Source organism: Helianthus annuus, chromosome 11 (genome assembly GCF_002127325.2).
Source record: "Helianthus annuus cultivar XRQ/B chromosome 11, HanXRQr2.0-SUNRISE, whole genome shotgun sequence".
Classification (NCBI taxonomy): Eukaryota; Viridiplantae; Streptophyta; class Magnoliopsida; order Asterales; family Asteraceae; genus Helianthus; species Helianthus annuus.
Genome location: NC_035443.2, coordinates 176852189 through 176924277, shown reverse-complemented (window position 1 = coordinate 176924277; position 72089 = coordinate 176852189). Strand labels below are relative to the sequence as shown.

General features: G+C 37.4%; 4 protein-coding genes across 7 annotated transcripts; all 4 read left to right on the top strand.

The window, feature by feature from the left end:
• The first annotated feature begins 14336 nt into the window (after positions 1–14336).
• Positions 14337–15245, top strand: LOC110888865. The gene has a single exon (XM_022136365.1). The coding sequence runs from the start codon at positions 14337–14339 to the stop codon at positions 15243–15245; it is 909 nt and encodes a 302-aa protein (XP_021992057.1).
• A 5723-nt stretch (positions 15246–20968) lies between these two features.
• LOC110891212 lies at positions 20969–35641 on the top strand. Of its 4 annotated transcripts, none has more exons than XM_022138908.2 (20): positions 20969–21321; positions 23332–23553; positions 24383–24478; positions 24981–25033; positions 25171–25267; positions 26150–26223; positions 26433–26547; positions 26706–26816; positions 27352–27428; positions 27513–27579; positions 28730–28795; positions 29425–29532; positions 30356–30486; positions 30606–30672; positions 30760–30815; positions 31932–32025; positions 32109–32179; positions 33334–34034; positions 34389–34562; positions 35371–35641. In XM_022138908.2, the coding sequence occupies exons 1-20, from the start codon at positions 21172–21174 to the stop codon at positions 35397–35399; spliced, it is 2559 nt and encodes an 852-aa protein (XP_021994600.1). In that variant the 5' UTR covers positions 20969–21171; the 3' UTR covers positions 35400–35641. The 4 variants fall into 4 exon arrangements, with proteins under 4 accessions (XP_021994600.1, XP_021994599.1, XP_021994601.1 ...); XM_022138907.2 differs by having other exon boundaries at positions 24380–24478; XM_022138909.2 differs by lacking the exon at positions 20969–21321 and having other exon boundaries at positions 23524–23553; positions 24958–25033.
• Positions 35642–38727: 3086 nt separating this feature from the next.
• On the top strand, positions 38728–43325 carry LOC118484192. The gene is made up of 2 exons (XM_035980180.1): positions 38728–42412; positions 42667–43325. The coding sequence occupies exons 1-2, from the start codon at positions 38728–38730 to the stop codon at positions 43323–43325; spliced, it is 4344 nt and encodes a 1447-aa protein (XP_035836073.1).
• Positions 43326–52564: 9239 nt separating this feature from the next.
• LOC110891211 (UDP-glucuronic acid decarboxylase 1) lies at positions 52565–56125 on the top strand. The gene is made up of 6 exons (XM_035979336.1): positions 52565–53344; positions 54263–54410; positions 54497–54576; positions 54670–54828; positions 54964–55056; positions 55690–56125. The coding sequence occupies exons 1-6, from the start codon at positions 52679–52681 to the stop codon at positions 55897–55899; spliced, it is 1356 nt and encodes a 451-aa protein (XP_035835229.1). The 5' UTR covers positions 52565–52678; the 3' UTR covers positions 55900–56125.
• The last annotated feature ends 15964 nt before the right edge of the window (positions 56126–72089 follow it).

The following is a 72089-nucleotide window of genomic DNA, read 5'->3' as shown; positions in this document are numbered from 1 at the left end:
CAAAAACCCTCCAAACCAATCAAAAAGGCAACTCTGGAGGATGAGATACCAGAGTTAATGCATGTGACAACACAAATGTCACTAGAAACCACTGATGCTTCTTCCTCACAGCAGTTGGTACAAATATCTCAACCCATAACCATAACTCCTCCTGCTTCTTTACAAAAAGAACAGGTTGTACACAAAGGGCCACCACATCATGATGCTCTGGATACACTCGTCTCCATCATCCACAGCTCAATGCCCGGAGCAACTCCGCCTTCTAAACCCACCATCACATCCTCAATTCCACCAAAAACACAACTACTGTTGGATGCAATTGACTTGAACCAGGCACTATCCAGTCCTTCTCAATCACCTGTTAATGAGAATATGCTTCAACAAGTGACTGAGCCTGCTGTATCATCTGTTGCTAACCCACCAACAAAACCTGAGGAGGTTACACCCATTGAGTTACAAGTAACTCTTTGTGGTATTCCAAGCGAAGCAGCCACTACAACTGTTGAACCCACTGGTTTACAGTTGGGCAGTGGTTACATTAATAAGACTTCCTTGGAGGCAATTCCTTACATAGCACCTCTGCCAACCACCAGTGGATTTATATATCCAACTGGCATCATCAAAAGGTTGTCAAGTGTTGAAGGAAGAAGACCCCAGTACCAAGAAAAAGGGGCATCAGTGGTTAGTGTTTGGAGTAAATTCCCTACATCTACCACTGATAAAACCACTGTTAGTGGGAAATCAGATGATCCCATTAAATTGGGTGATGATTTAAAGTACCAGAAATTGACGGATCGTGTTGCAAAACTTGATAATTCTGTTGCAGAGCTCAAAGATATGCTCCAACAGTTGTTACAAGTACAAAAGGTACAATCAACTGCTGTTCCACCTCAAGCACCTGCTCTACAACAAGCACCTGCTACAAATGAGCTCTGCAATCTCTTTCAACCTTATCACCATCATCAAGCACAACTAGCAGATCAGCAACATGAAAAACATGTTCAACAGCTGAGAAATGCAATGGTGTCAAGGTTCAAGAACACTCAGGCTGATCTAAAGGCTCTCAAAACTCAGATCCTGCATTCCACTGGCACTGCTCCTCCACCAGTATTTTTCATTGATCAACTCCCTGAAGATAATGCCAAAAAGGGGGAGAAAATTCAAGAATGGAGAAGAAAGGGAATAACTGATGGTCTTTACCTTGCACCAGAAAATTCAAATATGACCAAGCAGATCCCTTTGCCAGATGGGAGTAAGAAAATTGATGTGACCACTAATGCACTTGCAGAAGCACTTGCAAGTGTAAAAAGAGATAGAGAGGCCAAAAAGAAAGCCAGGGTGGATTATCCGGATCAGGGTACTTCAGGATCAAGAGATGATGAAAATCTCATTGATGAAAAGAAGAAGCCTACTAAAAAAGGAAGGTTACCCAAATCCATCCCAGTCAGACGTTCAAAGTCTGCTCAAAAACCACCAACCAAAACAGCTGTTGTAACTTCTGTTGTATCCACTACTGTTGGTACCTCAGTAGTTTCAACATCTGCTCCCACTTCAACACACACCACCTCAATACACACTACATCTACTGCTTTACCACCATCACCACCAAAATCACAATCACCTCCTGTCAAAAGGCAGAAGACAGCAGTTGTTAAAACATCTGCTGTAAAGACAACAGTGGTTGGAACACCAGTTGTTTCAAAAACTGTTAGTCTATCACAATCCACTGCCACTACAACCACCTTTCCATCTCAAACGTCTTCAAAACATTTAGCTCTTGTCAATATACCAAAACCAGTTCCACTTTCTTCTGTTCCTATGCACATGCCCTTGCCTCCTACAGGTGTTCAATTCCCTCTTGAACTAGAAGCTGTTAGAGAAGAGATCAAATCCTTCTATACTGAGGATGACCCTGCCAAAAGGAGCTTGCCTTCAATCAAAGGATATCCCTGGCCCAAGAATATTGATGAATATTTGAAGATAAAGGCCACACAAGCAGAGGATATTTCGAAAAGAAATTCACAAGGGAAATCTGACAAAGAAGTTTCAAGATACTACCAATATCTGCTCACACAAGTCAGTTCTCTAGAACGTTTTGCTAAAAATGTCAGTCAACAAATATCAGAAAGAGCAGCTGAAACTTTGAAGAAAGACTACATTGAAAGCATTATGTTTTACAAGAAATACAAAGGAGAGAGACACATGTACAAAGAGTGGACTGTTCCTGAGCTTGAAGCTGAAGCAGCTAGAATTCAAGAAATGATAAAAAGGAAAGTCACTCACACTCCTCCTGATTGGGCAAGGTTCAAAAAGAATGTACCTGAAAAGCAGTTGGAACTAAAAAGAATGAAAGAAGAATTGGTTGTTGCTGAATTCGGCACCAAAAGACAAGTTGCTAGATGGAAGGAAGATTTGGTCAGGTCAACCTACAAAAGGTTGGAGGAATTAAGGAAGAAAGATCCAAAAGTTCCTCAAAAACATGACTATCCTGAAGCAGAGGTTTCAAAAAGACCAACAAAGCTGCACACCAGGAAAGCCACTGCTCCAGCTGGTACTTCCTCTTACAAAAGGAGGAGACAAAGCCAGTTAGGAGCTGAGACAGTTCAAGATATTCTTACTGGCAATATGGTTTTAAAAGGAGGCCTGTTAAGAACGTTAAAAGAAGAACTTGAACAAGAAAATTCTGCTACCACTGCTCAGCCAGTGATGAACCGGCCAGCCTCTCTAAATACTTCTGCTAATAAACATCTCCCAAGAAACCCACCAGGCTCAAAAATACAAAAGTGGGCAGCTGACAAACAGACCCGCGTATTGACCTTGCTCAGGTCTGGTGGAGAAGTGAAGATAATATCAAGGGAACAAGCTCTTGGCCTGAGTCTTGAAGATTTGCAGGATCTCCTTGATCTTCCACTTAGCAGGGATGATGAAGATACATATGCCCTTAACTTTGAATTACAATTTAAAGGTCAAATAAGGGAACTGTTGATGAGGCAATAAAATATCCACAATAATGAAGAGTTTTGGCATTATCTGTTCCAGGGGGAGATTGTTGGGATTGAACCCTATCAGAGGAACATATAATGTAAAGCCAAAACTGGATCAGCTCAGTGGATTCAGAATAAGCAGATGCTGATATACATATCTCTCCCCTTGAAAGTGATTACAACAACTGATGACCTCCTATCTGCTGATCTTACTAACTGCTGACCAATAACTGCTGATCAATTAAAGATCTGATGAAGACTCAAGTCCTGCTGACTCAATCTGCTGCCTTGAGTCAAGCACTGCTGATCCGGACAAGTGCTGCTGGGTTCACAGCAGTAGAAGGTTGCAGCAGTTGTTCTAAAGTCTGTTTGTAATAGAATGTATTAGCAGTAGCTCAACATAAGCAGTGTCTGTATAAATCAGAGGTTAGAGTTTGTTAGGAGGTTAGATGTCACTTTCATGGTGACGTCAGCTTTGATTCTCAGTGGTTTGATCTGCACTATAAATAGAGCAGTATCTGTACTGTTCTATTTGAGCTTAGAGCTTTTGCTCATCTCCTTTCATCTTGTACGATCAACCAGGGAGTATCAGGCTGAGGGGGAGTTTAGTATGTAAACATGTATGTAATCTTTTGATTTGAATCCTTCGACTAATGAGAATCAATTGTTTATGAAAAACTATTTTCCTTTTGGTTGTGTTTACAAATTTTGCTACTCATTTCCGCTGCACTTATTAGTTTTATGCAAACAAACACAATCATGTCAGCCTAAGATCCTAACATTGACAGAGTCATTGTCTTTTAACATAATTCTTGAAAATAGTAAATTTTCATTTTAGTCCCTGAGGTTTGGTTCAAATTGCTATTTTAGTTCAAATAGTTATTTTTTCTTTTCTGGGTCCCTGACTTTTCCATTTTCTTGCCATTTTGATCACATTGCCTAACTCAGTCTAAAAATCTAGCTCTAACCAAGGGTATTTTTGGCATAATTGTTGTGTAGTGATAACCAGGGGTCCAGGGGTAGTTTACAAGATAATTTATAAACCTCATAATAATTAAATGGCAAAAATACCCCTGATTATAACATGGTCTTTAGACTAAGTTAGACAATGTGATCAAAATGGCAAGAAAAAGGGAAAAGTCAGAGACTCAGAGGAGAAAAAAAAACTATTTAGACTAAAATGACAATTTAGACAAAATGTCAGGGACTAAAATGGCAATTTACTCTGTAAATTTTAATAAATTACAATTAAACCCTACTCTATATACAAAGTACGTTGCTCATTTAACCCGTGTGTATAATGAGTCAAGTACTCAGGTTTCACTAGCAACGAGATACCCTGTTTTGAATAAACTATCATTAACGGTAGTTTCTTTATTCTAAAGAAAGGATGGCGTTAAAGCTTATGAAAAATTGTCTTAGTATTCATTAATTTTTTTTTGATATCTTATGTATACAACTAGTTTAAGCCCCGCCCATGTTGCGAGGCATTAAGCGGAATGTTTCTCAGTTTAATAACACATAGGTCTGTGTTTCGGTTACTTATAAATACTACTCATAACACGATCTCAATAAAAATTACATCGATGTAAGAATTATTATTTTTCTTGAATCCTTGATTGAGGTTACATAATAATATATAGAGAAGTTACAACAGAATCTCCACTATTTTAAGGAGATTTCCTAAATACATTCAATCTATAATCATAACCATATTTACATATATGCTATTACACCCCCGCAGTCGAAGCAAAGGGTGGACGAATGCTGAGACTGGTCCGAAAATCATCAAAGAGAACACGCGGGAGGCCTTTAGTGAATATATCTGCAATCTGATGACGAGACGGTACATGAAGAACTCGAACGCAACCTTTCTGAACCTGTTCACGGACAAAGTGGATATCGAGCTCGATGTGTTTGGTGCGCTGATGCTGCACCGGGTTGCCAGAGAGATAGATTGCGCTTATGTTATCACAGTATACTAAGGAGGCCCGTGAGATGGGATGGTGAAGTTCGAGTAAAAGATTTCGAATCCAGCATAATTCAGCAACAACATTAGCAACGCCCCGATACTCGGCTTCAGCACTGGACCTGGATATGGTGGATTGACGCTTGGAAGACCAGGAGATTAAGCTATCACCAAGATATACACAGTAGCCAGAAGTAGAGCGTCTAGTATCAGGGCATCCTGCCCAGTCGGCATCAGTATAAGCAACGAGAGACAAAGACTGAGCAGGTGTAAGATGAAGACCAAACTCTGAAGTGCCCTGAATGTAGCGAATAATGCGCTTAAGCGCATTCCAGTGTGTAACTCGTGGCGCATGCATATGCATGCAAATCTGCTGAACCGCATAAGAGATATCTGGTCTAGTGAAAGTCAAGTACTGAAGAGCACCAGCCAAACTACGGTATGTGGTGGGGTCTTCGTATAGAGGTCCTGTATCTGCCGAAAGCTTAGACTGAGTATCGACAGGGGTGGCAGCGGGCTTGCACGAATCCATAGCTGCTCCATGGATGATGTCTCGAGCATAAGACTGTTGAGTCAAAAACATCGTGTCCCCAGAGCGAGTGACCTGTATGCCCAGAAAATAGGACAGAGAGCCCAGATCCTTCATAGCAAATTCTCCTGCAAGAGTCTGAAGGAGATGTTGACGAAGGCTATCAGTAGAGGTGGTAAGTATGATGTCATCAACATATATTAGAAGATATGCGATGTCTTGTCCATTCTTGTAGACAAAGAGGGAGTTGTCGGACTTGCTCTGGCGAAAACCCCGAGAAGTAACAAAGTCTGTGAACCGCTGGTACCAGGCACGAGGGGCCTGCTTCAGGCCATATAGAGACTTTTTCAGAAGACAGACATGATCTGGATAGTCACGATGGCGAAAACCAATAGGTTGATGCATGTATACTGTTTCTTCTAAGTTACCATGTAAAAAAGCATTCGTGACATCCAGTTGGTGAATTTTCCAAGATTTTGCCAGTGCCAAAGAAAGGACTAGCCGAATAGTAGCCGGTTTCACAACCGGGCTAAAATTTTCTCCACAATCAATCCCCTGTTCCTGTTTACGACCATCACACACTAAACGAGCTTTATAGCGCTCGAGACTGCCATCGGACCTGTACTTATGTTTAAAGAGCCACATGCATCGTATTACATTCATGTTAGACGTGCGTGGTACAAGTTCCCAAGTCTTATTTTTAATAAGGGCACTAAACTCATTAGTCATGGTATTGTACCACTCTGGAGTGGCTAAGGCAACCTGCGGGTTTTTGGGAATGGGCACGACAGTGGCAGTGTGAAGGCTAAAAGGCTGTTTGGGTTTAGTGATGCCGCTGATGGAGCGGGTGTGGATGGTACGTGTGGGTGGAGGGTTTGGTGGAGGTGGTATTGGAGAAGTGTTGTGGGAGGTAGCAGGAGAGGTGACGTTGGGGTCGGTGGTGGGAGGAGGGCTGGACGATGAGTCGGTGATGGGACGATGGGACGATGAGTCGATGGGAGGAGGGCTGGATGGTGGGCCGGGTGGGTTAGACGGTATGGCAGAGGAAGGGTGTGGGCTTGAGGCCGTGGAGTTAAGCGGCCGAGAAGGGGAAGTGGGGATAGGTTGTTGTTTGGAAAGATGATCCCAAACGAGTGGGTTTATGGTGGAATTGAGAAATTCATAGGATGGAGATGAGGTGGGAGATTGGATGGCGTAAGGAAAAATAGTTTCCTCAAAGTGTACGTAACGGGAAATGATAAGATGGTGAGTAGTGAGGTCAAGACATTTGTATCCCCGATGGTTAGAGGGGTAACCAAGGAAGACACACGGGTTGGACCGGTAGTTTAGTTTGTGTATGGTAGTGGAAGGAGTGAGAGGATAACAAAGACATCCAAATACACGAAGATGTTCATATTCGGGAATGACTCCGTATAGGATAGAGGTGGGGGACCGAAAATTGAAGGTTTTGTTGGGAAGGATGTTAAGTAGATAGGTGACGGTTTCAAGGGCATGGTACCAAAAGGATGGTGGTAAGGATGCTTGGGCTAGGAGGGTACGAATCATATTATTTATGGTACGAATTTTACGTTCAGCTTTTCCGTTTTGGGAAGATGTGTAAGGGCACGAAAAACGGAATTGCATACCATTTGAGTGACAAAAATTATAAAAATTATTATTGGCATATTCTTTACCATTGTCACATTGTAATTGCTTGATTGTACGCTCAAATTTTGTGCGAACAAGGTTGTGGAGTTGAGTGAAAGTGTTGAAAACTTGGGATTTATTGGCTAGGGGGAAGGTCCATAGGAAATTGGTAAAGTCGTCTAGAAACAAGATGTAATATTTGTGACCCCCCGTACTAAGTATAGGGGAGGTCCAAAGATCACTGTGTAAAATATCAAATGGCAAATGAGTAACATTAACGGAATCATAAAATGGTAATCGTACACTTTTACCAAAAATGCAAGATTGACATAAAGTTTTATTACATTTGCCATAATCAATAAAAGACGACAATTTTAAAGATTGCAGTAAATTGTTTCCAGGATGCCCTAGTCTTTGATGCCAGCGATCTTGAGTAATGGTGGTGAGTGCCGTTGGTTGGTGGTAAGGGAGCGGAAAAGGTTGCGTGAGGGGGTAAAGATCGCCAGTGCTATTGCATCTAAGGATAGGAGCCCGAGTTTTGAGATCCTTCACAAGAAAACCAAAAGGGTCAAACTCAATAGAAACCAAATTATCAGTCGTAAGGCGTCTAACTGAAATCAGGTTTTTAATAACATTAGGTGCATAAAGAACATTATTGAGTTTTAAAGGTGGAAACGGGGGTGGGAGGGTCTGGTTGCCTTGAGCCAAAACAGGGATTGACATACCATTACCAACAATTATATTTTTATTAGTGCACGAATTAAAATTAGACGGGGAATATATACCTTGCTGGTTTGCCGAATGAGAAGATGCTCCTGAGTCCATCACCCCATGATCCGGTGGGTTCAACGACATAGTATACAAGGCTTGCTCGATGTCCGTTGGTGAGTATCCAGCGACATGGGCCTGATCAGGCCGAGCACCCAATATACCCGGACTGTTATTGCTGGGCCGTGAAGGGTAGGGGCAGGGTGGTTGGGCTTGCTGTGAGCCGGGCTGGTTCGGGCCGCGTAAGACACTAGCCCACTGTTGAGATGTCCAGTTAGATGGGAAAATAATGTAGGGGTGATTGGGCTGGGAGGATTGGTTGTATGTGTTTTGGTTGCTGCGGGTGGAAGTGGTTTGTCCTCGGCGTCGTCCGCGACCGCAACGAGAGCGGTTTGGAGTTCGGTCCGAGGAGGGTGTTGGGTTGGGGTTGGTAGTGGCTGCAAGAGCGGTGGCGACAGTGGTGGCAGCACGAGAGGTCTGCCGTTTCTTCTTAGTTTCTTCCTGGTTGAGACGGGAACGTACCTCGGTAAAACTGGGTAATGTTTCGCGGTTTTGTAGCACGGTTGAGATCCCGTCATACTGCTCGGTGAGGCCCGTAAGGACTTTGATGACGAGCATACGATCATCAATGGGGCTGCCGAGGCTTTGAAGTTGATCAGCAAGGTATTTGGCATGTTGACAATACTCGTCCATGGACGCGAAATTTTTTAGGGAAAGATTTGCATAGTCTTGTCCTAAGAAAACAGCCCGCGTGTTGTTATTATCAGTAAACTCGGCTTTAACAGCGGTCCAGGCATCGTATGCTGTCTGACCAGGGTCAATAATTATATTGAGAAGAGTGGGGGAGATTGTGGCATAAATCCACTGCCGCACAAGGGCGTCAAGACGCAGCCATAAGGCTTCAGCGTCAGCAGCGGCTGTGTCAGCGTCAGCAGCGGCCGTGTCTGTGGAGGCGGCAGCAGCGGGTGCAGCCCGGGGAGAGAGATGTGAGATGACCTCATATATCTGACAATGGACTTTAAAGAGAGTCGTCCATGTGGCGTAATGGGTGGAATCTTTCTCCAGGATGATAGGAACGTGGGTTTTAATGTTAGAAACGGTGAGGGCTGGGTGGAGTTTGGTGTCCATGAGAAGAATGAGAGGTGAAGGGGAACGGATGAGGGTAGAAGGCAGAAGCAGAGGGCTGCTGCAAAGAGGGCAGCGGCGTAGATCAGAGGCAGAAGGGTAGGTAGGGTTGGATCAAAGGCGTGATACCATGTAAGAATTATTATTTTTCTTGAATCCTTGATTGAGGTTACATAATAATATATAGAGAAGTTACAACAGAATCTCCACTATTTTAAGGAGATTTCCTAAATACATTCAATCTATAATCATAACCATATTTACATATATGCTATTAATCGAGACATAAATAAAAATACGCGTGTCAAATAATTTTTGTTTTAGTAAAGTTCGGAATTGTAAACAAAAGGCTTAAACACGTATATTAGCGAAGTTGAAGGTTTAAAAGTAAAATACAATAAGCGACAATCGGTTACATGTACACAGCCAAAGTTAAAGCAGAGGGACTAAGTACGTATATAAACAAAGCTAACCAATAAAAAGAAAACTTCTTTTAAAAGCAGAGGGGCTAAACACGTATGTTAGCGAAGTCGAAGGTTTGAAATTTAAATACAAAAGGAATCGACCAATGAAGGGGTGTCAGACTGCCGCCTGACACTATTCCCCCTCATGGTTTTGTAGGATATATAAATATTATAATACGAGGAAAGAAATATAGTTTTACAAAATTATAAGAGCAAAAGTAATTACAATTTTTATAATATATGATACAAACTTTTAAAATATATAAATACTTTTAAATCAATTATCTCTCATTAATTTTTAAATATTAATAACTAGGTTAGAACTCTGTGTATTACACGGGTTGAATACATCGAGTTTTATATACCAAGTAATAAAATAGTTACATCTTTTAAAAACTCGTGTATTGCACGATTTGAATAAACACATGTGTTACACGAATAATGTATTCCGTTAACACATTTAGTCATCAAGATATGTTTTCTAGCAAAATGAACTTTGAGGTACTATTTACTTATTGTAACATCTCGCTTTATTTTTTTATTAGGTTAGGGAGTTGTGTATTACATGGTTTATAACATTTTACTTTGTTTTTTTTATTTATTATTAAAGATTATAAACTTACGTATTACTTGATGTTGGATAATTAGTAGAAAAAAAATAAAAGAAATATTTTAGTAAAAAAATATTAATTAAATATACATGTGGTGGTGAAACCACCATAGTCACCCGCCATAGTCACCCGCCACCATCATCGGAAACCACACCCCAACAATCACTTAAATGCATGTGGTGGTGAAATCGGCATGTTAATCTAGTGTAGGCGGTGTCGGTTCGTGGCCGGCGGACATGTTTTTTTCGGTTTTATTCAGATCTGGGGTGAATCAACTTTGTTTGATGTGGATGCCTTTACAAAGAACAGGAGTGGTGCTCTATAATAGTTGGACGGTAACCATTCTATGGTTCCCAAATCACTTGATTGCTCTAAATTCACTAATCAGATGTATACCATCATCACATGGTGTTCTTAAAGTAATTGTGATCTGTGATTTTGATTTGCTTTGGGATCTTGCTCAAACGCAAACACAAACACTTTGGAAATATTTGATTTTGAGATCCTCAACCTTCATTGTGTCTCTACCACTCACCGGAAAAATGTCGTCTGGAAATGTGCGTCACACATAGTTTTCCCCGAAACCACCGGGCGTTTGCACCGCCACTGCCGGCCGTCGATGCGTTTGCAACGCTGCTCATCGGGTAAATCACCACCGTTTTCTTGCATTTTACACACTCTACTTTGTGGGTTTGCTTAAAGTTTGAAGCTTTAACAGTTTTATGTCAAGAATTTTGAGGGATTTTGGGGGAAATTGAGATTAGGGCTTTGGATGAAAAGGGGGAAAATAACGAAGAAAGAGGTGGGTTGTTAGGGTACTTGTGTTTGTAATTTTGATGAATTTATTGGAATAAATCTTCTGGTTTTAAGTTGTTGTTGGAAGAGACTTTATGACCGGACTAAAGAGGCTGTAAGTGTGAGCGATGAAGATGAATGTGAAAGGGAGGATGAGAGTGAGGGTGATTTGGGTGAAGAAGATGTTGATCCATGTGAAGAAATGGGTGATAAGGTTCGTTGATTTCAATGTTATTTCCATGGTGGAATGAATTTGCAGAATGTGAAGGGGATGATAGAAAATTAGAAGAAATCTATTTGTTGAAAATGTTTGGATGATTCTTCATTTGGGGTTTTAAAGATGAGGAATCAGGGAACTTACACATCATACATGCCATATCAGATAACTTACACGTCATACATGCCACATCAGATTAAAATGACACGTGGGCTAATTTTCCTAACTAGGTTAGTGTTTATTTAACAAGGGGGTGCCGTGACAAACAATGTGTTAAGTTGGGAGTGGTGTGAGCCGAAGTCAAAGTTGAGAGTGCCAGTGGCCAAATGGCCATAGTTGAGGGTGTTTAAATCCATTAACCCTTAATATTATTATTTCACTGGAGTGTAAAACGGATGGGATCATTTATTAGAAGTAGAATTCTAAATATACCACCTGTATAAAAAATATATGTTCTACATGTATTGAATAAATCATTTTAACGAAACAGTTGATTAAAATAAATATTTTTATATTAATATGTGATTATCAGTTATCCTTGTCCTTATCATCAAAATATAAAAAACAATTAAAACTACCAATTAAATAAAATCTTTATCTTTATAAATATTTAAAACGCTAATATATTTTTTTACATTTTAATAATTAATATATTATTATCAGCTATCTTTATCTTTATCATTAAAATCTCTTCTACAAATTTTAAATTTTAAATTTTAAATTTAATATTATCAATAATTGACTTTCCATAATAAATATTTAGAAAAATAATTAAGACCGCCTCATAGAGTGACATGTGTCCCTAAGATGGTTTCTTTTATTATATAGTATAGATATAGATATAGATATAGATTTTTTTATTGAGTTAAAGTGTCATTTACGTCCCTGTGGTCTGTTCATTTTTGTCATTTTAAGCCAAATTTTAAAATTGTACCATTTTCTTCTTTAACATTCGCAAAACGTGTCATTTCAGTATAAAAAAACTAACTCTAGTTAAAAAAACTCAGGTGTAAAATGGTCGTTTTATATAGTAGGTCGGAGTGGTTCAAAGGTTGGTGCACAGTAAAGGGTTTGTAAAACCTCCAAACCACTTTGAACTACTATGTACGATGACCATTTTACCTCTAAGCTAACTGAGTTTTTTTTTAGAGTAAATTACAAGTTTTGTCCTTTATGTTTGTCCCAGATTTCAGGCGTTGTCCTTTACCTTTAAAATTGATGAGTTTTGTACTTAATGTTTCCAAATTCTGCACGGTTTGTCCTTTAGGGCAAACCTAGTTAATTTTTTTTTTTTGTTAAATTTGATCATGTGCAAGGCACAGGAGGGCATTTTTGTAATTTCGTTTTTTAGGAAATTTAGGTAATTAACTTAAAATAAATACCCCACCATCTTCAAAAGTTGCAGACCCACCACTTGCCATCACCTGCCGCCACCACCTCCCACCCTCACCTGCCGCCGACCACCACCACCTCCCACTACAAAAAAATCCAAACTACAAAAAACAATCCAAACTACAAAAAAAATCCAAACTACAAAAAATCCCCAAATCTCAATCTAAAAAAATCCACTTTTCATTCACTTTCTTCATTAGACTATCCACTATCACAACCCAACCAAACCCAATCTTTCAATAAAATACTAATTTCTCTTTCTTCCACCTATACAACCCAACCCAATCTAATTTTTCACCCACATTCACAACCCAACCTAAACTAATATTTTATTATATAAATATGATTTATAATTATTGTTTAAATCATGAAAATTGAGAAAAGCAATTAAATATTGTAAAGTTAGGTTGCAAACTTTGGTTGGTGAAACAACCCGGTCGTTCACCATGGTGAATTTTTTATTAAAAAAAATTGCTCAATTTTTTTGTCCTATTATAAGCAGCATTGCATCAAAGGCTATCAAGTGCTCCATTCTTCTTCCACTTTCTTCTTTATCATTCAATAGATAGTAAGCATCCAAAATCAAATTCAATATTTATAAAAGTTTTCATCAATCATGAAACAATAATCAAAACAAAATTTTGCTAAAACCAACAAAAAATCCTCTAGTTCTTTATATTTTGAACTTCAAACGAAACGAGACTGAACAATTATAAACACTTGTGCGCAGTATAAACATCTTCGACATACAATCACACCTAAAAATGGGGCGACAATTTAGGGTTTCATAAAATCCCCAAATCGTTCAACCTTCCCACACATTAAGTTTCAGCCGCTCAACCCCTCCCACACTATCCGTTTCCCCTGCAACTCCGATGACCGGCGCCGATCGAACTCGGGTGACACCTCCGGTCGCTACACCTCCGACAAAGACCCCCTTTCACCTCTGAAAACCTACCGCACCTACAAACACCCAACCCCCACCTCTGATTATACCCTCTGCATACCCACACCCCCTTGTCCCTGACAACTGCCACAACGACGTCGTTTCACCGTCCTTCAACTCCGTTAACAACATCCATAGCAACAGCGACGTTGGTGATACTTGACGGACAGATTTTGGAGATCCGGTTGGTGGGGATGTGCTAGTGGGGGTTGTAGGGGCGATGTAGTGTAGAGAGAAGAAGAATGGCGGTGGAGGTGGCGGTGGAGGAAGGTGGTGGTGGAGGAAGGAGGTGGTGGAAGTGGTAGAGAGGGGGGGGGGAGAAGTTGTAGTGAGAGGACGGTTTTGTTTAGAGAGATGTGAGTAAATATATATTATTCTTTTTTCTTTTAAGATATTTTTATAAATAATAGGGTAAAATGCCAAAAATACCCTCATGTGTTTTGCACATGACCTGTTTAACAGAAAAAAATAACTGAGTTAGGGCCAAAGGACAAACCGTGCAGGATTTTGAAACATTAAGTACAAAACTCATCAATTTTAAAGGTAAAGGACAACGCCTGAAATTTGGGACAAACATAAAGGACAAAACTTGTAATCTGCTCTTTTTTTTAATCTGAGTTAGTTTTTTTGGACTGAAATGACATGTTTTCAAAAATTGCAAAGAGAAAAATAGTACAATTTTAAAATTTGATCTGAAATGTTACAAGTGAATAAACCACCAGGATGTAAATGACACTTTAACTTTTTTTTATTTTATATGTTGATACTTATAAAAAAAGAAATACACTGTAAAAATGAGAATTTTAATCCTTCACCACTATCCCCTTTCTAGGGTTTAACCCTCCTCCTCGTCTTTGAACCACCACAGTCTCCACCACACCACCACCATCACCGCCGCCGTATCCAACCAATGGAATTAAATCTTACAAATATCACATACCGCCACCACCACCGCCAGCAGCCCCTGCCCCTTAACCACCACCGCCCCTATAACTCCATCAATTTCCCCAAATCACCGTCGTTTGCACCGTTAACCTCCATCAAATCATCATCTCATAACCCTAATTACGAAACCTCTAACCACCACACAACAAAATTCATCAACCCTAACTCTAACCCTAACCCCCTATCCTCCCTCAAAACCACCGTCATCACCGGCGTCACCGTCGCCGTCGTTCTCCTCTCACGTCTCACAATCAAACCACCTCCCGCCGCCGCTATTCCACCTCCCGCCACTGTCGAAACCGCCAATCCTCAATCCAAAACCCTAGGCGAAAAAAAACCCTTCAAAACCCTAACGCAGATCAAAACTAAAATCGTGCACGAATGGATCGAAGAACTTGATCAGTTAATCGAGCAACAACCGGAAGACTCCGTAGCGAAGTGGATGAAACATTCTTTACAATCATACATTGGAGATCACAAATCTGCAATATTAGGGTTTAAGGAGATTATAACAAAGGATCCATTATGTTTCATGAGTTATTATGGATTAATAAGGGCTGCATCCGCAACCAGATCGGTTAACGAGTTAAAAGACGTCGAAAATCTGATACTCAAACTGATCGCATTGTGTAAACAGGGGAATGAGAAGGATGTGGTCAGGGAGTTTAAGATTTTGTTGGCGGATATTCGGGTAATTAACGGGGATTATGATAATGCTGTTAAGATTTATGACGCGTTAGTTAAGGAAGAACTGAAGGATTTTATGCTGTATTTGAATCGAGGGATCGTGTATATACAATGGTGGAGAAGGTTGATGATGACGAAGGTTTTTGCGCATAAGGTGGAGAGCGAAAGGGCGAGCTTGAAGAGTTGAGGTAACGAGGGTGGTGTATAGTGAAGGTTAAGTTTTGATGGTTTGATGTGTTTTTTTGTTTATAGGATTGGTTATTTGGGTGATGGAGATTATGGTATTTTGTTTCAATGTGGTTGATTGGGAGGTTATGATTTGAGTATGGTTTGAATCTTGGTGGGATTTGGTTTGCATTGGTGTTTTTGTGGTTCATTGTTGCCATGATCAAAGCGCCTCATAGGTGCACTTTAGGGGTGTAAAGTGTAAACAAGCCCAGAGGCTCGAGAGCTATTCGTGATTGGCTTGGTGAAAAGCTCGAACGAGCCGAGATTTAATGAGCTCGAGCCTGAAATACAAAGCTCATTTAGGCTCGCGAGCCTAAACGAGCCCAAACAAAATTTAAGTTTTTTTATTTATAATATAATAATGATGATAACATTGGCGAGCCGAGCTTTGGCTCGTTTAAGCGATACTGAAGCGAGTTCGAGCCGAGCTTTTAGCTCGTTTGAGGTTGTTCTCAAAATAGCTCGAGCTTTGCGTTTTACTCGCGAGCCGAGCTCCAGCACCGAGCACGAGCCTAGCTGGGCCCGGGCCTCGCCCGGCTCGTTTACACGCTTATTGCAATTGAATGTGGGCAAAATTTATAGCTATGGGATTTAAAGGATAAAATGTTTGATTAGAGGGGTGGACCCAACCCATTAGGTTTGGGGGGGGGGGGGGGGCTAAAAAATATTAAATCCTAGGTTTCAAGGTTTGCTAATGTTTGGCTATACAATGAAGTGAATTGGTACAAACCCTAAAGGACCAAACCATCAACCATTCCAATGCCTAGTTTAGGTACAAAAGTTACTTTCAAAGTCTTAAGTTGTCTTTAGTTTAAATGTTATTTAATTATTTAAATAAATCTACTACTTATGAAAGACTTAACATTATTCTTCAACATGATTATTGAGTGTTTGGTTGCATAGCTTTTGGTTCACTTATTGGAACCTGAGTCTCATTCCTAACATGCTCGTATTCTAGTGAAACTGACAATTAACGTCGAGCAAGCTACCCAATGCTTCGATGGTCTTTCACAAAGTTCATCTAATTCAAAAGATGGCGTGGATGTTCTTGTAGGTCGATGAGAGAAAGTTATGTACCGCACCTGTTTCCATCTTTCTTGAATCCAAAATCATCCAAATGAAGAGATTTAGAGAGTTGTTGGTTGAACTAGAAGTGCCATCGTCAAATGTTTTTTTTTTAACAGAAAAAGATCAAGTATTCATTTCTAGACTTAGGTAGCGTTCGTTTCATGGAATGGAATGGAATGAAATTAGGAAGTTTTTCTTTGTAAAATTGATCTTGGTTGGGGGAGGGAGGAATTTGAAATCCCATGAATTTCTTTAATCAATGAAATTTGTGACTATTTCAACATTCCTTAGAAATCCTTCACTCTAATGAAGGAATGGAATGGAATGTTGAAATAGTCACAAATTTCATTGATTAAAGAAATTCATGGGATTTCAAATTCCTCCCTCCCCCAACCAAGATCAATTTTACAAAGAAAAACTTCTTAATTTCATTTCATTCCATTCTATGAAACGAACGCTACCTTAGTGTTATAGATCTTGGATCAAATCCGTGAATTCGACCAAATCCATGGTATGCACATGTTATTGCTGATACCTGCTATAAGAACTTTAAAAACTATATGTACATATATTCTGTTTGAATTATACATCGTGATCTAGTAAGTGCATCAAACCATTACGCCAACCCGCAAAAGGTTTTTGAGTCAAAAAAGACCCGCGAAACAAACAATGAAACAAAAAATCTAACGCCTATTGCCCTATTCTAACCTCCAAATCTAGAGGAAGAATGGCAGTTAACGATGTTGTATACTTGTATACAGTGGCGGACCTATGAATTATTTGTTGGGGGTGCGGATGGGATGTTCAACCATATTTTCGAGGGGTGCGGTCGGATTTTTTGCCTAAAATATACAATAATTTCTTTCTCAAGGGGTGCGGCTACCCACTTTGGTCAAAGGGTGGGTCCACCCCTGGTTGTATATCACAACTAAAAGTAAAACAAATGCATAGCTATAGATTGTTGAATCTATTGGTTTTGGACTTATTTATCAATGTCACCCTCGTGTTTCAAAATTCGATTTTTGAAATCTAAAGTCATTCGTGGCATACCGTCGCGGAGTTGTATCTTGGGTTCCCAGTTTAGCAACTCTATGGCTTTACTAATGTTCGGTTTTCTTTTTTTTTTAGGGTTCCCAGTTTAGCAACTCTATGGCTTTACTAATGTTCGGTTTTCTTTTTTTTTTAGGATCATCAGCAGTGTTCTTTTTGAATTCTATTGCAGCATTTGGATCAATAGTTTCTTTCACCACCTAAAAACAGTAGAACAAGAAAACAAAAAAAGGTTCATTGTTCTAGTCTAATGGGTGTCTGTTACACATGTAATTGATAGTTGGAGTTAAAAGTGTCAATTTGTAATAGTATAGGGACTATTGTTGTACACTTGCCTTAACAAAGTTTATAGCGGGAACACTAAACCCAACTTTTGAGTGGAAAAGAGTTCTTACTTTCTCTCTCTAAATTGACCTTGGTGTGGGGTTTAAACACCAAGGCATCTTAGTTGTACTTAACGGTGGTGGACCTACATGGTCAACCATCCATATTTTGAAATTCTTTTCTAGTGTTTTAGGCTACAGGGTATAATGTGCGGTGACTTATGCGGTGAGTTGGTGTCATCGAGCGGTGACCATACCGCGGTGGTGATGTTTTTCAGTGAGTAGAAGAGAGATTACCAAAAACGGTGTGTAGTCACCGAATGTGATTGAAGAGTGATGGAGGAGAGAGAGAGGAGAGAACAACCAATCAAAAGTGAGAATCACTCAAACACCCTAGGGTGATTAACCATACCCCCTGATTGAGTGCAAAATAGGGAGTGGAATGGGGAGTTGACATGACATAATATTATTGGGTAGGATTTCACTCAATCACCTTAGAATGATTAACCATACCCTCCACCCTTATGAGGCTATATAATTAATAGTTGGAGTTAAAAGTGTCAGTTAGTAATAGTATAGGGACTATTGTTGTACACTTGCCCTAACAACTTAACAATTGTTTCAGAAGTTGTTTAGACCATGTGTAGTGGTGAAGAATTATAATGCCCCCATCATGGGGCATTATCCGACACGTGTCATCCCAGTCAGCATGGGGCATTATAGCAAAAGTGGTGTAGTGGGCATAATGCCTAATAATGCCCCTTCCAATTATTAAAAAGGATTAAAAAAAACTTATTCAAAAAGATGAAAAGTCATCCACTAATCTGTGCTCCTATTGGTCAGTCAAAGTTCTACTTGTTTGCTTTGGGCGTTTTAAAGAAAACGCCGGATGAATTTTTTTTCAAAAATTTTATAAAGTAACGCCCCATGTAATGGTGGGGTAGGCGTTTTTTGGCGTTCTTTTTTGAAATTTTTTTAAAGAAAACGCCCCACATGCTCTTATAGTGGAAATGCTAAACCCACCTTTTGAGTGGAAAAGAGTTCTTAGTTTCTCTCTCTAAATTCTTCTACTAAATTGACTTTGGTGTGGGATTTATACACTAAGGTTCCTTAATTGTACTTATCGATGGACCTACATGGTCAACCATCCTTGTTTTGAAATTCTTTTGTAGTGTTCTATGAGCCTATTAAGTGGTAAAGTGCCAGATGTCCGTCTACGGTCCACTTTCCCATATCAGAAATTTAATTTTTATATATGAACTCAAATTGTATAATTAATTTAAGATTTATAGATAAAAGAACTAACCATCACTAGTACTCTAGTGGTGACCACGGATATTTAAGTTCCACATATGGTGGGCCCAGGTAAGTTTTCCCATTCAGGTCTCAAGTTCGAGTCTGGGTGATAGGGATCTCTCATTGAGGGGTTTAAATTGGGGATCTATTGTGTGAGGGGGCTCTCTAGCCCGGACCCGATTAAGACAACGTATGCTAGACCTCCCGACATTCACGAATAATTCACACCTTTCAAAAAAAAATAAAAGAACTATAAATTATTTTAAAAATTGATTTAGTTAGGCTTATTAACAATTAAACTCATATTCTATTTAAACTCATTTATCCAACTAAACTTATCACTCAATATTGTTTTAAGTTATACTTTTAACTCAATTAAATAAAAGTGGCAAGTAGAGGTGAAAAAAAAACCGGTTTCATAACCGAAACCCATTATTAACTGTAATCGAAACCGGTTTCTAACTAAGAGATACACATAAATCAATATAAATGAAGTTTATTAGTTTAAGTTATATATTTTTGTATTTTATGATCTTTCATATATTTTTTAATTTTTTAAAATACTAAAAAACACACTTTTATGACCTGTTATAGGTTAACCGTTTTTTAAGCCTAATAAGTTATAATAGGAAATAGGTTATAGATTTACACAACTAGAAACCGGTTCGGTTATTTTTAAACCTATTTGTGCACCTCTAGTGGTGAGTGGCAACATAAAATAATGACGACTGACGATTGAAGGTTTGAAGCGAGACGAAGGGCTAAGGTTAATGAACTAATTATTGAAAAAAAGGGTGCGATTGTACAAGTGAAAGCCTATGAATCCAGTAACTCAACGAAGTAGGAAGGGTTGCAAATTCCAAAGAGTGCGGTCGTATTTAGGGGCTCAATTTTCTACCCGCCCAAGTTCTCCAAATTATCATATAGTAGGAAAAGAATATGTGAGACCTTTTACACTCTTGTTGATGATGGTTACAAACTTACAACAAAGTTCCTTCGAGGACAACTAGTTAGGATCTGTATCTCCACCCTATTAGAGGTTGTTGACAAAGCTTTTGGTAAGTTAATCTCGTAACAATGTTGTGGAAACATACTTCGTTGTCATATGATAAACCTAAAAAACACCATAATTTTCCTCTCTAAAGGTACACGAATATCCACTCAATACCAAAAGCTCCCCATCACGTACCTTTTATGATACTCTGAACGAGTTGTTCATTTATTTAAGGTCAAACTTTATTCCCTTTGTGAAAACCTCTTTCAATATCAACAATCGCTGAGTTTGTCACATCAAAGCTAAAAGATTTTTCCTACACCTAAAGCAAATCTTAGGTTGTTAATAAACATAAACGTTGAGTTCATATCGAGCCATACCTCTAATTATAGTGAGTCAGTCACGCGTTTCAAAACCATGAGCCTAAAATATCTGATTTGAGCCGAAAAAACTATGTAATCTACACAAAAGAACAAGTTAAATTAATCATATATACCCTAAAAAAGTTGACTTTTTGCGATAATTTTATAAGGGAGCACTATAACACAGGGGTGCAAACGAGTCGAGCTACTCGAGCTCGGCTCAAAAAAAGCTCGAAACGAGCGGAGCTTAAATGAACTCGAGCCTGAGCCTAAAAACAAACTCATTTAATAAACGAGTCCGAACTTGAGCTGACTTGCAGGCTTAAACGAGCACACTTTTTATATATCATAATAAATATATATTTAAATAATAATAATTACTAAATATAAAACAAGAAAAAAATAACTTAATAAATAATAAACAAACCAAGCTCGAGTTTTAAAAACAAAGTTCGAGTTTTCATCTCATAAGTTAAAACGAGCTTAGACTCAGCTTGGCTCGGCTCGGTTGCATCGCTACTCCCATATATTAAATGCAATTACTATTAGTAATTACAACACCCTCGGGTGGGCAAATCAGTAAATTCAACCAAACGAAACCGAAATGAGAGGCAAAAGAGCCGTACGAACGGACAAAACGTTCAACCAAATTTCGATTTATTATTTTTCTTAATTTTTCAATCGGCAAATATTTCCGCCACCGTACTCCGCCCCCATCCTCCGTCCAATCTCACCAGACTATTCAGTTTTCGCCCGTTCACATTCCAATCGAGGTGGTAGACCGCCGCGTTGATGTCATGGATACGATCGGCGATGAACAAAGCCGCCGAAGTTCCCGGCGGCGCCATTTTCAGAGCCGCTGTCCGTACTTACACCGATAGCGTTGTTCATCACGCCGGATATTCGCTTTCCGGCATCGCGCTTAGTTTTCCAGATCGAATTGTAATCGCTGACCTAATTTATTTGTTCTTATAGGTTTTACTGTAGGATTGTATAAATTAGGTTGAATTTTGTTGTTTTCATGTGCGTGCTGCTCTGAATCGATATTAGTGTGTGATAATGCTTGTACGAAGTGTATTGTTGGTGAAATTAGGTATAGTTTGCTTGAAGTTAGTGGTTTAAATTAAATGGTGATTTTGTTGATCATTTAGCATGTGTAGATAGAAGTTAGGCATAGTTTGAGTGAAGTTAGTGGTTTAAACGATAGTTTCATTGATCTATTAGTATATAAGAACTGTGTTATATCTGAAAATAGGTATACTTTGAGCGAAGTTAGTGGTTTAAATGATGATTATGTAAATGTGTATATGAAAATAGGTGTGGGCCCTCGGGGGCAAAAGTGAAATTGTTAATATAACGTTAATTTACTAATTTTGTGAAAATAATGATAAAAGCGGTGGACGGTTAATCATGCATCATGTGGTGGCGTTGATAGCCAAAAGACAAAAGGGTACATGCACTAATCGGTCTTTGTCCCGATTGCTAAGTGTTACGTACCTTATGCCCAAGGCTTGATGCAAAAGTACTATCGAGCTGGGGGTCTCACCGGAAGCAGCCTCTCTATTCCTACGAGTAGAGGTAAAGCTGTCTACATCTTACCTCCTCAGACCCTACCTTGGCTTTGCTATTGGTGGGATTTACTGAGTATGATGATGAAAATAGGTATACTTTGAGTGAAGTTAGTGGTTTAAATGATAATTTCATTGATGTATTAGTATATGTAAGGGGCTGTTTGTTTACCTCTTAATGAGGCTCTTAGTGGTTCAGACCTCTTACTGTTCAGCACTTAATGGTTCGGACTGTTTGTTTCACGAGCGGATGTCTGAATGGTTCAGACATTTGCCTCTGAATGGTTAAGATTTATACAGAGTCCGAATGGTTAAGACCTCTAATCTGAATTGATCAGACATTTGCCTCTGAACGTTTAAGCATTATACAGGCTCTTAATGGTTCAGACCTCTTACTGATTCAACACTTAATGGTTCAGACCTCTCTCTTACTGGTTCAGCACTTAACCATTCAGATGTTGCCAAACAGCCCCTAAATGTGTATAAGAAATTAGGTATACTATGAGTGAAGTTAGTGGTTTGATTGATAATTTCATTGATCTATCGGTATATGTAAATGTGTATAACAACTGTATTATTTCCAAAGTTAGGAATACTCTGAGTGTAGTTAGTGGTTTAAATGATAATTTTATTGGTCTATTAATGTATGTAAATGTGTATAAGAACTGTATTATTTCTGAAATTAGGTATACTTTGAGTGAACTTAGTGGTTTAAATGATAATTTTATTGGTCTATTAATGTATGTAAATGTGTATAAGAACTGTATTATTTCTGAAATTAGGTATACTTTGAGTGAACTTAGTGGTTTAAATGATAATTTTATTGGTCTATTAATGTATGTAAATGTGTATAAGAACTGTATTATTTCTGAAATTAGGTATACTTTGAGTGAACTTAGTGGTTTAAATGATAATTTCATTGATCTAATGGTATATGTGAACATGTATAAGAACTGTATTATTTCTGAATTAAATGATATTTTTATTGATCTATAGTATTTGTAAAGGGATATAAGAACTGTATTATTTCTGATGTTAGGTATACTTTGAGTGAAGTCAGTGGTTTAAATGATATTTTTATTGATCTGTTAGTATATACAAATGTGTATAAGAACTGTATTATTTTTTAAGACGAAGTATACTTTGAGTGAAGTTAGTGGTTTGAATAATAATTTCATTAATCTAGTTTTACTTGTATGCATATGCTCTATAGCCAAAACCATTTATCAGCCAGGTATTGTTAGTTCTGAAATATACATCAATTGGCTCACTATGTACATCAATTGCATTGTCTTGTCACATTATATTTTTTTTATTTTGATAGTTGTAACATCAGTAGTGTATTGAAAGATATATAATTAACATTATCATTGTAAAAATGCAGGCTCCACAGAACACACAAAACTTTAGTGATGCAATCAAAAGGCTTGACGAAGTTTCTGTTTCGTGTAAAGGGGAAGAAAGAGTTCGGTTGCTAAAAAGTTGGTTAAAGGCTCTAAGAGAATGTGAAAAACCAAACGGAAACCGAGTTGAGTATGAGGGGAAAATATCTGAGGATCCGCACACATCAAGTGATAAGAATGTTTCTCCCGGAAAACCAGCTATGGTAAGTGAGAAAAGAGGATATGATTTTCCCTGTTGCTACTGCATTCAGTTATGTATCTGTGTGATGTAATATGTAAACAAGTTTTATTTGAATATATTTTTAAAAGTGTGACCGTCTACTCTTTTTGTTAGTTTCACTTTGCATTACAAGTTTTAGGAGTAAAATGCCATTTCGTCCCTGAGTTATGGCCAGTTTTGCGTCTTTCGTCCAAAGGTTTGTATTTCTGCATCTGGATCCAAAAGGTTTGAAGTCTTGCCATTTTCAGAGCCGGCTCGTTAACTCCATCCATTTTTCTCCGTTAAGTCAGTCAGGGGTATTTCCATTTTTTTGTTAACCTAAAAGGGCAAGTTGGTCTTTTTTAGGGGTATTCTATCTTTTTACATAAAGTGAAAAAGTCCGAGTTACCCTTTAAGTTAGCAAAAAAGACGGAAATACCTCTGACTTAACGGAGAAAAATGGATGTAGTTAACGAGCCAGATGAAAATGGCAAGATTTCAAACCTTTTCAATCCGGATGCGGAAAAACAAACCTTTGGCCGAAAGTTACAAAACTGGTCAAACCTCAGGGACAAAAATGGCTTTTTACTCCAAGTTTTAGTGTTTAGGAGAGCTCTGTTGCAATGCAAATGAAAACAGTGACACCAAAAATTGGGACAACAAATGAAATAAGGTCCTATTATGATTACACGTGGGTACAATTGTACAAATATCGGTTCTTATCTTCATTGTTTTGTTTGATATTTTTACTCTTATATTTGATTGGTTATTTATAATTTGATTATATTCTTTATGGATATATCCATCATATATATGCTTTTTTCTTTCAGCAGATTCTATATTATGATCCTGATCATCGTAGTGTACCAATGAATTTCCGTGATGTTTTTCTTCAAAGTCAAGCTCTAGAAGGCATGACAATGTCTATGGTAAGTATAAGTTTAAAATATATATATTCTCTAGCTTGAATAATAGTCTGTGACGTACTAAAATACAACCACCAATGATTGGTTTAAACTTATGCGAGTAAACGTCAGTTTACAACCTGTGGTTTGACCCTCATGACACTTTAGACGCCCCTCGGACACTTACACCCTTAACGTTTCCAACTCGCTACACTTTACAACCTTCCGTCTCTTGACTATTAGGTTGACCGTCAGCAGGAGGGTTTATTGCTACACTTTACAACCTAATGGTCAACAGACAAAAGGTTGTAAAGTGTAAAGAGTTGGAAACGTTAAGGGTGTAAGTGTCCAAAGGTTTTTTAGGGGCGTCTAAAGTGTCATGAGGGTCAAACCACAGGATTGTAAACTGACGTTTACTCAACTTATGATTTATTGATAATAGTTTAATTTTTAATATCATATCAGTTGTTTTGTATTTGCTGATTCATGGAGCTTAACCGCAGGTTCACTCTTTTGTATGACTCAGATTCTTGGTGCACCAAATGAGGAGGAAATTTCGTTACTTCATGAAATATTTGGGTACCAATTCTTACTATGCTGATTATTCTGGTTTTGTTGTCATTTTGGATCTTCTTTTTTTTTTTTTTTTTTTTTTTTTTTTTTTTTAATTCTCGGTATCATGTATATTTACTATCTTTCTCTTTCTATGAATGTAGCTTGTGTCTAACAGGAGGGAGTGAAGTTCATGATGTAGTCGTGAAAAATATACAAGATCTAGCAAAAGTATTCTCAGTTTATGATAGTGAAATGCTGGTAATCTTATCACTTAGACAGTTAGACACTTTTAAGAAGGGCTAATTGCGTAAATACGTGATTTACTTCGGTCTGATTTCTTTTTTAGATTAACCAACTTCTTTTATGCCAGAAAAAAAAAACCCATCAAAGTTTAAAAAAATTGATTTAAGGTAATTACATAAGATAACCAGTTTTTAGAAGCTACTTACGCACCATGTCAAAAATAAGTCAACATGGTCAAAAGATACATTATACATACAAAAAAGTTGGTTACCGAATAACATTTTCTGAAACTTCCATGGGATTGTTTGCCTGAAAAAGTTGGTTTCGCTAAACAGAAGTATTGATCAAAGTTGGTTACCTATTTATCTATGCAGTTAATGCGGTAAAAAAATCAGATATCGGTCAAGGACTGATATTGGAGATATAGGTTATCGCAGTGGGATATTGGTAATTTTAATATCATGTAGAATTTATATATATAGTAATTTAACAGTAACAATTCAGTATACTCACCTACCATTAACATAACCTTTTGCAACTTGCAAAACACTAACAATTGTAGCAACTAGGAACTGATTAAGACTTAAAACACTAACATTCAACACTAACAGTTAAAAATTAAGACCTAAAACACTAATAGCAGCAATAAGAAGAAAGACCAATGGTAGAACTAAGAAGAAAGGTATTGATATCGGGAAAATTGGTGATATATCGGTCAAGATATTGCTGATAATATCCGTACCGATATTCTGATCGCTATTTGACACCGATATTTTACGTGAGGACCGATAATTGATATATCACCGATATTAACTGTATAGCTATTTATGCAATTAACCCCTTTTGAGTTTAATGATTCTACTTGTTTGACTATAAATGTCACACGATTTGTCTCAGGTAAGGAGGGAAGAATTGCTTCAATTTGCTCAAACAGCGATTACTGGGCTGAAAGTAACTGCTGATGTGGCAAGGTAAGTCAAGAAACAGTCTATTATGCTTTGCAAGTGTTTTCCATGGGAGGTTTGCATGATAACTTTTTATAAAGTTGCATAATACCGCCATTTATATCAGTTGTCTATTATTTTATTATAGTGCTATACTGCAAGTTCTTTCTTCTTTCTTCTTTTGTGTAACTGCTAACTATTATTATATATCTATTCTTTGTTTGATCTGCCCTCAGAGTAGATTCCGAAATCTCACAAATACAACAAAGCTTGAGTAGAATGAAATGCCACAAATCTGCTTGTGAGGGCAGTGAGACTTCTTCTGAAGCACCAAACAGTACATCTTCAATGGTAAAAATCCTACGTTTGTGGCTTTTTTTTACGGGATTTTAATCTTCTAAATCATCTGTAATTTTGACACTTTGAATTTGATTCTCTACTTTTATTTGGTGAATGTTCAATAGAAAGTTTGAGAATGTCGAAGCGCTCAAACACTTTCCTTGATGCAGGATACAAAAGAAACCGTTGCCCATATTCAATTGTGCTGCAGATTGAAGTCACTTTTGCTAAAGAAAAGATTGTTGAAAAAAGGGGATACACCAGAGACTCATGCTCAGAAAGTATGTGTCATCGTAGTCTTGACCTATATTTTTTATTAGCTCAGTCAACCTATGCAGTTAATATCGGTGATATATCGGTTATATCGGTCCCTTAGTAAAATATCGGTCATAATATCGGTACCGATATTATCGGCGATATTGACAGATATTTGACTGATATAACCGATATATCACCGATATTTGACCGATATAACCGATATATCACTGAATTCTTGGTGTTAAATTGCTATATATATAAATTTTGCTTTATACTAAAATTACCGATATCCCACCGATATCTCACCGAGATAGCCTATATTTCAAATATCGGTCCTTGACCGATATCCGATATTTTACCGCATTAACTGCATAGCAGTCAACATGAGATATTGAAAGTAATTTCTCTTCTGTTGTGTGCTTGTGTGTGTGACCACTGCACTTATGAAGCTAATATTTGTATTTTTAGGAACTAATATGCATTTCCAGGGTTTTTATCCTTCTTCATTCTATTTTATTGAAGAATAATATTTCATTTGATTATCAAATTATCATGCAGATTGATAAATTAAAAGTTCTATTAGAATCTCTTCGTCACTCAGCCTACAAAACTGAAAAGCGTATATTAGAGCATAGGTACTTGTTATCACTTCCTTTTGTCTTTATATTTATGTAACTTTATATTAATGAAGCGTAAAATGATCACTAATGTTATGGCAGTGAACAAAAAAAAGAAATTCTTACTTTTTGCGTAGCACGGACCAGTGAAGTCAGCCAAATTGAGAAGGTGTGTTGGTATTTTGGAAATTGCTTATTGTTTGCATTTACAAATTTCATCACCTTACAATAAAGTTTAGCAAATGTGGTTGTTTGTTGCATCAACTCTTGCATAATTAGAAATTACTGGTTTTCCAGTTATAATAGTTAATACACTCTTTTGTCGAGCTAGTTATTATTAGACTATGGGCCTACGGGCTCAGTTAGGTTTCTAGGGTTACTCGTAATCCCTATGTATTGTAACCTACTCATTCAATAATAATCATTCAGTATTTCATAATCTTACATGGTATCCGAGCCAGCCTAGGCTCTATACCATTTCCGCCGCGCCACACACAAATATATAAACCCTAGCCGTCACCACTTGAGAAAAACCCTAGACAGGGTCTTTGTTCGTTTTCCGTTTCCGTTTTTTTTTTTTTTAAGTTTTGTGTTCAAATAAAGCTTCATCTTCGGTTCTAGATTCACCGGTCTTCTTAAGGTCTCTTACCACACAGATGATGCTACGGCTCATCCTGTTGATTTCGCATCTCCGTCAAGCCGCCCCTTGCCGCCGTGCCGCCGCTGCTCATTAGACTACGGTCTTCCGCCGCGCCGCTGCAGGATTACGATCCGCCGCCGGGCCGCTACCAGCCGCCTTTCAAAACTGTGGATCGAAGATTATGGATTGAAGATTGCAAGATTATGAAATTTTGACCGAAACCGAAGACAGTTATTTAGGGTTTACTATTGTTTTTGTTTTTCAGTCTGAGCTTCTAGTTCCATCCACTACGACTGCGGGGGAGTATTAGACTATGGGCCTACGGGCTCAGTTAGGTTTCTAGGGTTACTCGTAATCCCTATATATTGTAACCTACTCATTCAATAATAATCATTCAGTATTTCATAATCTTACAGTTATGCATGATTTGTAATGCATATTTTGATAATATTAGAAAAACATTTAGGCTTGTGCTACATTACTGATTATAAGATGGTCGGCATGGCGCCAAGAAGACTAAAACATATCCTATAAAAAGGTGTATTCAAAATAATTGCTAACCAAACAAAATATAATTGATGATAAGTTGATAACAAATCAAAGCTTAACTAATGGACACTCACTTCAACATAAAGTATTAATTCCGCATTAACTTAACTAATCTCATGGTATTTTTCAGGATCTGAAAGCTGAAATTAGTGAGATTGAAAAGCAAAGAGACAAACTCGAAGCTGAGTTGAGACAGGTAGCCTCTTTTCCTTTCAGTGACTTGTGTCAAATGAAATACAAACATGTAGAAACAAATTAGGGCACCTTATGCAAAGAGAGAATTTTAAAATATTTGACCCATTTTGCAGCTAAACTTTGTGACTCTTTTGTAGTTAAAGTTTGTGAAACTTTACTTTGAAAATAACAATTGCCTTGTTTTTTTTTTTTTTTTTTTTTTTTAATTTGTATCGTTCATTAAAGGGTCAGTTTAGAAAAATAAACTGTTCGAGTTTTGTTTTCAAGAATTTGAACCCGCACCACTTTTGTTAATGCAATTTTAATTAACAGAATGTCAGTTCTACCTGTAATGCATTTAAGATACATTGACTTTGAAAACTGTAAAGATTTAATGATGATGGCCATTAAGGGTAAAACGGAAAATTAGTCAACTTTAATTATTGTTTTCTTGAAAGCGAACAACACTTTTAGGACCAAGGAAGTAATCAAAATACAGTTTTTTTTATACCCGCTCTCTCTAGTTTGACTTTTAGTGACCGCTATAGTAACTAAAGAATCATCTTGTAACAGTTTAGTCTGCAGTTTAACAAGAAAATACTGATAAGCACCATTTTCACAATGTTATGTCTGATTAGACCGTGTGTTTAGGTTAATAGCACCTTGGTTGCTGCAATAACTCGTCTTCAAGATGCCAGAGAAGAACGGTTACAGTTTGACGAAGATAATAATGAGTTCTTTTTAAACTTAAAGAAAAAGGTGTGATTCTCTTGGCCTAATATCCTTCACGGTCGATCACATTTACGACACGGGTTGTGTTTTATCTTAAACGGGTCAAATTAAAGAAATTTAGCTGGAAAGAGGAATGTATCAAATGTGTCAAACTGCTCGAATGGGATGAAAGTTGTTCAAAGTCTGTAATGCAAACATCTTCCTAAATAGTCGAGGAAAATGCCATTTACGTCCCTGAGGTTTGACCAGTTTTGCGGCTTTTGTACAAAGGCTTGTTTTTTCGCATCTGGATCCAAAAGGTTTGAAATCTTGCCATTTTCATCCAGCTCGTTAACTCCATACATTTTTCTCCGTCAAGTTAGGGGTATCTCCGTCTTTTTTGTTAACTTATAGGCCAATTCGGTCTATTTCACTTTATGTAAAAAGACCGAATACCCCTGAAAAAGACCGAATTGCCCTTTAAGTTAACAAAAGAGACGGAAATACCCTTGACTTAACGGAGAAAAATGGATGGAGTTAATGAGCCGGATGAAAATTGCAAGATGTTAAACCTTTGGATCTAAATGCGGAAAAACAAACTTTTGGACGAAAGTGGCAAAAACTGGCCAATCCTCATGGGCGAAAATGGCTTTCCCTCTAAACAGTTTATTCACTGGTTTAGATAACTATTGTAATAATCTTGTTTTTTGCAATCACTAAAGCATTAAGTTATAAATAGCTCTTGTTTTTCATTGGTGCTGACCCGGCCTGTTTGACCCATTAGTCAACCCACCCATCTTGTCACCTCTTATAACCTGCCGACATAATATATCTCTTTGTGATATATCCTTGTTTAAATGATATTGTATAGGAAGACGAACTCTCGAAAACAATTGTTTCGTATAGAGCAGAAGCAGATGCTTGTCATGCATTTATTAATTTTTTGGAATCTACTTGGGATTTCCAGTCCTCGTTTGCGAATCAAAGGGACAAGCAGGTCAAGTATGTACTCTTATAGAGTGTACGTTTGTTTATGTAATTTTGGATTCCGATAATTCTCCTAATCCATCATTTATCATGTGACAAACTCTATGATTATAATTTATTCTTGCATGTTTAAGTGATCAATTGCAGAATCATGAAGCATACACTGTAAATGTGGTTGCTAGTTTTTTATCTGCATACGAGGTACTTTAAATCTTATCATAAATTATAATCACTTTGTTTATTTATTTATTTTAATCTAGCTGCTTTTGTAACTATGAATCTTATTAGGATCAACTGGAGCCTGCTATTGCCAATTTTAGGAAGCTGCTACAGAGCTTGAAAGGGTACATTGTGATTGGTTCATACTTCATAATACTCCCTTTATACATTTAAAGTGGCCTAATAAGAACTAGGTTTTATTGGTGCTGCGCGTTGCGGCGAAACAGAGCAAATGACAATGTTAAACAAACGCTATTTGAAAATGAAGCATGTTGTTTCGAAAGCCTAACATTAGAATCGGTTTAGTTTATCATCGTACCGTAAAACAATACCAAATAAATACTCTAGTTTGAATACAACTTCATTTTTAACAATACTTATATCGGAATCTCCAGGGGGAAAATAAACACAACTATGTACCTAAGTATTTTTTTTTAATTAACGAAAGAAAGTTATTAAAGAAATATTAAATTAATTGATAAAGGTAATATCATTTAAGAAAAGAAAAAAGAATTATGAAAAACAAAAAGTAAATGACAAAAGGGAAAAAAAGGACATATGCTAAAAGTAAATATAATAATAAGGTATTATAATATTAAAATAATAAAATATTAAAAAACTATATATTGTTTTAAGAATAAAATTACTATTCATCGTCCTTCAACAACAATATATACAATTATGAAGCATTGGTGAAAGTCATCTTATAAGTTGCATTTGTACACTAAATATTCCAAAATGCACAAGATCATTTTATCTAGAGTAAAATGCCATTTTCGTCCCTGAGGTTTGGTCAGTTTTCGACCTTCTTCCAAAGGTTTATTTTTCCGTATTTGGATTCGAAAATTTGAAATCTTGCCATTTTCATCTGGCTCGTTAACTCCATCCATTTTTCTCCGTTAAGTCATAGGTATTTTCGTCTTTTTGTTAACTTAAAGGGCAATTCGGTCTAACGGATTCGGCCAGGGGTATTTTAAATGCTTGTACATAAAGTGAAAAAGACCGAATTGCCCTTTAAGTTAATAAAAAAGACTAAAGTACCCCTGACTTAACGGAGAAAAATGGATGGAGTTAACGAGCCCGATGAAAATGGCAAGATTTCAAACCTTTTGAATCCAGATACGGAAAAACAAACCTTTGGGCAAAAGTCGCACAACTAGCCAAACCTCAGGGACAATAATGGCATTTTACTCGTTTATTTATAACATATATTAAATTTACTTGAGTTTGTTCTATTGTAGGTATCAGTATATAATCGATCCAGATGAAGAATTTTTGCATGATATCAAACAAAGGGTAAATATTGAGCAGGAATATCTGGATGCAGAAGCCAAGGTGTGGTTCCACATCAGCATTTATATATTATTAGTGGTTGATTATTTGCATTATACCTTACATTAGCAGTTAAAATTGTGCAGATTGTGAATATCTTTAATACAGTGGAAAGCATTAAAGAGCACTTTTATAGTGCAATTGATGATTCTTCTAGGTAAGTTGAATCCCTTAGGTTGTTTACTTCAGTTTCAGTCCTGTTTATGAAATATACTTATTTCACTTAGAGAAACAAGCATCTTTCCGTTTCATAACTATCATATGACTCGTTCAGGGTCGGCCCGTAGGGGGTGAGGGGTGGGCGATGGCACAAGGCCCAAACCCTCCGAGGGCCCAAATCTTTTTAATTTTGTATAGAATTTACGTTGTATAATTTAGAATATATACACACTGAATCGAGAGATAACATAAACGAGCCCTTGTACTAGTGGTTACTGCCTAGTTTAAACAAGGAATTTTAGCTTATTTTTTTGTTAGTGATATTTAATGCTTAATTTTGTCAACTGCATCTTTCCCTTTAATTAATAAATTACTTCCTAAACTTTGCTAAAAATAACTATTTAAATTACATCCACGTAAATTTTAGTGATTGGTGAGTTTATATTAAATGGAGATTTTCGAATAGGGCCTAAATTTTTTATCTCGAACAGGGCTAAAAAAAATTGTGATTTTCGAAGACGGCTCTGGACTCGTTATTTTGTTACAAACACACTTAACTCATTTCTGTAAGAGGTGTCAGTTTTGACACATCAAGTGATAAAAATGAGAGTTAAATGCCCGGATAGTCCTTGTGGTTTGCCCTTTTTTCACCTTTAGTCCCTAACTTTCTAAAATTACAGCTATAGTCCCCAACTTTTCAGTTTTCGTTCCCGGATAGTAATATATTTCTTTTAAACATTAAAAGAAATATATTATTTATTTATTTAATTAATCCGGGAACGAAAGATGAAAAGTTGGGGACTATAGCTGTAATTTTAGAAAGTTAGGGACTAAAGGTGAAAAAAGGGCAAACCACAGGACTATCCGGGCATTTAACTCTAAAAATGACAAAAAAGTGTTTACAGGTTACACAGCTATAGTAATACAATAATAATTTAACTTTATGAAAAAATGATTTGGGAGGGTTTATGCGCTAAAAAAAATACATATTCTGTCACTTTCGACCCGTACTCTTATATGCTACTTTCTTCTTTTACCTGTTTGACCCATTAGAGATAAAAGTAAAAACATAAATCAACCTATTCATAAGTAAACGGTTCAAAATTTCCTCTTGACCTCTAGTATATCTTGTTTTGTTAAAACTTTATACAGGAAAGATGTTGAGGTGATCAACAAGCTATGCAATGCTATAGAAAAACTCGAACGCGACTTCAAAATCAACAAAAGGCCAATTTTGCGGATCGAAATTCCAACTAATGAAGATTTATTATCCCCATCTACAGGAAGTCCTCGTGGAACTAAAATTTCATCTCCTGGACGTGTTATACCGGATTTTAAGTCCATATTCTCTCAAAACTTGATCAAGTCTCCTAGAAAAAAACCGTATATACCGTTAGGGGGTTCCTCCGAAAACTCTCCTGTTTCAACTATCGAAAATGATACTAGATCAACAGAAAACAAGCAATACAAATTTAAAGCATCGGAGTCTGAAAAACCGTATGTACCCTTAGGCGGGTCCTCTGACAACACTCCTGTATCAACCATGGAAAATGATGTTAAATCACCAGAAAACAAGCAACATATATTTGAAAAGCCGTCACCTTTTGATCAACGTGTTTCAAATCCGACCGTCAAAATTGAGAATAAACCTTTGGAGAAAATGCCAACGGGCTATGATAAAGAGGGCAGTGAGCAGTCACAGGTATCAGAGAGCCATGAAAGCAAAATGCATGAACATGCTACTGCAATAGACCTTGATAAAGAATTAGTGACATCAGCTTTACAAAAAGAAACTGGTATAAACACCGAGACAACAGAAGGCGGGCTTGAAGAAACATATGAAGTTTCTACAGGTAATGGTGAAAAGTTACTGGACTTTAGGAGGTTACAAAATGAACGGGGTTGGGTAACGGGCCAACGAAATTCGGGTCAAAACTGGTAATTTGTAGTACGTGTCGACCTTTAGACCTTATATGCTATTCCAATATTAGTATAATAGTTTTGAACAAAATTGTTTCGAGAGATTTATGCATTAAAAATACAGTTTTGGCGACCCTCAACCCATTTGACTTTTTTAGCTAACTATATTTGATTTCATTCGTTAAAGATAACAACGTAACTGGGATTGAACCGTTCATACGTAACGGGTTGAAATTTCCACCTCTTCTAGACTCTAATGACAAAATACCAAAAATTGCCATTGGCAGCGGAACATCTCAGTGGGAGCAAGAAGTCGGTAGACCCTAACGAGAAACTGTCAAAGTCAAACTCAGGAATTGAGGAGAAAGATCAAGTTTCTACGGTAGATACTGCTGGTTGGGAATGTGATGAAATTGTGAAAGAACAGAAAGATGACAATTATCATCACAAAATTAGCCCTGGTAAGTTAACAACATTTGACTTGTGACAACCTCGTCCCACATAGATTATGCATTGAAGTGGGAAAGTTTCAAAATGGGCGGGTCAACCGGGAGGTTAACTTGTGAAAACAGGTTTGGGTCAAAACGGATACTTTAAGTAGGGTACGGGTCAGTTTGGGTTGACCCACAAACACCTTTTTCGCCCCTATTAGAAAAACACTCATGAATTAATTTGTTAAGAATGATAATAAAAACTATAATCCTACAATAGGGAACCACTTTTATTGCGAAAACTCGAAAACTAACTAAAAAAAGCCTAAAAAACACACCAACAATTTTTTTTTACATTTTTTTTTATTAAATTCACTAGTTTTTATATATAAAAAAAATCTCAAAAAAAAAAAAAAAAAATTGTAGTGCACATGTGTAATAATTCACATGTGTAGAGTACTATTACACATGTGTACTATTACATATGTGCACTACAATTTTTTTTTTTTTTTGAAAAACAGTTTTTTTATATAATTTAAATAGCGAAAATTGGTATGCAAAAAAAAAATGGTATGTTTTTTAGGCTTTTTTAGTTAGTTTTCGCGATAACTAGTGGTTTTCATTTGAACCTTCCCCTCCTACAATAATAGTCCCTGTTAATAAAGTGATTTAAGAGGTATACATTCGGGGATTTGTCTCGTTAGAAATAATATATAACCAGAATTAGTTTATTAATTTGTAAATGATTTCGAATTGTCACGTTTAGTTATGAATTGAAATTACCAGGCCTTTTTTAAATACTTTTTTTTTATATTTTATTTTGAAATTTGATTCTCAGGTGAAGGTGGTGACTTTGACAGTAAATAGGTAACACAAAGATGGTATACCATACAAACTTATGATATATGTATAGAAGAAAACCCAGCTTGTCTTCAATTGATGGTTTATATTTTACTTTTACAAGATCTATTTGAGATTCACTGCAATTCAATGTGAATAGGATTATTAAATTTATGTTTTTTTAGAGATTAGATTTTATATGGAAGTCAAAAACCTTAGGAAATTTCTTCTTATTTGTCACTTAGCTTGTTAGTTATTGACCTGTTTTAAAGTCAACCCATTTGTATTATTGGTTTATTGATTTAAAGTCGATACGTTTAATCTTCAACGAGATCTTATGATCATATGCTCAAGATTCAATGCATCAACTCCTACTTGATGTGGCGCTGATGTGACATTTGCGTACAGTTTGAAACAAGAGAGGCGGCAAGGATACAAAGACAACACTATTATATCTAATTTACACATGCCTACGAAAACAAGCCCGCAAGGATATGCGCCACATCTACGTACTGGGTAAAAAGGATGTTGGCGATGCACCTTTCCTAGCAAGTCTTTAATATACGTAGTTTGTACACTCGTAAATCCATCGATATCAAACTTATATCCTTCTTGGTTGTTGTAGTTTATAGCTCAGTGGCCTCGGGTGTAACTAGGGTCCTTCCTTCTTTTAGGTTGGTAAACACCAGATTCTTAACTAGGGCCATCTCAAGCTTGTGGGGGCGCTTTCAGATAATAAATACGGAACCCTTTTCGTCACAAAAATGTTTTGATCCTAAAATTCATGTGTATACATAAAAACGCTTTTCTTGAATGTTTGGCCCTTGGGAAGTAAGGACCCAAAAAACTTTATTTTACTCCCCGCATAAATCACCAATGTTTTTAACTGTTTAAATCTTCTTGATAATCTCGACCCATATCCGCAACCTTTGCCAAATCTCATGAGTCGATACCTGATTAAGATTAACTCCAGCAAAAGACAATAAACTAAGCGGAAAAAAATCTCCTGAGATAATTGTTAACTTTTAAATAGCTATCTAGTTTTGGATAATTTATGTTTTGGTTTATGTTTATGTTTTGGTAAAGAGTGTTCTATTCAGGTCTTTAATGTGCATGCATGTTTGATAACTGAGTATTGATTATTGATTGATCTAGGGTTTGGTGAATTCGTAAGACTTTGTGTTTTCGATCTATTTGGTGGTTGCTAGATGTAGTAAACCCTAGGAACAACACTTGTTCTCTAATTTAGCATTCTACCATCTTTGAGTCCAAGAGGAAACTAGATGTTGGTGCGTCTAGGTTTACAGATATTCAGGACCATGGCCTGCATGAGAGTGAGTCACCCCAAGCTCGCGGGCCTTGTCGCAGGCTGTACAACGCCTAGTTTAGCCGTTATACCATATCTTCTTTCCTTGCACAACATAATCTCCTGGTTGTTTGACATAGACTATCTATTTAAAATCTCCATTCAAGAATGCCGATTGGACGTCTAAATGATATACTCACCAAGATCTCTGAGCCGCTAAAGCAAGTATCAACCGAATAGTCTCGAGGCTTCCAATGGGCGCGAACAACACTTCGTCAAAGTCCACCCCTTGCTCTTGTACGTAGCCTTTCGTAACCAATCGTGCCTTATATATACGTTGTCATCGAGCTGTTTGCATCACGTTTTATTTTATAAACCCACTTCAACCCTATAGCTTTGCATCCCTTTGATATCGAGCAAAGATTCCAAGTTTTATTTATTGTTTATAGACTTGAGCTTGGCATCCATTACGACTTTCCATTCTGCATGATCTTTGGCCTCCTTGTAGGTTGCTGGTTCTCCTTCAAGCATCAAGAGAGTCTGAGTCTCTTCTTAAAGCAAAACACACTCATCAAAGTGTTTCGGCAGAATCAATTGCCGAGTGGACCTTCGAATTGTCATGGTTACTTTTGGTGCTTCTTGTTGGTTCTCAACACCAACTTCGTCGTCTCCTGTGTCACTTTGAATCGGCTCGTTATTAGTCAGACTGTGGTGATCAGAGGGCTTCTTCTCTTCTGCGGTTGACCCATCATTATCATGATGAGGGTCTGTTGTAATTTGAGCTTCCACATATGGTTCTTGAACTTGAAAATCTGTCCATGTTGACTCTTCACAATCTACTTTGGACCAATTTACATGCTCTTCAAAATCGACATGCGGACTCTCGTAAGCTCATTTATTAATCGGATCATACAAACTCGATGTGCATAACCGCCAGATTCTTTTCCAAGATAAACAACCTCTACTCCCGGATCGTCTATTTTTTCACTCCCACGGGTGGTGTAGTAATGTATCCTCCACACCCAAATACTCAAAGGTATTTTAAACTCGATTTACGTCCATTCCAAGCTCCAAACGGAGTTGAGTCCACCGATTTTGTCGGCGTTCGATTTATCAGTATACGGAATGTCTTGCTGCCTCTCCCCATAAATATTGAGGTATCTTCATCGCCTTTAAAATGCTCCTCATCATGTTTAAGACGGTGCAGTTTTGTCTCTCGACAATACCATTTTGATGAGGCTTGTAGGGAGCCGAAAATAATCTTTTTATGCCGGTTTCATTGCAGAATTCATTGAAGAATTTATTCAGAAACTCTCCCCTCTATGCTTTCTTAACGCCTTCACTTTAAACCCACCTTGTAGCTCAGTTTTGGCTTTGATTTTTTTTTTAAACATGGCGAGTGCATCACTTTTGTTTTTCAACGTGATATAACGACTAATTATACCCGCATAAACCGGCTATAATCATCTACTAACAACATGATATAACGACTTCCACCTTGCGTTAAGGGAGTAATCAGACCACATATGTCTGTATGAACTAGCTCTAACGTGTGTTTTGTTTGGAACTCACTTTGCTTCGGGGGGAACGGGGAACAGTTTTGTTTACCAAGCATGCGTGCATCACACATTGATACGAGCCAACCAGGCCCATCCCTTGATCCAGCCCAACAAGACACAAGGCCCAAAAGAAGTACTAAAAGGCCGGCCCGTTTTAATCCTTGAAGACCAAGGAGTTGCAAGTCCCCCACTACGTTGCATGTTTCCCAATTTCTGCATATTTCTTTTATTGTTATTTTTAATTATGCATGTGTTGAATTTGTCTTTAGTGGTAGAGTATTATTAGGAGGTAGTGGCATGGAATAAGGACATGGGCATCGTGCTCAAGGTCCCCTGCATATTTAAATTCTAGTTTGCATAATGAAAAAAACCCAGAAAATTGCCCCAAGTTCTCATCCTCTTTCTCTTGATTTCTTTGGAGTGTTTGCCTACTAAAAAAGGCTATACCAATTTGGTGCTTTCATTCACGATCCATCCTCCATCCGTCACCATGCCACCGCGTCGTGATCCAACCGGCGACGAATTCCCACCCACCGTTTCCGACCAACTCAATCAGCTCATCCAAATATCCACTACCGCAGCTACTGCTCAAACCGATATCAAGACACAAATCGCCGCCCTTGTTCAAGCAACCGCTAACCTCAATTCGAAATTAGATGCCCAAACTGAAACCACCGCTCGTCTTGTGAACCATGTTACCCAGCTCACTGATAACCTAGACCCGAACAAACCCGTCAACACTCGACCCAACTCCCCTGTTCGTGCACAACCTAACAACAACAATAACCTACAGCCTCGTCCACCGAAAATCACCTTGCCGCTGTTCGACGGGTCTAATCCTCTCGGATGGATTTTCCAGGCAGAAAATTATTTTACTTATTATCGCATTCCGGCTGCGGAACGCGTCTCTCTCACCGCTTTCCACTTCATTGGCGATGCACTCGCGTGGTACCAACATCTCGCTAATAACCATCTCTTAGGTACTTGGCCTGAGTTTGTCCGTGAGGTTGAGCTTCGGTTCGGCCCCTCGGCATACGAGAACCATGAAGCATCATTATTCAAACTACGGCAGACGACTACAGTGTCGGCTTATCAAACCGAATTCGAACGACTTAGTAATCGTATTACGGGTCTTTCTCAACAAACCTTGAAAAATTGTTTTGTCTCAGGCCTTAAACCTGATATCCAGGCTGAGTTAGCCGTCCACAAGCCTACTACGCTACACCAGGCTTGCGGCTTAGCCCGGTTACTGGAAGATAAGTTATTATTTGCCTGGAAGCCCAAAACTAACTATCCTCCTAAAAACCCTCCAACAAACACCTCCAACTTTACGACTACAGTGATATCTGCTCCCACCGATAAAACACCGGCATCGTCCACCCCACCTCCACTTCTTCCATCACCACCAAAACCCTTACCCTTCACCAAACTTTCACCTGAGGCTATTCAACAACGTCGTAAAGAGGGCCTGTGCTTTCGTTGCCCTGAGAAATTTTTTCCGGGGCACAAGTGTTCGCCACCGCAGTTTCTCTTAATTGTGGATAACGACGAGCATATGGCACCCGATGATCCTGTTGCAGACACCACCACCGACGACACTACCAGTCCACAATTTTTATCCCTCTCAGATGCCGCATATTTCGGTCTTTCGTCAATCCAAACATTACGTGTAACCGGGTTCATCCACGGGAAACCGGTGACCATCTTGATCGATTGCGGGAGCACACACAACATAATTCAACCTCGCATTGCCACGTTATTCAATCTTCCGTCTAACCCGCTTGAGCCTTTTGGTGTCATGGTGGGTAACGGGCAGTTTATACACTGCCGAAGCTATTGCCCAGCGGTACCTTTACAATTACAGAAAACATCCTTTACGATTCCATTTTTCGTACTACCAATAGAGGGTGCAGATGTGGTGCTCGGTATTGCATGGCTGCGTACTCTTGGTTCGATTACCGCCGATTTCTCTATACCTCAGATTTGTTTCCAAAAAGACGGTCAATCATGCACACTTAAAGGTGAACCGATTTCTAAACCCCTTTCCTCCAGTTCATTATCATCCCTTATCAAACACGGTTGTATTGCTTCACTTCACACATTGCTCATCGAGACTCAACCAAACCCTACACCACCTCAATCACTCCCATGCTCCACCGACGCCCATATTACCACCCTACTGGAACTTTTTCGACCACTTTTTCAGGACCCCCACGGCCTTCCACCAAATCGCCTTCATGACCACCATATCCCATTACTCAACAATAATCACACCGTAAATGTCAAACCATACCGTTATCCTCATTTCCAAAAACAAATCATGACACGTTTAATCACAGACATGTTAACCGATGGTGTCATCCGGCCGAGTCAAAGCCCGTTTTCATCGCCCGTCTTGCTGGTTAAAAAGAAAGATGGCTCTTGGCGTTTTTGCGTCGATTATCGCGCACTCAATGCAGCCACGGTGCGTGATCGTTTTCCGATTCCCACTATCGATGAATTACTTGATGAGCTTCACGGTGCAACGATCTTTTCCAAAATAGATCTGCGCTCCGGATACCATCAGATTCGTGTGGCTAAGGAAGACATTCATAAGACCGCGTTTCGCACAATGGACGGGCACTACGAGTTTCTCGTTATGCCCTTTGGGCTCACTAATGCCCCGTCTACATTCCAAGCGGCTATGAATGATCTCTTTCGCAAGGTCCTTCGCCAATTTGTTCTCGTTTTTTTTGACGATATACTCATTTATAGTGCCTCGATGGAGGAACACTATAGTCATTTACGGTACGTATTTGAGACCCTCTTGGCCAATCAATTTCATGCGAAAGGATCCAAATGCGTTTTCGCGGTGCAAGAATTATCATTTTTGGGTCATAAAATTTCAGCTGTGGGTGTAGCTCCAGAACCGGATAAGATCGAAGCTATCCAAAGTTGGCCTCAACCGACTTCTTTTACCACACTTCGAGCCTTTTTGGGTCTCACCGGCTATTATCGCCGGTTTGTTCCTCATTATGCAAGAATCGCATCCCCACTTACTGATCTCCTAAAAAAACCCGAGTTTACTTGGACCCCAGATGCCAATCAAGCCTTCATTGAATTGAAAACCCACATGAAAGAGTTGGTTACTCTTGCCTTACCTGATTTTTCGCAGCCATTCGATGTCACAACTGACGCTTCCGGCGTGGCCATAGGCGCCGTTTTATCTCAAAACTGCAAACCAATTGCATTTTTTAGCAAAAAGTTGTGTCCAACCATGCAAGGCCATTCTACTTATACTAAAGAATTATATGCTATCACCGAGGCAATCAAAAAGTGGCGTCAATATCTCTTAGGCCGCAGGTTCCGCATTTTTACCGATCACCATAGTTTGAAGCATGTTCTCACTCAAACGATTCAAACACCGGAGCAACAAAAGTGGGTTACAAAACTCATGGGTTACGATTTTGAGATCCATTTCAAGCCGGGTAAAGAAAACACCGTTGCCGATGCTTTGAGTCGTGTTCAAATTCCGGTTATGTTAGCACTTTCACATCCGACGGCCACATGGCTTAACGAGGTTCGTTCCTATTATCAAACTGACCCGGTGGGTCTCCAGTTGGTTGCGGATATTACAGCCGATCAAGTTGCTTTTCCACATCATTCGTTCCGTGATGGGTTGGTCTATGTTCGTGGTAAGCTACTAATTCCTCCGATCTCTAATTTACGTACCCGTTTATTGCAAGAATTCCATACATCTTTTGTTGGGGGTCACGCAGGAGTGAATGCCACAGTTAACCGTTTATCATCCACATTCACATGGTTGGGTTTAAAAAAAGACGTCACCGCGTTTGTTAAGGCATGTGATATTTGTCAGGCTATTAAAACCCCGAACCACAAGCCTTACGGCTTGCTGCAACCACTACCCACACCGGCTCAGCCATGGCATGATATATCCATGGATTTTATTACCCATTTACCGCCATCCAAGGGTAAAACGGCGATATGGGTTATCGTTGATCGTTTATCGAAATTCGCTCATTTTATAGCCTTGTCACCGGGTTACACTGCCATTTCATTGGCTGCCATTTTCATGCGAGAGGTATACAGGTTACACGGCCTTCCGAAGACAATTATTTCGGACAGAGATCCGATATTTATTAGTCGTTTTTGGCGTCAATTGTTCAAGCTTATGGGTACTAAACTCCTACACTCAAGCGCTTATCACCCACAAACGGACGGACAATCCGAAGTGGTGAACCGAGGTCTCGAGATGTACTTACGCGCTTATGTGTGTGACGAACCAAAAAATGGGAGCGCTACTTGTACTTGGCAGAGTTTTCCTACAATACAAACCATCATTCAGCAATTAAGATGTCCCCGTTCCGCGCGCTTTATGGGTATGATGTTATATCAATTCATGACTACGTTTCGGGTTCGACTTCTACAGCTTCAATTGAGTCCTCGCTACTGGAACATCAGCGGGTACTCCATGCTCTTAAAAATTCAATTGAATCGGCAAAGGCACGTATGGTTAGGCAAGCTAATAAAAACAGAGTTGAAAAAGAGTTCCAAGTGGGTGATTTTGTTTATCTTCGCCTTCACAAGTATCGGCAACAATCAGTGCAAAACCGAAGCAACCAAAAGCTGTCAAGACGTTTTTTTGGCCCATTCAAGATATTAGAAAGAATCGGAAAGGTTGCTTATAAACTAGAGTTACCGTCTGGGTCTAAGGTGCATCCGGTGTTCCACGTTTCACTTCTCAAGCCGAGTTACGGTAACGTTTCAGGTAATCCGGGAGATCTGAGTAGTTTTGGTCAAGACGTGGAGCTCTCGTACCTTCCAGAATATGTTGTGAACAATCGCTTAGGAGCAAATGGTGAGAACGAGATACTGGTCAAGTGGAGCCAACTGCCGATTGAAGAAGCAACTTGGGAGAATGTCGATTCGATTAACACTCAATTTCCTGGTTTCGTTGACATTGAGGACAATGCCAGTTCTCAAGAGGAGGGGGATGATACGAGCCAACCAGGCCCATCCCTTGATCCAGCCCAACAAGACACAAGGCCCAAAAGAAGTACTAAAAGGCCGGCCCGTTTTAATCCTTGAAGACCAAGGAGTTGCAAGTCCCCCACTACGTTGCATGTTTCCCAATTTCTGCATATTTCTTTTATTGTTATTTTTAATTATGCATGTGTTGAATTTGTCTTTAGTGGTAGAGTATTATTAGGAGGTAGTGGCATGGAATAAGGACATGGGCATCGTGCTCAAGGTCCCCTGCATATTTAAATTCTAGTTTGCATAATGAAAAAAACCCAGAAAATTGCCCCAAGTTCTCATCCTCTTTCTCTTGATTTCTTTGGAGTGTTTGCCTACTAAAAAAGGCTATACCACACATCTTTGTTTGGTGCGGATTTTTTGGTAATTCGTTGACTAGTTTCTTCCTCGACATGTGATTTAGCGAACTAAAGTTAAGGTGACCAAGCTAAGCATGCCATAGCCAAGCTTGGTCACTCATTGCACTGAGTAAGCACATCGGTTTCCATGTTTTTAAGTCTTTCTTGTAAAGATGATTTGGAGATCTCTTAATTCTCATCAATAGTTGTCCTTCTTGTTCATACAACCATAAGTGATCATCTTCTTTTACATTCTTGTGACCGGTCTCTGAAAGTTGTTCGACACGAAGAATGTTACTAAATAATTTAGGAATATATAGTAAACATCCATGACAAGACGTTGTTTGCCGTTTTTACAATCAAACAATACTGACCCTCTGCCCTTGATGTTCATGTGGTTTGAAGCGCCACTATCTAAATACCGTTTTTCATTAGTTTTTATATCATTATTATAGAGTTTGGGATGTACCTTTTCTTCATTGAGGAGTACCCGATCATTCACTTCTATACATGATCTCGTCACCTTCTTTTGCGTTACGTGTTGCATTTGTTTGCGTGTCTTTAGGTTTAGGGCATTCCCACACATAATGCCCTTGCTCATTGCAATTGTAACAACAAACCGTGCTTTTATCCCGTCCTTGACCTCGGTTGTTGTTTTGCTTACCTCCGCGTTCCTTTCCTCTATATGAGCCTCTACCGCGACCTTGTGAATCTGATCTGGAGTTGTCTGGGTCCCGACCTTGTATTTTCCGGGTCTCAAACTGGTTAGTTTTCATATGCCCATCATTCTTTGCAAATAATAATTTTCCATAGGCATCTCCTGTATTACCTGCATACAAGCATACCGTCTTCAAAGGCCTTGAGTCTTCCTATAGCTTCTTTAAATGGCATGGTCTCCAAATCCTCCGATTGTTCAATAGACGCAACAATGGGAAGGAACCAAAGTGGCCTGGATTTGAAGAGTTTTCGGACCAACCCTTCGGGTTCAAGAGTTGACCCCAGATTATTAAAATGTCCTTCTATAGCGCTTATTATTCCTGCATACTCGGTGTCCTTCATCTTCAAGGCATTAAGTTCTGAATAGTTTATGCATACTTTGTTACTTGTAACAAAATGTCTTGAGGTAAAGACCGCAAAATAAGTGCTATTGCTGTCTGGTTCTTCCTTTGTTCAACGCCAGCCCTGGTAACCGGATCAATCATGTTTGATAAACCGTAGGCACCTAACACTGTGCGCAGTGGCGGATCTAGGATTCACGCCAAACGGTAACGTTTTATAAATAAGCGGTAACGAAATCGGAAAAACGTCAAATTTTTCCAAAATTTACACAAATTTCACTACCGCCGGAACGCCAAGCGGTAGCAGGCGCTCCCCCTTGTATACATATACATCCGCCCCTGACTGTGCGTACCACCACAAACCATGATGAATAATTTGTTGTGGTTAATGTTGGGCAATGCAGATTCACATTCAATTTCTCAATACAATTCAAACCCAAATCAGAGATTATTCTCTATACCAAGCAACATGGTATCAGAGCAGTGTTTCTGATTCGTGAACACTTTGTTCTTCATCTACAGTCTATCTCAACCAAAATCAAACCAAAAAGAAAAAGAAAAAAAAATCTGATCAAACTCCAAAATTCCATTGTGTTTGTTATTATACTTTTCTTTTCGTTTGAAATAAACTCTGGTTGTCTTTTCCTTTGAAATAAATTCTTGGTTCCTCATAAACCATTAATATTGCTTGGAAAATTGTTTTTCAAACAATATTTGATACAAGTACAAGTGGTCGACCAACATTAGTGGCTTATTTATCCATGGGTCTACATATTCACACACCTTAGGTGTTTACGGTTACTTTATCCGACCAACCACTGAACCTCGTACAACATCACATCAGTCACATCAGACGGGGCGTCTAGGCCTGTACGAGGCAGCAATACGAGGGTACTAAGACACCTCGTATAGCCCTATACGAGGCGTCTTACAGACTGATGTGACTATGTGTCTGGCATGTGACATAAAGCAATATGGGGCGTCTAGAGCTATACGAGGCGTCTATATTTCATATAAAGTGCAACATACAGTGCATTGTTGGTCCACCCGAGCATTCAACATTCATTCTGTTTTTTCTACTATCTCTTCAAAAGAAACTCTTGTTGTTTGCATTTGTGTTCTTATCATCCCGAAGTGTTGAAATGTCATCATACTGGGACGGAAACTATGTCTTCGGGCAGTATTCTAGCGACAACTGGGTGCCCGAAAGAGTTCCGGTAACAGTTATTAGCTTAAATGTTTTAATTACTTGTTGTTTTAGTTTATTATTTACTAATGATGATACGGTCGTCTATTTTGGAGGAGTCTGGCGTTCCCGATTCTAACGAACAAGAGGAGGTTGTGTCTAGTATACAAGGAAAACAAAACAGACTGTTTCTAGATTTGAACACGCATCCCCCTGTTGATGAAACATCCCCTATAGATGACTCATACCATGCTGGTCATCCAAGTTATCCGACGCAACAAGGGTATCCAGATTATAGATACGGGTGTGAATATTCTTACGGAGGAGACGATAGATACGGAGGAGACGGTGGATGCGGAGGAGACGGTGGATACGAAGGAGAGGGTGGATACGGAGGAGACAGTGGATATGGTGGATACGGTGGATACGGAGGAGACGGTGGCCATCAGCAACTCATTTCCCCGGGCGGTCCTTACGTTCATCAAAACAATCCGAACATTGGAGGATATGGTGGTTATGGTGGATATGGTAGTGAGGCACCCCCCATCCCGGACAATCCGTAATTAAAAAAGCAGATATCAATTTTATTTTGTTATGTTACATAGATTTATTATTATTATTATTATTATTATTATTATTATTATTATTATTATTATTATTATTACTATTACTATTACGATTACTATTATTAAATTATTATTATTATTATTAATATTGTTATTATCGTCGATGTTACATGTTTTCAACTCTTTAGATGAACTAAAGAAACGGATACAAGAAATAGCAAACGCGGATGGTTTCGTTATTGTCACCCGTCGATCAAAGAAACTCGAGGGAAGAATTGGGAGGATATGGCTTGAATGTGACCATGATGGTGAGCACCACACTACAACAACACTTAGAAAAGCTGGAAGCAAAAAAACCGGTTGCCCGTTTTACCTGCTGGCTGTGCGAGACCACCCATATGAAACCTGGGAGATAAAAGAGGGAAAAATTGAACATAACCACGAACTTTGTGAGGACCTGTCGGCCCACGCGTTTGTGCGAAGGTTTACTCCAAGCGAAAAGAAACTGATCGAGCAGCTGACGGCTCAAAACATGGAGCCGCGCAAAATATTTCAAACGATAAGGAAACAGGACCCCGATAGGTTTCATGTTCAGAAAGACGTTCAAAACGTTGTGGCAAAAATTAGAGCCGAACAAAGACAAGGATTGACTCCTATGCAGTCACTAGAAAACGTGCTGATAAACAACAACTTTATTTACGAGACATGGGAGGAACCCGGAACAGAGGTCGTAACAGAGATCTTCTTTCTTCATCAGTACTCGAGAGACATGTGGCGTGCATTCCCCCACGTCATGCTGATCGATGTGACTTACAAGACAAACTTATACAATATGCCATGTATCCAGGTTGTTGGTATGACGCCTACCAACCATTCGTTTTGTATCGCGCATGCCGTTGTTAGTAAAGAACGGGGTGATAACTTTGTGTGGGTGCTTGAGAGGATCAAGTCAATGTTGGATGAATGTATGGAGCCACGTGTGATTGTAACGGATAGAGACATGGCCCTTATGGGCACGTGTACTAAAGTATTTCCAGACGCCTCTAGGCTTCTTTGCAGGTGGCACATACAACTGAATGTTATGAAGCACTGCAAGGGTGCCTTCACGGAAGAAGACTGGGAAAATTTTTTGTCATTCTGGGGGACATTGATTGAGTCTCCATCCATACCCATCTACGAGTACCACTTGCGCAACATGCGAAAGCGACTTGTGGAGTGCAAACGTTCTAGTAAGTTTTTCTAATAACATACGACTCACCTATGTAAATTTTATTAAATTATTTTTACTTTTTAGGGGTCTTCAATTACGTGTATGATAACTGGCTAAAAGACTATAAGGAGATGTTCGTCTTTGCGTGGACTGATAAGAGGCGCAACTTTGGTAATCGTACCACAAACAGAGTTGAGAGCCAACACGCCAACTTAAAGAGATACGTCTTAGATAGGAGCTCGCTGGACCATGTAGTTGGTTGTGTCCGGGGTATAGTTGGAAGAGTTTTCGAGACTGCATTGAAAAAAGAATGAACCACCACAGACACCCGCTGTTTCAACACCTACATGGAAAAGTATCCCATACAGCCCTTGACTTGTTGAGTGGAGAGGCACTTAGGAAGCTAGATGTCTTGGAGCGCTATCATTCATCATGTGGTTGCCAATTGTGGTACAGTTGTGGGTTGCCATGTGCTTGTAGGCTAGAAAAGTACATGCGTGCAGGTAATAATTGTTAAACGTACAACACTTGTGTGATATATTTCCGTTAATCATGTGACTTAAACAATGTTGTTTTTAACAGTGCAGAGCGTCCGATTCAACTCGAAGACATAGACGTCTTCTGGCGGAAGCTTAATTTCCAAAGTTGTAAATTGATAGACGATGGCGTTGACGTGGTCGAAGAGCTAAATATTGTTAGACAACAATTAGAGTCACACCCCCAGCTCAGCAAAAAAGTCTGATATCAAAGATTAAAGCGGTGTTGACTCCAAAGAAATCTACCAAGAAACCACCGGTTGTCCAACAAAATACTCCTGGCCGACCAACAACAAAGCAGGTACAACAAAGGTTGGACGAGGCCTCTCGTATAAATGAAGAATTAAGGAGAAGCTCCTTTGGTGATTCAAACACTTGCTTTGAAGATTCCTGACAAAGTAACTACGATAACCCTCACCACAGCTCGTACGTTTCGTCACAGGCCTCTCAACAGTCGGTTATAAGGTCCCAAAAACCCAAAGCGAGCCTAAGTCATTCAAAGACAAGGAACAAATGTTAAAACATAAATAATTGTAAGGATCCTGGATCCTCAGACTCCCTGCATTATCCGTTAAAGATCCAATCCAGGCCCAGTCTCAGGATAGATGATTCTTAATATACAATTCATGCCCTAACAACTATTACAACAATAAAACTATAAAAGTGGCCAACTTATCAACTCTCAAAATAAATTGTTATCTCGAAACAAGATACTTTTTTCACTGCAACAATAAATATTTTTCAAATACTTTAGTAAAAGAGTTTAAATCTGCTATTTTCTAATGACAACTATTGATCAGCTTTGTTTTTATCAGCAATTCCTCAAGCAATATATGGATGGATAACTCAGAGTGCGGTAAATATGTATAATACTGCAGTAGGATGGATACGAACAACTTCACATGAAAAAGAAGACTCTGAAGACGAAGACTCTTGAGGGGAAGAAACTGGTCAGTTACCAGAGACGAATAGGTAATTTTACACTCCCTTATTTATAACCATATCGTAAATACTTACTCCAACTCATGTATCTTTCTCTAGATCCCACTTCACATCGGCAACCCAAAGACGTATGTGTATACAAAAAGATGGGGAAGATATCGAAGCAGTTTCGGATGATGCAAACCTCCGTTATCAGCCATCATTGGCTAGATCGGCCTCACCGCCATCATTCTTCACAGCTAGGCAACCACCGACTTCAAGTTCAGTGATCAGCGCCCGACGATCATCGGCTAGATCATCGGGTCCAAGCTTACCGATCAGCACCGGGCTATCAATTTCCCAGCCATCAACCGTACCAGCCGCCTCAGGTCCATCGACAGGACACTTAAGTGGAAATCAACTTGAGTCATATTTCGACTACATTTGCATTATAGCTATAGGTATGTATACACTTACTGAAAACAAGATTTATTATCTAAATTTGCATGCATAAGCCTGTAAATGTATATATAGCTGATCACATCATTTTTAGTCACTCACAATTAATTCAAGGAAACTGGACATATGTTTTGCAGGACTATATGCTTTTAGTGGGACTTCGTTCATTGCGGTTGCGTTCACCCTAAAGGAGGGTGGATGGTTTAGTTACGTCATCCTTATAGCTATCGCTGTTGCGTCATATTATAACGCTACCTACCTCTGAAGTTGTTTAAACTCACTAGCCATTGATACGAGGATGTGGTCGCGGTTGCTTATCCGAGGGTTGGATATCGACTCGTTGTGGTAAGTCTAGTTTGATTTTCTTCATAAAGAAAGGTTGAATTATAGGAGGATTGATGGCTCAAATGGAAAAAGAGAAAGAAGAGAAAGAAGCTATTCTCGTTAGGATGACGAAGATTGAAGCTATGCTAACAACTTCGGCCCGCAAATAAGTATAAACATTTTTAGCTTGAATGTTTGGTTTAGGATGTTTTAATTGGGATTGTTTGATATTTTGATTTGGATGTTTATCATGAGGATGATGCGATGTTTGTTACGATCTTGAAATTTTATAAATTTACGTTTATAGTCTTGCAAAGAATATAAATGGTAGCATAAAAATAGGTATTAAAGGGCAAAAAAATCATAAAAGCGGTAGCAAAATGGTGACAACAAAAAGTGGTAGCAATAGTGGTGACAAAAAGCGGTGGCAAAGTGGTGAGAAAAACGGTAGCAAAACCATAGCAACAAAAACGGTAGCAAAACGGCGGTAGCAAAACCGTGACAAACTAACGGTTGCAAAATTGTAGCAAAAAAATAAACGGTAGCAAATAGGTGGCAATATGGGAATTGCTACGTGTGATTTTCTTATCGATTTTTTTGTGGCAAAACGGTGGCAAAAGGGCAATTGCCACCGTTTTGCGACCGGAAGTGCGGTAGCAAAAGCCCTATTTTCTAGTAGTGAGACACATTGACTCAGTGACGCAGAAAAAATAAAAACAAGAAAGGGATAGAACAATCTCACAGAGCGTGCGTATAACTCCAGCAAATCAGACTTTTAACCTTCACTTAGGGTTACAAGCACCTGATTAGAAGATAAACACACAAGTTCTGTTGGTTTGCCCTAAAAAAGAGACCAACGAGAACCGCTTCGAGATCACAAGAAAACCCTAGAAATTAGGGTTTCAATCTCCAAAGAGGCACAAACTCCAAGAAGACAAGAACCACCAGATTGGAATCAGCAGAACCCACCGGAACTACCAAGACTCCAATGATCACAAGAAATCACCCAGATCTACACAGATTGTAGATAAAAAGCAAACAAAACCTCTCAACCTACGTAGATCTCAACGTGATGATCTACACTAAAAGGTCAATCAACACACGAACTCACAAGGTTGAAGAAACCCTAGATCACAGGATTTTAAAGAGAGGGGATGCGTAAAGTGTAAGCAGAAAGAGAGAGAGAGAGAAAGAGAGAGAGAGAGATTGTGAATGAATCTCTCATCCTTATCTCTTCCTTTTATAAGACTTAACCCAGCCAAAGGCCAAGGGTTAAGGCCCAAGACAGCAACACACACCATCAGCTATAAGGCCCAAGACAGCAACAAGTATCCTTAGTTCAACTTAGCCCATCAACGTCCATTAAGCATCCAAGCTCAAGAATATACAACTAGAATAAACGAATATAAGAATTTATAAAAAAAAAACAAAATAAAATCTTATAAAATATTGAATTGTTATACAAATATAACATACATTTCAACAAGTACTCAAGAATTCTTAAGTATTTGATTTGTATTTTTTAATAGTTATTTATTTATTATTCTATTTAAATTTAAGTAATAAATAGTCATTAATTCTTAACTATTCGTGAATTAGGTATTCGTGAAGTTTAAAAAAAAATCCCCAATGTTTATTTTTTTTTACATTTCAAGTTATTTATTAAAATAATAATCAAGTGGACTCCAATGTTGTTTTGATATGTTTTTAACATTCAACTATTTAAAGGGTATACGTAATTATTGGCGTCCACCGGTGAACGAAATTAGAGAGAATTTGTTACGTTTTTTTTTTTTTTTTCTCGTATTTTAGTAACACCTTTGCTATGGTGAAATTATAGTTATAAAGTGTTGTTATATATATTTTTTACTATAAAGATGATTATATATAAAAATAAAAACTAAGTAACAAGTAACCTTATATTCAGAAACAAGGAAATACAAAAAAAAAAAAAAAATTAAGAAACAGAAAATTTACATAGTTTTTAAAAGTAGTTGAATTGTAAATCAATAAAGCTAATTAGTACATCATCTACATTATCAATCAATAAAGCTAATTAGTACATCATCTACACTATCAATTTAATTTTATTTGTTTTAGCGGTATAGATAAATATACACTTTTTTTTTATTCTACCGTCTACAAATCATCTGTTTTCCTAAAAATGAAGGATCAAGATTGAGAAATTACATGTGAATAAAGTTGTACGTATATAATATTTTCCTTGTTGAATATATTTTGCTTTAACAAAATATAAAATGTTGTGAACCGATTTGAGCCCTTAGAGCATTCACATCCAATCCATCATATTGAGTGAGTGAGATTGTTATAATATAAAAAAGTATAAAAACTGGTTGTGAGTAGAGTAGAGAGAAAATGTTACTGTTCATCTGTATATTTGGGGGGACACTGTTCACCCCCTATAATATTTTAATATATTTAAAAAGTAGTTGTGAGTGAAGGAGAGAGAAAAAGGTAATGATAAAGGTATAAAAAATATTATTTAATTGAAAAGAAGAGAGAAAATGTAGTGTTTTTTAGTGTAATATAGGGTAAAAATTTGATGGAATGGATGTGAATGCTATTAGGAATAACGTATCAACTTTTCTTCTTGATTCCCTTTTTCCCAACCGTTTTTTAAATAAAAAGCCAAGAATTCATGTACAAATCTTGAAAACCCAAGGCAAATTTCAAAAAACAGTTACACCCATCATTAATTTTCCTTTCTCTAGAACCTTAATCATTCATACTTGTACCCAAAACCAACATTTTTCTTGAACTTTTCTTCCCAAAAATTTTGAACAACATGAAGCAATTACACAAACAAACACATACAAATCAAAGAAGAGATGAAGAAATGCCCAACAATCAAACACCACCATACTCACCTAAATCACACAAACAACAATCATTATCCACCAGAAGACCCTTAAACTACATCTTCAACGAACAACGCTTTCTTTTCATCCTCATTGGAATCATGATCGGTTCGATCATATTCATATTCCAACCGTCGTTATCCACCATCACCACCACCACCACGACCACAACATACCATATCAATTCCCATGTAATCCCAATGCCTAGATCAATGTCAATCACCCACCGCGAAAGAACCACCATTCAACGCCCTCCAACCGTCCCACTTCCTGTTGGTATCCCCCGGAGGAGGATGCGGACGGTGGTGACAGGTGGGGCAGGGTTTGTGGGTAGCCATTTGGTTGATGTGTTAATGGCTAGAGGGGATGAAGTTATTGTGATTGATAATTTTTTTACTGGGAGGAAAGAAAATGTGGCCCATCATTTGGATAATCCTAGGTTTGAATTAATAAGACATGATGTTGTTCAACCTATTTTATTGGAGGTTGATCAGATTTATCATTTAGCTTGTCCTGCTTCTCCTGTTCATTACAAATACAATCCTGTCAAGACCATCATATCCTTTTATGAATCTTTCTTGTTATTATTCTTAATTATATAGAAAAGATTGTGATTTTAGTGTGTTTTTGTAATCTTTTTGTTGGTTCTTGACATGATGTTGTTCAACCTATTGGCACACCCAAATGCCTATATGCACATTAAAAAGAGCTTTTTTGTCCTACATGCACACCCTGCAGTGTCGAGTTGTGGCAAAAGCGCGGCGTTTTGGTTCGGTCAACCAGACAAAAGACTGACGGGTGTCTGACGGGTCTGTTGACCGGATCAAAACGCCGAGCTTTGGCCGCGTTTTGGTCCTGTCAACCAGACAAAAGACTGACTGGGTGTCTGGTTGACAGGACCAAAACGCGGCCAAAGCTCGGTGTTTTGGTCCGGTCAACAGACCCGTCAGACACCCGTCAGTCTTTGTCTGGTTGACCGGACCAAAACGCTGCGCTTTGGCCACAGCTCGACACTGCAGGGTGTGCATATAGGACAAAAACCCCTTTTTGAGCTGACTATATACACCAAGTGTGCAAATAGGCTCCCCCTTTTTAATCTTTTTGTTGGTTCTTGAAAAGGGTATTGCTTAAAAGCTCTTAAAGATATATACAAAAGATAAAGGCTTTGACTTTTGAAGAGTCAACGTAGAGGTTAACAAATTTGTCGATTCGAATTTCGTTATGGTACATTGGACATTAACGCTGTGTGTACTGGTAGTATTGTTCATTTTATTGCTTACCAAGTTTCCATAATTTGTGAAAGATGAATGAAACTCACGTGAATTTCAAATTTGTAACTTATTAGTTGACCTTAAAAGTCAAATGATGTTTTTTTCTTTTTTGTGAATGGAAGAAGGGGTATTGGTTTATGTTAAAAGAAACCCTATTCATGTATTTGCATCTTTTCAAGGTGAATGTAGTTTTATTATAGAAATTGAACTACTTTTGGTCTCCTTGACTTGTGTTGTTACAAGACAAATGTGATTGGCACAATGAACATGCTCGGACTCGCCAAAAGAATCAAGGCAAGGTTCTTGATCACAAGTACTAGCGAGGTTTATGGTGACCCGCTTGAGCATCCTCAAAAGGAATCATATTGGGGACATGTGAATCCAATAGGTGAACCTTTACATCCTATTATCTTTTCTCTCTTTTGTTATCTTTGTAATCATGTTTTCTCTAAGGTTCATGATGATATTACAAAGGTGTTAGAAGTTGCTACGATGAAGGGAAAAGAACAGCCGAAACATTAACAATGGACTATAGTCGAAATGAAGGTGTCGAGGTGATTTTCTTGTATATATAGTTAGGTGTGATCAAACAACTCTAGCGAGTGTAGATAAAAACTATTCTTATACTAGATTTTTGCATTTTGCAGGTTCGGATTGCGCGCATTTTTAACACATATGGTCCTCGAATGTGTCTAGATGATGGTCGTGTCGTTAGCAACTTTGTCTCACAGGCCCTTCGCAAACAACCAATGACCGTTTATGGTGATGGAAAGCAAACCCGAAGCTTTCAGTACGTCTCAGATCTGGTACAATGTTCTTGTATAAATATATGTATTTTGTATTAGTTCAAGTTTTGGCAATAATATGATCTTGTTCATATAATAATTATATATTGTTCTAATGTTTCATACAACTTTAGACAAGTTTTCTTTAATTTTTAGGTTGATGGACTCATGGCACTCATGGAAGGCGAGCACATCGGACCTTTCAACTTGGGCAATCCGGGAGAGTTCACCATGTTAGAGCTCGCTCAGGTTTGACTCTTGTGTAGCCAAGGAGCCATAGTCTCCTTTTAAGCTAGAACTCCGGTGCACCAAGATTTCACTTTGTACTAAACAACAAAAAAATCTTGGTGCACCGGGGTTGCCTACTAGCCTTCTAGGCTCATAGGACACTACAAAAAGAATTTTAAAGTATGCATTGTTAACCATGTAAGTCCACTCTTCTTGGATACAACCATGGAGCCTTGGTGTACCAACAGGGCCGGCTCTTGGGCCGGCCAACCCGTGCCGTCGCTCGAGGCCCAAATTTTTAAAGGGCCCGGAAAGTTTCTATGAGCTTTTAAATATATACTTACTTATATATTTAATATATGCATCTAGTCATTATTTAAAAAAGTGTTGCTGGTGGAGTGAAAAAACAATCTAAAGATAATGTAAAGGTCTCAAGTTCAAGTTTTGATTCCACCACCAAGGTTTTGTTTTTTTTTTTTTTAATTCATTTCCCCAACCACAATTTTGGACCCAAATTTTTTTTGTCGCCAAGGCCTAAATTTTTTTAAGAGTTCTCGAGGACGGCTCTATCTACCAACCGCGTGCACCAGGGTCACCCTTTAGACCAAAACAATGAACCGTTTTGTTTTCTTGTTCTAATGGATTCCATTTTAGGTGGTGAAAGAAACTATTGATCCAAATGCAACAATAGAATTCAAAAAGAACACTGCTGATGATCCTCAAAAAAGGAAACCGGACATTAGTAAAGCCAAAGAGTTGCTAAACTGGGAACCCAAGATACAACTCAGAGACGGTCTGCCACGAATGGCATTAGATTTCAAAAATCGAATTTTGAAACAAGAAGACGGGGATATTGATAAATAAGACCGAAACCAATAGATTCGACAACATCTATCTACGCATTTGTTTTACTTTTAGTTGTGATATACAGCATGGTCGCGATGCCATTCTTCCTCTAGATACAGAGGTTAGAATAGCGCAATAGGCGTTAGATTTTTTGTTTCGCGGGTCTTTTTTGACTCGAGCCCTATTGTGGGTTGGTGTAACGGCTTGTTGCACTTACAGTTACTAGATCAGGATGTACAACTCAAATAGGAATATATGTATATATAGTTTTGAAGTTCTTATATCAGGTGATGTTACAGCTATGGTTTTATTTTATGATTTACATCCTAGGTGATGTTAAAAGACTTAAATTAAATTGAACGATAAGAAACTTAGTTGTACAAAGAGTATTATGTTTAGCAAAACAAGGTCAATCACTACACAACCTATGAACCTAAATAAAGTACAACTGTTAAACTTATTCTATATATTAATTATGGGTGTGGCTAAATGCACCTCCATTTTTACGTTTCATACCCCTTTTCCATAAAAACCATTTTAAAACTTTTCAAATTCCACCCTTTAATTTTTTACCCTAAGTATTTACAACCAGTATTTTGTTTTCTTCTAAATTTTTTACACCCAAAATTTGCAATGGGCTGGGTTTTGATTGAGTCCACGATGACAATATAGATTATGAAGCAAGACATACATGATTATAACATTATAATATTGATTTTATTAAAAAGTTAACAAGAACAAGATCATCTACTGTACGTTTGTGTTCACTTATATTGGAACATGTTGAATTTTCAAATACGGTCGTTTAAAAATATTCATTGATAAGTGACGAGGCAAAAAATCAAAGGGCTGCTTTCTTTTTGCTTCAGCTTCAACATTCAATGCTCTGCTACTTCGTTGTAAAAAGGCTGCTGTAGCATCTTGCTATGTAATGCAGAGAATCAATATAAATTAGTTAAACAATATTACATTGTAAAAGAAAATGATACTAATAATATCCATTTGGAGGCAACAAAGGTATGCAAATTAGATCAAATAAGTATCAACAATTCCATTAAAAAATAGTGATAAACAAATGAAGTTATATAAAACAAGGTATGTACAAGAGAAGGGTTTAGGAACCTCTTTTCATAAATATGTATATTGAATTATTGATTTTAAAATTTAATGTTATACGTTGAATTTTATTCTAAAATTGTAAATGGAGTTGCAAGAATTAATTACCGATTTATATGTTCAACTATGATTAGAATCCATCAGCCACAAAAAGTACGACATATATACTATTAAAGAATCGTTTCTATGTAATTCCACTACAAACAACCTCTGATAATCGAGTTGTAGTTAATATTTGATTTGGGCATTCTATTAGATTTTTTATAAAGAACTATATCAAGGAGAAAGATGAATATATACCAACAAGGCTCAATCAATTAGAAGTTTAGAACTTTGATAAAAATCAAAGTTGCACTAAATTGTTTCATCAAGGTCACTTTCAATCAATGAGAATTTTTAATAATGGAGTTGTTCGTATGTATATGAATAATGCATCTCTCAATATTTAAATTATGGGAAGTAGATAAACCCTAATAAAAGTTATGGATGTTTCCTTATGCATTTATAAAAAAATAGAAAATATAAGGGTTGCTTGTATTTCTTTAAAAACTTCAGGGGATGAGTATAAGCACTGAAATTTTGAAAAAAAAAGGGGTACATTTAGCAATACCCATTAATTATAAACCATTATTTGATGGAAATAATGGCATTAGTAGAATATGTAGGATTACTCTTTAGATGTCTATAAGAAGAGAATAAAAAGAGACTTATGATACACCAAGAACTCACTTTTTTTCTCTATAAATTTTGATCCATTCTAAAAGGACACTCTAAAGTGGAACCAAGAACATCATTGCGAGAATCATGACTTAATCATCATCTGCGAAGATAACCATTCCCACAAGTATCTCTAATTCTTATCCATGTTTATGTTATGTTTGAATCAAATTGATTGAATTAAAACTGGTCCCATTATAATGGAACAACCAACATGTGACATCAAAGCCGCTGTTAAATCATTCAATTCAATCGATTGAAAATGGATCCATGTTTATTAAAGTATGTCGCATGAGTTTTAATTAGGATTCTCACTAATGTCGCATGAGTTTTAATTAGGATTCTCACTAATAATTTATCCTTATTAATTTTGTATGAAATATGAAATCACAAATCAAATCAATGAGTATCGATTTGTCGGTTTTCTAAATTATTTTCAATGTCAAATTCAAATTGGAATGGTAATAGGATCGTCTTCGAAAATCACAATTTTTTTTGCCATATTCGAGATAAAAAATTTGGACCCTATTCAGAAATCTCTATTTAATATAAACTCATCAATCACTAAAATTTACGTCGATGTAATTTAAATAGTTATTTTTAGCAAAGTTTAGAAAGTAATTTATTAATTAAATGGTTTAGGAAGTAATTTATTAATTAAATGGAAAGATGCAGGCAAAACAAAAAAAAAAGTTAAATAAAGAATTTGTAGATGCCAAAGTGGAACCAAGAACTCACTTTTTTTCTCTATAAATTTTGATCCATTCTAAAAGGACACTCTAAAGTGGAACCAAGAACATCATTGCGAGAATCATGACTTAATCATCATCTGCGAAGATAACCATTCCCACAAGTATCTCTAATTCTTATCCATGTTTATGTTATGTTTGAATCAAATTGATTGAATTAAAACTGGTCCCATTATAATGGAACAACCAACATGTGACATCAAAGCCGCTGTTAAATCATTCAATTCAATCGATTGAAAATGGATCCATGTTTATTAAAGTATGTCGCATGAGTTTTAATTAGGATTCTCACTAATGTCGCATGAGTTTTAATTAGGATTCTCACTAATAATTTATCCTTATTAATTTTGTATGAAATATGAAATCACAAATCAAATCAATGAGTATCGATTTGTCGGTTTTCTAAATTATTTTCAATGTCAAATTCAAATTGGAATGGTAATAGGATCGTCTTCGAAAATCACAATTTTTTTTGCCATATTCGAGATAAAAAATTTGGACCCTATTCAGAAATCTCTATTTAATATAAACTCATCAATCACTAAAATTTACGTCGATGTAATTTAAATAGTTATTTTTAGCAAAGTTTAGAAAGTAATTTATTAATTAAATGGTTTAGGAAGTAATTTATTAATTAAATGGAAAGATGCAGGCAAAACAAAAAAAAAAGTTAAATAAAGAATTTGTAGATGCCAAGATTAGAACTCACGTCTCCTTGTTGGTTAAACTAGGCGGTAACCACTAGAACAGAGGCTCATTTATGTTATCTCCCGATTCAGTGTATATATATTCTAAATTATACAACGTAAATTCTATACATAATTAGAAAAAAAAATTGGGCTCTCGGAGAGTTTGTGCCTTGTGTCGTCTCCACCCCGCACCCCCTACGGGCCGGCCGTGAATGGTAAGGATCTAACAATATCCTAAACTTATTTTGCGGCAATACTCATCCAATATATATTAATCATACTCTTTTATTGGATTTTGTTTGGGGAAATTTATTGGCACACCACCCAATCTATCCGTATATTTTGCTTTTTCAATACGGGTTGTATTGTATAGGTTCAAAGTTAAAAGTCAAATCTGCATGTATCAGTTCTTGTCTGGCGGCTGGCTGGACCTATACGGGTCGTATTACGTTGTTGTTTTTTTCAAAATTTTGTATTAAATAATCATAGTTTTAACAAAGTTTAATAAAAGAATTCTTTTATTTTTAAACAAAAAGATTTTTAAAAATTTATCATGTAGTATAGGTTTGGTACATGTTTATTATAATATAATATCTATGTTATAACCGTATCATATACTACACACTTTTTACAAATTTTTGTATACATTTAACAATGTTTAATAAAAGAATTCTTTTATTTTTTAAACAAATGACATTTTTAAAAAGTTATCATGTGGTATAGGTTTGGTACAAGTTTATTATACTATATTATCTATGTTATAACTGTATTATATACGACACTTTTTTTATAAACTTTTGTATACATTTAATTATGGTTTTGTATATAAATTTTATAACTGTATTCTATAGAATTGCAAATTTTGTCCTTTATCTATATACCACAATTCAGACGGTGTCCTTTATCTTTAAAGTTGACGAGTTTTGTACTTATTGTTTCAAAATCTTGCACAGTATGTCCTTTTACCCTAACCCAGTTTTTTTTCTTGTTAAAACTGATCATATGCAAGGCACGTGAGGGTATAATTGTCCTTTTACTGTATCATATAAAAAAACCTCTTAAAAGAAAAATATATCTACAAACTCCATCTTTTTCTTTCTGTAAACAAACAAACCCTCAATCTCTCTCTACTCCATCTCCATGCACCAACACCACAACCTTCTTCCACCACCACCAGTCTTCCTCTCTCTCTCTCTCTCTCTCTCTCTCTCTCTACGCTACGTGCCCCAACAACCACCACCAACCACAATCACTGTGAACAAAGAATCCGTCAACAAAAGAAGCTGGATCTGTATCTGGATCTGACGATTGTATGAGCAATGATCCGTATAGACCCCCTGATATCAGGGGCAGACCCAATGTATATTGAGTCGTAGCATGGGCTACGGCTCAACTTTCTTGGCGAAGTATAATTTTTCTTTTAATGTCCGTTTGATTTATCTAGGATACCCTTGAACAAATGTTAGGATACCTTTAAATGTTTGTGAAAATAAAATGAAATGAAATTTGACATTTGATGGAAACGAAAATTTCTGGGAAGGAACTTGTAGGTGGCACACATTGTTAAAGAACAAAGAAGATGAAGTTATATTTAAAGTTAATATAATAATATGGTATTTGGACAATAAATGAAAAGGAGGTACTATTATGCAAATGTCAGAAGTCAAATTTAATTAGTATTCCACCTTTTTTTTACCGACTAATAGTGTTCTACTGGATAGTAAGCATTACCTATTTGTTTTTTTTCTTCACTTTGTTTATTTTTTTATTTTACCTGCCCTTAAACATTACTAGCCGCATAAGGCCCCTAAGGGTTTTCAAATTCTCATAGATGACCCCAAGTAAAAGAAAATTTAAAGAGTCAATTTTTATTAGTCGCACAGGGCCCTTTGGGGGCCATTGAATTCTCAGGGACGGATCTAGGTAAAAGTTTTTTTAGGATACCCCTGAATTTTTCTTCAAGTTCCGCCACTGCCTGATATATCAGTTAACCCCTTGTTTTTTTGAGAATTCAGGGGGTCTATATGGATCGTATAGGTCTATACGATTCGTACTAGCCTACTATATGACCCAGTTTTGACCTATACAATGCATATAGGGGTAAAATCAAAATTTCAAAATTTTAAGTTTTGCCTTTTCGATGGGTATACGTGTCGTATTTTGACATATTTTGTCATTACGTGTCATTTTATGAAGAATACCTTCTATACGAGTCGTTCGGTTCCGTGTGGTATCGTATTCTATGACTACGTGTAATTTTGTATGGAATCTACTTGTACTCTATCGTGTCGTGTTGTATGTATACGCGTCGTACGATATCATTAATTGACATATTTTGTGGTTAAATGTCGTATTATGACGTATATTGTCATTATATTTGCGTATTATGGCATATATTGTCCGTGTGGGTCGTGTTGATGACATTTGGTACTATCATGTTTATAGTCTATTCGCAGTAGCATCAGCCGTCGATGATTTTGGTTCTTTTATTTTTTTTAATCTGAAAATGGTCTATACTTAAATCTTATATTTGATATATTATTGGAAAAATGTAAGGGTAACCGGTTGCGCTATTTGATATATGATATGGTTAATATTATGTTTGTTTATGTTGCTAGAATTTAGTTGATTGGTTCATGTTACTTGCTCGGAATTTTGCTCAGAAGATTGTATCATGCTGAAAGGCATGGAACGAGACCGACAAGGATTCAGCTACTTTAAATCAGGGGAGTTTGTTCCATTGATGTTTTTAATTTTTGTTTTTCTTTTTCGTTTTCATTTTTGTGTCGTAGGTAGTTTATCGCTCCATTGAGGACAATGTCAGATTCAAGTGTGGGAGGGGAGACTAGCATCTACTTTGTGTTTTAGTTAGGTTTACAATGTTGTTTAAAAAATAATAAATTCAATCAAAAATCCATAAAAATTAAAAAAATTATGAAAATGTTCCCTAAAGTTTGCATAAAATGGAAGATGATATGTATAATTAGATCATTGGTTTTTTTGTTATATATATATGATATAATAAAACAGTTGAACATGTGTCTAACTTAAGATATGTGGGTAGGCACAACCGGTTGAAAGGAATCCCTGAGTTGAATTGGTAACATGAACCATAGAACCAGTTGTTGATCCGTAATGGGTGAACAATGTTCATCCGGAATGATCAGACAGTTGCTGATCCGTAATGGGTGAACAATGTTCATCCGGAATGATCATCCGTAATGATTATCCGAAATATGTTCTGCAAGCTGTTAATTGCGAAATCATAACTGAAAATTCGAAAAATTTGGGATTGTGATAGAGTTTCCTATTTTATCATTGATCTAATTTTATTAGTAAATTTCGAAAATCATAATCTGTTTATCCTATTAACAGATTCCGAAAACTTATTAGATAAAAATTAGATCAAAATTAAGAAAACATTCCACAATTCAAATCATATTCCACAACATAAACAAAATTTCGAATTTTAACTAAGAACATGATGAACCCTAAACTAAAATATTCAAACATTCAAATAAAGTTCATCCGAAATCTGGAAATTTATTACACATTTAAACATATTTTGAATAACCTGATTTCGGAACAGTAATTAGGATGAATATATCATCCGAGATGCCATTCCGGATGACAGAAATCGAACAGTAATGATTTCGGATGATGTAAAACGAATTTTAATTATCGTTTTAAAACCTGTTTTCCAGTTTTAATCCAGATTTACGGATAGAAAACAGAACTGACTAATCAACATATGCTCTGATACCACATGTTGGTTCAGTTCTGTTTATACATGAGGGAAAACAATATAAACATACCTGTTACAGCAGACAGTGCAGTGGAGAATCCAGTCAGAGATGATCCCATTGTATTCGACATATGTGTCAGTGTGATCTGGTTCCTCCTTAGGGTGCTAACTGATGATGGGGACTAAGAAAACCGACAAGGGAATCGGGTATGGGAGAGGAGGTCGATTATGATGATGATGTTATGATTAGGTTTTCTGATTAATTGTGTAACCTAATGACCTCTACATAATTCTCCTTATATAAGCACCCAGGAGGAAACCCTAATTAGTTAATAAGGGTAATATGGTCCATCAACAATTACCAACTAATTATTTGATAGGTTATTATATATTTTGATCTATATTATGTAAATGATTATAATGGCTATAGATTAAATACTAAATCATAATATATTTAATCTTACAGATGTAGCCATGACTTGCCCATTTGATGTAACTGATGTATGATTCATCCATACAGTCATATTTATATACATAAAGACTTCATAGAACAGAACCTTTGATTTCATATTAAACGATGTTTTCTAAAAAAAAAAAACTCTTAAATAAATATCTATCATATTAAAAAACAATCTTGAATCATTCTACTGATAAAAGCTTGTTCGCCACCGGGCCAAACCATCTCTGCCGGCGTATCACCACAAAATGTGTTTGGATTAAGGCTTCCTTCATCCATTGTCTCAAAAAAGGGAGGATTACACATACAAAACCTAAACTTCTCATTGTTTTTATAATACTTTGAAGTATAGGGGGTCGTTGTAGCTTCCACTAAAAGGAGGCCAACATACACATCGGATAACAAAAAAAAAACTAACAAAAACAAAGCAAGAAAAAAAAGCACAACCACCACCCTCCTACACATTGCCCAGATTATCAAAGTTATCCTGGTCCTCCAGCGCTATACCCGTGAGCTTCACTCTTTTAATCGCCCAACGCTATACCCTTGACCTTCGCTCTTTTAGAATCTCAATTAGTTTGTATATTTGTTGGTTATTAGCACAATTCAAGAGATATTAACTTTTACCTCTAGTTCGTAGGTTAATTTCAAGAGAATTCTTGCAAGCCAAGTTGTGTCTTAGAGCTGCAATGTATGCATGGCATCCCTATTAAAAACAAACAGGCGGGGTCACTTTCATATAATTTGTAATTGCAAACAAAAAAAAAGTCTAGATGGGCCAAAATTACAAACCATTGAAACTTCTAAATTAGCACAATTTCACCAAATGAAGCAGTTGCATTTAAGATGACTTTCAACTCGTTTGACCCGCATCATTTTCAGATAGAACTTATAAACAAAATAACAAAAGAAAAAAAAACAAAATCATCCAACTTATAGTTAAATTGGCCTCTGCTAAAAGAGCCTGTTTGTGATGTAGTAGTTAGAACCTGGTCTAATGATGAAAGATGAAGACAATCTAGACTTAACATTACAGTGCTAAATTTTTGATCTAGTAGTTCAAAAATTGTGAACTGTAGCGAATGGTTAGGTTTGTGGTTATAGCAAAAACCGGCCGTATAAAACTAGACCGGACCATAGGCTTTTATTTTATTTATTTTTTAGATATTTCATATTATATACTTATTTATATTAGCCACATATATAAAATTATAATTGGTTTTAACTTTAACTGAAATAAAGTAAGGTGGGCTAAGCACAACCTCACATTATCAACAAGTTGATTTAAAACTTTTAACATTTTTTTTCAAAAACTTCCTAGCTGCTAAAACTAAAAATGACATAAGATAATCCAAATATTTCAAAACCTATGTTGCGAACTCCCATTCTTCCACCAATCACATAGTACACGGTAAAACTCAGTCTTAGTTGTTTTCTATTAAGATACATTCTGTACATAAATTTGTTTGTGTTTTACACTTATATGCAGCTTGTATACTATGAAAATATATATTTATATACACCGGTACATTATAAGCATCCTAAAACTTATTACATTTTGTAAATGGAGCAAATCTTTTAGAAATTTTACTATTCGGGTTTCGTATCTCCTTCCAGTTACACAATTAAACCTCAATTACATGCTTTTAGGTTTAGTTTCAAATCTCAATTAAATTATTTTAAACCACGAAATCAAACCGGAACCAAACCGTTAGTAAGTGTTCGGTTTTAATTTTCAATTTTTTTGTTTCGGTTTTCAATGATCAAAACTGTCACTAACGGTTTGGCTCACGATTTGACCTAAAAACTGTGAAAACTGGACCATGTGAAGTTGAAACAAAGATTTATTTAAACAACATACTACAAGCCAAATTCCAAATAAAATATAAACATTAAATTACCTTATCTTTTTTACTCCAGCGAAGGGTGTTCGCCCCATAAAAGCATAAATCCAAAATGATGTAAATTTACAGGAGCTGAAGCATCTGTAGACTACATGAAAAATTTGTATCCTTTATTTATATAAGTGTAAAAGATGTATACTTGGGAGCATTTAAATACAAAGATTAAGTTGCAATTTCTTACTTCTTTCTCACCGAAGAATCGAATTGGCCATCAGTAGGAACTTGACCCACAGATTTCATTGTCACTTTTTGATGCCCTAACATCAGCCGTTGATGATGGTGGCACTTTAGCATCCACAGATAACACCAAAGTGCTGACCCAACCCAATTACCCAAGCTGACCCATATTGCTATAGAAAAGTATTGTTATGGTGAGCCCATATTGAATAAAAAATAAAATTAGCTGGCAAAACAATTCTCACACTACAGAATAATAAGCCATAAAATAAATACAGGCAAAAAGGTACCTATCTCAAACGAAGCAATTGTTGCTCACTCTGAAATCAAAGCAATAGCCATTGAAAACTGTAAAAAAAAAGCAAAAAGTGATACTTCTGATGTAACAAAATTTGAAATACGCCATGTAACGTATCAATTGAACTTGTGGGAAAATCCAATGTTTATGCAAAAGAATATTCGATAAATAACATGGTAACCAGCCAAATGACCTAAAAATCATAGAAAATAGATTAAAAGTTATCATACTGAGAGATCTAAAAAATCAAAATAGAAGCAGTTAATTATTAACTTACGAAACTACAAGTTCGGAGTTGGTAATCAAGTCTCCATATCTGGTACTTGAGTCTCCCATCATACTTAAAAACTCATTGCTTGCAATCTGTAATCAAAGGAATTCATATGCTGAAGCACACAAGAGAATAAAAATAAATCATATTGAAACTCAGAGTAATCTTTGTCAGATGGTATCTTAAAAAAGATAATCATCTATCATGCTCCTCATGCTCTATATGTGATCATTCAACATCATTACCTACATAACACTTAAAAGGTTAACATGGTAAGCAACTGTAACTATTTTGTGAAAAAAAATTGTAGTACCAAACCTTAAATTGCTAAGAATGCTCTCAAATAGATGGACAGGTAGATAACTGGAAACACATGGGAGGTGGAGAAACTTCAACGCATAAACCCTAGATCTGTTAACAAACAAACGATCAACATAAATATTTCAAAGCACGAAAATTGGTTGTTACCCGGATGTTATAACTGAGTTAAAACACATTGATTTTAGGGCTAGAAAACATTATGAATTTGTAATGAAAATACGGTTTTATTACTTACCTGGTTAGGAACATCTTCGATTCAGTTTAACGGATGGATGACAAACCATCGGAATCAGGCCTTCTTGGAGATGATTCATACCATCGGAATCATACCATCTCTGATGTAAGAAATCATAATACAGCAAAGGATTAACACAGAATCAACCTATAAGAAGATCAACGAAATCAAACATTACCCATGGTGTAGGCCTTGCCTAAACCTGTCTGCATACAATTGTTAAGTCAACTTATAACACAATATCACAAAAATAAAAATAAAAAACAGGTGTATATTAGTTCGCAAACAATTAATTCCAAACGTAAACCATCTCAAACAGATCTGGAATGAAAAAGATGTCTTCAATCAAGAAACCCTGCACATTACAATCAAAAAGGAAACATAAAAAAAACCTGCACTATCACCTAGGATTATAAACCCTAAATAAAATTGAATCATTAACCAAAATCAGAATAGAAAAAAAAGTGTAATGGATTCACTGAAATCTACCGAAATCAAAATCAAAAGACAAATAGCAAAAACCTAATAACAAAACCTACCAGAAACAGATCGATTTGAACAAACAATCGAATACGCAACGGAAACAACGTCTTCAATCTGAGCCGGTTCCCAGCGTTGAAGCCCTAAGTTTCCATCACTATCAGCATCAACGTTGTTTGAGGATCAAATACAACTTTTCGAGCCCTAATTTCTCGGAGCGGAGTCTGATATCGATCGATAATGAAGATGTAGGTTTATCGTCGAACAAAACTCCGATGAGTTTGTCGATTTCGTCAGCCATGGCTGATAGATTGATCGGATAACCGATGGTGAGTGTGTTTGATTGAGGAATAATGAATGATGAGAGATAAGAGAGAATGAGAGAGAAAGCGTATAAAAGAAGCCTTCTCCAATCCTGGCCTATGAGCAATGCCACATGTCCTCTCATTTGAGATATGCCACATGTATGCTTATGTGGTTGCTTATTTGGCATTAACCATAGGGTGACATGTGTCCCCCAATGGTTTGCTTTATTAGAGATATAGATTACAAGATAAACCATTGATGATGGCACTTCTAATTCAACTAACAACTCTCTCTTTAATTCGGACGGTTTTGGATTCAAGAAAGATAGATATCAACGTCTCTAAATAATCAATTACCGTTGGTGCAAAACTAGAGACAAAGAGTCAATCACTGCTAAATTGCATTATAAAATGTTTAAGGTTTTGTAAAAACTGTTTAAAAAAGGAGCTTACTCACAAAAAAAGGTTTACAAAAAGAAGGATTACTCACATTGCTGTCTTAGGTTTTCTGTAAGGATTTCCTGTGAATTATCTATAATTTACACAAATGCACACGTATTAGTATAATAACCCATTTTAACATTAGTAATACCCTCCCCAAGACGAGATTCCAACGACTACGTCGGGTAGAACCACGACAGCCGTTACGGAACCCTAAATCAATTGGGCAGAGTATCTAATACGTATCCAGGGGTTATGATACTTACAACGGAGCAGAACTTCATTATTTATGGGGATATTATACCCGAGTATAATTCCTACTATGAGAAAATTGAGAGAGAAAGTCGAGAGATGAACGATTTGGGACTGAAGGCCTTCGTCGCAATTTATAGGGCTATTCTGGCTTGTCGTCGCGCCCCGCGTAGCACACAGCCAGGGCCTTCGCGGCCCGCGACGCCAGCTAGGGTAGGCCCTAGCTTGGCTAACTCGGTCACTAGCCTCGACGGGTGTTGGGCCACGTGGCGGCCTGGGGTTGCGCCAGTCGTCACCCGGTCGCGGCCCGGTAGGCTGTAGCCAAAGGCTACGCGCCCCGCGACAGCCTCCATTTCTTTGTTTTTAATTATTTTTAATAATATTAAAGGTATTCGGGCCCTGTTTTCGTGTACGGGGTGTATTTTAAGACATATAGGGGTATTTTAAATATCTTTAGGGTGTCGAAAATATTTCAAGGGTGTCGGTTTATTTTAGAGTTGTTATATCCTCCCCACCTTGTTTTAGAGCTCGTCCTCGAGGTGGTCTACTAGAACAGGTGTGGGTATTTCCTTTGCATCTCTGATTCAAGTTCCCATGTGTATTCTGGTCCTCTTTTGGAGTCCCATTTCACTTTGACCAGAACTAATCTCTTATGCTTGAGGTTCTTGACTTTCCTGTCTTCAATCTGTAGAGGCCTCTCTACAAACTTAAGTTGTTCATTTACCTCTATATCCTTTAGAGGTACCACCAGTGATTCATCAGCTAAGCATTTCTTAAGATTAGATACATGAAATACATCATGTATCCCTGCCATTTCCTCTGGCAGTTGTAACTGATAGGCTACAGGTCCTATTCTTCTAATAATCTCAAAATGTCCAACATACCTGGGACTTAGCTTTCCCCTCTTGATGAATCGTACAACTCCTTTCCAAGGAGAGACTTTTAATAATACTCTATCTCCTACCTGAAATTCTAATGGCTTGGGTCTGTTATCTGCATAGCTCTTTTGTCGATCACGTGCTGCTTTCAGTCGTTCCTTGACTTGAATGATGTGACAACCCGAACTTTCAAGGCAAGTAACGTTCCATCTTTCGATCCTTACTCTTCGTTGTCTTCCTTTAATACGTTAAAACTCTGTTAGATGGATCGGTACACTAATTTAATAGCTAATGTTTCGACACAATGGGCCGCATCACCACTCACTTTAAGTCAACCTTGGCAGCCCATTTACTTAAATGTAACCTTGGCCCAATACACTAATAGATGTATAACAAAGAACAATCGGCCCACTGTTGAGTTGTTTGTAACCGGCCTGTTTAGGCTTGATGTATAATGCTTGGAGGATACGTAAGTGCAACTATATCTTCCCCACACCTTATTAATTTACGCATAACCTTATAACAAACCCTACATCCCTTTAGTTGCGATTGGCAGGAGAGAAGACCCCCCCCTCCTTTCTTGTGAGTTATCATCTAGGTTAGTAATTCTATGCTATATTAATTGCTAACTGATTGTTCTTTAGGTGTTATTAGTATAATAATACATCATAGTTATGAGAATATGAATATGTTTGTTTAACTTGGTTTAATCTTGTTCGGTTATGTGTGGCTGTTCGACATGTCGAATGCATGAATTGGTTAAGCAGCATGTTGGATTTGTTGAAAATATGAATAATGTAATGTTTGAACTATTATGTTGCATGATGATCACCTAGAACCGAGGAGGGTATGATGAATAAGGGTTAAATATTGTGTTATATATTAGGGTTCATAATTAGAGAATATTGTATTCTTCGATCCCACTGTAGAATGATTTTGCATGAGGAATTCTTGTGATAACCACATATCATGTAAACTGTTGACGATGTGAACTATGTGGGGGTAATCGATGATGGGCTAGGAAGATCATGTATACATTCTTGATAGTAGGGTATAAATAATTGTTGACAATCATGAATTAATTAATAGTGATGAACCAATGAGTTAAACAAGGTAAAGGGTAACTGTGCGCATGTTTGGGCCGAGTTAGGGAACAATGATTACATACGGATTGTACATGATTACCTTATGTTGGGTTTGATACTTTAGGGTTGCACGTCACACTAATAATATGTATTCCGGGCCACTGTGCATTGGGCCGTAACCATCATCTCAGACCACATAGGTGGATTCGATTAAAATATATTCTTGGGCCATGTATCTAGCACTTAGTCATAGGCCATGTACGGTGTGTGGACCGAAGGACTATAACGAACAAACTAAAGCTGGGCCGTGTAGTAATTGTAACGGGAACCTAAGTGGGCCGAACAGGTGGATGGGCCGCACTGTTAGACGGATAGCCACTGGTATTGGGCTGCACACTCACTAGTGGGCTTACTAAACCACACACTTGCAAACCGACCACACAATAAGTTGGACCTTATGTTTTTAGGGCCGTGGGGCTGGGAAACTGTCACCCGAATCTTGGACTTGTGTTATGATGATTATGATGCAAATGTTTATTGTGTGTGTGTGCTGATGTGATATATGAACGTGTAATGTGAAGGTGTATATGTATATAGCCGAGTACTCGCTACAGCTTGTATGATAATATGTGCCTTACTTGTTTACCAGTTGTGAAATGTATATAAAGAAGGTGTGAATTCTGAATAAATGAAACTGATTTCCATTGGAAACATATTAGGGTTTGGGGTGTCCCACAATAATACAAGTAACAAAGTCTAACCGAGCAAACCAAAGGTGAGTTCGTTGCTCTTTTCTCAAGCATGGATCCCAGGGAAGGGATAACGGGTAACGTTCCAAAGAGGAATGCATGTGTAATGGGATGTTGGTTATCATACTCAGTTTTCTATCATTGTAAGACCACTACATCTACTGGGTCGTTGCTTGTAGGGCAACGGGGGTTATTAGTTGATAGCGCTATTAGGTTTGGCACCCTCACGACGTTCGAGGAGAACGGGCGTGAACTAATTACCTTAAAAAATGACCAATGCTTTGATAGAGGCATTGGGGTTGGCAATCATATATCATATGGCCATTCGGTAATCGAGTAATAACAACATCGAAACATCAACTATCATAACGACAAACAACATATCGTCTTGTAATCTGTTTTACTCACATGACTGGTAACACAACTTGGTAAACAAACACAAACCTTGAACTCACCAGCGTAGTCTGACACACTTGTTTACATGCTTGTAGGTAACTATTGAAGGAACTTGGGAGCTTGCCGTCTGATGCTGCTGGAGTGGTTGTGGTCATAATAAACAGTTATTTTGATTTGGTTTTGATACATTTACACACTTATACATTTATGCTTCCGCTCAGTACTTTGGTTTTGGTTTAACTTTTCAAACGATACATTTCTTTCAATTGGGTATTTTAATACATTATAACTTGTGTTTGATATGATTGGTGGCTCTTTGTTGAATCGTCGCATCCCCATTAGGGACATACCCTAGGTGGAAATTTGGGGGTGTGACAGTTTGGTATCAGAGCCACTGGTTATAGAGAACTCGGTTTTAAAATGTTTTCATAAAACCAGACTATAACCGAATTGATCCAAACGATGACCATGACACTCAGCTTCAGACTGCAAGGTTCGTTCCTCGTTAGCTTATGCATTATATGCCTAGTAAACGTAACTATATTTATAGCATGCACGATACGACATGGGAGGCATCATGACACATTGATAGTGTAACATAACACTTGCATCTAGTAAATCCTAATCTTGTTGGTAGTGCTTATTTTGTGTTGATTGGGGTGGGAGAAACTTCAAACATAAGTTAAGAAGCATCGAGAGGAGCATGCAAACCGCCTTATTATCATGGGTGCATACATAATAATAACGCGTGGTGCATGTAAATCCCAATGAGGCTTAACGAGTGTAAGAGGGATTCTTCCCTGTTGTGTATGAACATGGTAGTTAATCGTTCTTAACGTGATAAACCTGAACACCTTCCTCGTTTTCGACTCCTAAATTAGTTCATTTCCATATATAGAAACATGAGTGGACGAGGACACGGACGTGGTAGCATCAACATGAC

Bases quoted from the DNA above. Each gene is read 5' to 3' on its own strand.
- LOC110888865 (XM_022136365.1), top strand. From the start codon at position 14,337: ATGGAATTAAATCTTACAAATATCACATACCGCCACCACCACCGCCAG.
- LOC110891212 (XM_022138907.2), top strand. From the start codon at position 21,172: ATGTCATGGATACGATCGGCGATGAACAAAGCCGCCGAAGTTCCCGGC. The intron at 27,580-28,729 runs GTGTGTTGGTAT...GGTATTTTTCAG, and splicing joins AAGTCAGCCAAATTGAGAAG to GATCTGAAAGCTGAAATTAG. The intron at 32,026-32,108 runs GTGTGGTTCCAC...AAAATTGTGCAG, and splicing joins ATCTGGATGCAGAAGCCAAG to ATTGTGAATATCTTTAATAC.
- LOC118484192 (XM_035980180.1), top strand. From the start codon at position 38,728: ATGCCACCGCGTCGTGATCCAACCGGCGACGAATTCCCACCCACCGTT. The intron at 42,413-42,666 runs GTACTAAACTCC...CGACTTCTACAG, and splicing joins TCAATTGTTCAAGCTTATGG to CTTCAATTGAGTCCTCGCTA.
- LOC110891211 (XM_035979336.1), top strand. From the start codon at position 52,679: ATGAAGCAATTACACAAACAAACACATACAAATCAAAGAAGAGATGAA. The intron at 53,345-54,262 runs ATTATATAGAAA...TTGTGTTGTTAC, and splicing joins CTTTCTTGTTATTATTCTTA to AAGACAAATGTGATTGGCAC. The intron at 55,057-55,689 runs GTTTGACTCTTG...ATTCCATTTTAG, and splicing joins CCATGTTAGAGCTCGCTCAG to GTGGTGAAAGAAACTATTGA.